General features: G+C 40.0%; 2 protein-coding genes across 6 annotated transcripts in view; both read left to right on the top strand.

Annotated features, from left to right (window-relative positions):
* tbx2b (T-box transcription factor 2b) overlaps positions 1–6,820 on the top strand; it is an 11,413-nt gene extending 4,593 nt beyond the window's left edge. For 2 of the 5 annotated variants that reach the window (XM_061046074.1, XM_061046073.1), the window contains exons 4-8: positions 227–377; positions 2,275–2,351; positions 2,627–2,808; positions 3,707–4,290; positions 5,110–6,820. In XM_061046074.1, coding sequence (XP_060902057.1) covers positions 227–377; positions 2,275–2,351; positions 2,627–2,808; positions 3,707–4,290; positions 5,110–5,565 — 1,450 coding nt within the window. In that variant the 3' untranslated portion in view covers positions 5,566–6,820. The remainder of the gene's footprint in view (positions 1–226; positions 378–2,274; positions 2,352–2,626; positions 2,809–3,706; positions 4,291–5,109) is intronic. The other 3 variants (XM_061046076.1, XM_061046075.1, XM_061046077.1) reach the window with 3 other exon arrangements.
* A 19,587-nt stretch (positions 6,821–26,407) lies between these two features.
* On the top strand, positions 26,408–54,658 carry tbx4 (T-box transcription factor 4). Its single transcript, XM_061046072.1, has 9 exons — positions 26,408–26,828; positions 33,441–33,589; positions 33,828–33,922; positions 43,033–43,152; positions 44,582–44,729; positions 50,127–50,279; positions 50,478–50,566; positions 51,269–51,504; positions 51,592–54,658. The coding sequence occupies exons 2-9, from the start codon at positions 33,443–33,445 to the stop codon at positions 52,242–52,244; spliced, it is 1,641 nt and encodes a 546-aa protein (XP_060902055.1). The 5' UTR covers positions 26,408–26,828; positions 33,441–33,442; the 3' UTR covers positions 52,245–54,658.
* The last annotated feature ends 17,431 nt before the right edge of the window (positions 54,659–72,089 follow it).

The following is a 72,089-nucleotide window of genomic DNA, read 5'->3' as shown; positions in this document are numbered from 1 at the left end:
AATCACATTTTCTGCTGTGGTTGTGAGCCCTCATGACAACATGTGTGGCCTGGTCAGGTTTTTCCCTTCGCCTCGCGCTAATTACAGACAAGTCTGCTCACACAGTAATTATAACAGCATCAATAACAAAGATGATCTGTCGAGGTTTTAATGTGGAGAAAACAAAGCGAGGCATCAAAATGTCATGATATTTACTCCAAAGCTCTGTTTGTTCACGTGTGTTGGTCCAGACAATCCTGAACTCCATGCACAAGTACCAGCCCAGGTTCCACATAGTCCGGGCCAACGATATCCTCAAGCTCCCCTACAGCACCTTCAGGACCTACGTGTTCCCGGAAACCGAGTTTGTGGCCGTGACAGCGTATCAGAACGACAAGGTGAGTCACTGCAAACACACACTACACCAACTGCCTCTAATATGGCTGCTATACTTTGCATAATAAATGTCCTACATGCGTCCCCCCTCCCCTCCCCTCCCCTCCCCTCCCCTCCCCCCGCGCCATCCCCTGAAGACTTAATCTGATTTTGTAGGTCGCCTAATTTCCCTGCAGAGGACTCCCATGTCCCACTTGATTTTTGTAATTGCTGTTTTGCCTGGACTTGTGGGTGTAGCTGATATCTCTGACTATGAATTCAAATTTGAAGCCAAAGTTGTTGTGTTGCGGTGTGTTAGCAGGAATCCATGCGCTTTAAACGCGCAATTACCTTGACCAGGAGTGAATAATTAGGCGTATAAATGTGGCAAGTGTGCTTTTGTTGTTGCTTTAAATGTTCTATTAAGGCCGAAATATCTTACTTTTTACGATTATTTATTTCTTTTTAAATAACGGCGATATGTTTTATTTTGGGGGGGTTTAATGAAGTAGCTCTGAAACCAGGCGCTTCTGAAATTAGGTTATGTAAGAGTTTATTAAAACCGCAGTAGCCTATATCGGAATGGACGTTTTTTGTTTATGGCATTAAAATCCATAATTTAAAAAAAAAACATTTTTTACTTGTGAATAAAATCCAGCACATCTGAATTGAGTTATTTTATATTGCTCAAAATACACTGTATCTTAAAAAGGGCAGAGCATTTTAGCATTTTGTTATGGATGTTTTTACAAAATAGTCTATATATTTGAATAGAGTTTCCTTAAATGGGTATACACATTTAGCAGGTGTATTTTTTAATCGACGTGTAGGGGTTGTGTATAGACATTCAACACATAAATTGAGGTTTTGTAGAGATATGGAAAATCCAGCATAATTGAATTGAGGTTTTTCTATTGGCTTTTTGATTTCTGATTTGAGGTTCGTACATGGGTAACATTAAGAAAACCTCAATCGAGCTTTTATGTATGCTTGTATCATAAACCATATCTAAACCGAGGTTTGTGTATGGTTATTACATCCGGAATATTTTAGAGGAGGTTTTATATTTGTGTGTGTAAAGGGGCATTGTTAGTCTTACATTTTGGTTTACAAAAATCCAGCATATCTGGATTGAGGTTTTTTATATGTGTATATTTGATGGCAATAATATAAGCCCCCTCCACTGCCTCTTTATCCTTCTCCATGAGGCTAATTGGAGCTTGTGTCCGGCGAGGTCTGGGAGATGGTGAAGGGTGAGGTAGAGGAGTGAGAGCGGGAGGGGGGGGGGGGGGGGGGTCTCTTGTTGTAAAAGTTTATTGCAGAGAGTCACCATCGATTAGAGGGCATTTAAAAGGCTGGTCACCCTGCAGCCACAGTGGACAGATGCTGCGAGATACTCTCTCTGCTCAAATGGCAAAACGCCCCGAAGCGTCCTGTTCCGGGGCCACTATGGGGCCTCCAGTAGCCCGGATGAAGCACGTGCGAGTGACACACAGGCGTCTGCCGCCTCCGTGACTACGTGTACCGAGAGACAACCGGGAAGCAGCAGCAGCGATCCAAACCGCATTATTAATTATTGATATGATAGTCATCTGTTCAAGTATTGCTCCCACTGCTTTTTTTTTTCTTTCTGGGGGGACTAAGGCTTCTGTGGCCCCCATAGAGAAATATTTCGTGGCAGAATTTCCCTCCAGGGGCCAATGAGAATAACGCTCCGTCATTACGCTTTTATTAATAATGCAAATGTGAGGCCTGCTGTGGCTCCTGTCCAACACGCTGGTTTCTGTGTGTGTTAATCCAAACATGCACAAAGTGTATAGACAGACAATTGGCCCACAACTCTGTGGATTTTGTAATCATTGTAATTGTTTTTTTGGCTTTATTGTAAAAATGTATTCTTAATGTTTGTGTTTTTGGCAGATTACGCAGTTAAAGATTGACAACAACCCTTTCGCCAAAGGATTCAGAGACACGGGGAACGGGAGGAGAGAGAAAAGGTAGATATCAAACACCTACAGAGATTATCAATAATTCAATTCCAGTGTGTGTGTGTGCGTGCGTGCGTGCGTGTGTGCGTGTGTGTGTGTGTGTGTGTGTGTGTGTGTGTGTCCATATTTTTATCCTGCAAGGTCATGGTGTAACAGCCAAACCACCATGATTTATTATTATTATTATTATTATTATTATTATTATTATTATTAATAATAATATTTTTTATTGTTATTATTGCTATTATTATCATTAACATTAGTATTACTATAAATAATGATAGTGTCGCCGACAGGAAACAGCTGACCATGCCGTCACTGCGGATGTATGAGGACCAGTGTAAGGGGGACCGGGAGGGAGCAGACTCGGACGCCTCCTCCAGTGATCCTCCAGCCGGCAGAGACACCGTCCACTCCCCGCTGGGTGCTGGTTCAAGCCCGCTGAGGTTCAGCAGGCCAAGTCATGGTGAGGAGCAGTATTATTTATTTCCATTTAAATGCCCATATATGGGCATTTAGCTGAGTATGACTATAAAATGTATGTTGATGAGATATTGATGCTGAAATGTCTGAATTTACATTTAATCAATGTAGTAATTTTATTGTGTTTAATTGGCAAAACAATGACGGTAGTTTGACTGGGAGAAAATAACTGGCAACGTTAGGAAAATCAATTATTGTCTTTTTTTTTAATATAATGATAGTTATTGTAAATTAAGGTAGCCTGTATGCAGTCTTTTGGTGCATCACTGGTTCTGAAGCAGACAGTGTATAAATGCTTAACACATTAGGGTATACATTCAACAACTTGATATGCAGCACTAAAATCAGTCTACATTTTGTGGATTATTTGATCAAGATTTTAATGTGAAATATTACACTTTACAATCATCAGTGTGTGCTGCTCTTAGTGGCATTATCCTGTTCCATTATTCTTTAAAGTTAATCGTGTTAATCTTTTGTTTTTATTTTCTGGTCTAATCCTGTTGTTTTTAATTTCCTAATTTTAATAAATTGAAAGCCTAAGAAGCAAGTAGCAGATTTAAATAGCTCTGTTATTTATGTCTGGACGATTATTATTCTAAGTGTTTGAAAACAGAAGCTTTAAACAGTTTTAAATAATAATGACTCAAATGTATTTTAATGTATTTTACTTTAAAAATTATTTTAAAATGTAGGCCACATGTTAATTTCCTAATCCATGAACATACGGTGGGAAATATGGGATTTTGAAAGTTTAAGGCTCCCACCAGGCTTATGTGGCCAAGCTTGTGTGTGTGTGTGTGTGTGGGTGTGTGTGTACTATTGGTGTGAATATGACACTTTGCTCACACCTCTCTTTCTCCATGATTCGTTTGCTTTAGACGACAAAACGTGCACTGACAGCGAGCAGGAGATGGAGCATCAAGACGAGCTCTGCACTGCCTCAAACAGCCCTGGACCTGAACCCGTGTCCCCCTACAGCTCCAGGTGTGAGGAGCGCGTGAGGGAGCGGCCCAGCACGGAAAAGAAGGAGGACTCTTTATTCAGTGTAAGGAACCAGGAGAAGGACAAAGCTGAAAGCAGGAGCAGGAAGGACACCTCGGACACGTTGACGAAGGACTCGGAGTCCGGAGGAATCAGTGCCAGCAAGGAGACCTTCTCCCCTCTCATGGTCCAGACCGAGAGCCCCTCGCACTTCAGCCCGGGCCACTTACAAAGCCTGGCTCTGTCTGGCCTGCATAGCCAGCAGTTCTTTAACCCTCTGAACGCCGGATCGCCACTGTTGTTTCACCCGGGTCAATTCGCCATGGCCCCCGGAGCCTTTTCGGCCATGGGCATGAGTCACCTTTTGGCCTCCGTATCAGGGGCCGGTGGTTTGGAAAATGGCAGCCTCTCCTCCCAGGGTGCAGGAGGAACCCCGAACCCCTTCCCCTTCCATCTGTCCCAGCACATGCTAGCCTCACAGGTAAGAAGAATCAGCCAATCAGAGCATGATTTAGTTTGCCTGGACACCTGTAGCACTGAGCCGATGTCAGCAAGAACAGAAACTTGAGAGTGCAGACAGGTTTAGGTGTCAAGTTTTACCTTCTTAGGACCAGAAAAGTCACTTTGCACAGTCCTATCAGAACTTCACTTGAAAAATGAAAGAAACAGATGATAAGTAGAGTGGTTTAAAAACATAAATGGAGCAGTCTTAAACAATGTGCATGGTTGTATTTGATCAAGAGACATCTAGCATTAGATTCCACACAGAAAAGATCATATAAGATAATAAAAAACTTCTTATGTGGACCATGTGTGCCACTGAAATGTATGTTCCTTCATGTGTTTGAAATAGTGCATTCAGTGAAAAATGATCAAGAAGCACAATTGCATGTGTTTCTGCATGCAAACCTGCAGGACTTTAACAGAAGTATTTGCATTCACAAAGGAGGATTTCTTCAAACTTAGTTTCCAGCTTGCATGAAGCCAATGTGGATAAAAAATATACTTCTTATAGGGACATCTTTTTATTATTGCACAACAGCATTGTGTGAGATTAAATGATGTTTTCTGTATGGATTTGATTGTTAACTGTCACCTGTCTAAACTTGTACAACTATGCACTACAATATTTCAGCCAGTGTATTTTTCTGATAAAAGCCATTTAGAAGATTTTTTCCTCTCCTTCGTTTGAGCAGTGTATTTGCATAACAACTCAGAAGAGAAAAAAAATCCTCATTATTTTTATTATTAGACTAGATTACAAAAAGTCACTCAAACACTTTTCTCTTTCGTCTTCCAGGGCATCCCCATGCCTCCGTTCGGCGGTCTCTTCCCATACCCATACACCTACATGGCGGCGGCTGCAGCAGCGGCCTCGGCCTCAGCTCTCCCGGCCACCAGCTCCTCCAACCCGCTTTCCAGGAACCCGTTCCTTAGCTCATCCAGGCCCCGGCTCCGCTTCAACCCCTACCAGCTCCCGGTTTCCCTGTCACAGAGCTCCAGCCTGCTCACCGCTGGCCTGCAGCAGGTCGGCCTCAACCTGAGCTCTGAATCCTCCAAACCGGGCAGCAGGGAGACCAGCCCGGCCCCGGAGCACCATAGCAGCAACCATAAGACTGGAGGGTCCAATGGGAGGACCTCGTCCCCTAAAACCTCCATGAAAGACTCGGTGAACGAGCTGCAGAGCATCCAGAGACTGGTGAGCGGCCTGGAGGGTCAGAGGGAGCCCTCCCCAAGAGCTGACTCTCCCAAGTGATGAACACTGAGTTTGGGATGAAGACAAACCAGAGGACTATAAGTGCAAGTGTCCTGTACAGCACATTATGGATACTGGGACGAGTGAGGCCATTATGGTCCCGGTGAAGGCTGATAACTGGTATTTCGGGAACAAAGCTGCAGAAATACAGAACTTTATGTCCATATTATTAAATTTAATGTTTCAAATTATAGATAAATGAGGGTTGAAGGCCTCTCAGACGTCATTTTGGACCATCATAGACACCAAAACTCTCCCTTGAGTCCCAGGTTTGTCAGGTTAGTATTTCCTGAAGGCAGACTTAACATCATAGAAACTCTGGGATACATCTTTGTTCTGCTAAAATGAAAATAATATAGAAAATTAACAATTAGGCCTAACTAAATACATATATAACAAGACAAATTTACCACTACAGTTCATGGACTTTCCAACATAAAAAATATTGTCAATCAAAGTTTATCATATCATAGTTGGACCACACAAGGTCAGTATCGGCCCCCAGATATCGGTCTAGCCTGCCTGCGGCTCCACAGACTGATAAAGATGTGTCGAGTTTGTTAACTTGAAGCAGCCGGCTTCAGACCTGAACAGGAGCCTCATCGCGTCTCAAGCTGCATCCAAAAACTTTGTTTGTTTCAAGGCCTGACTATTTCAAAAAAGGCATGGAGATGAAGAGGAAAAAAAGAGCCGCTTCTTATCATTTCATGCCAGAAAAAAAAATGTTTCTGAACTATTTATGTAATTAAAGATTAAAACAATTCTGTAAATAAAGCTAAGATCCAAGAATATGCAATTGGTATTAATTTATTCAAGGCTGTATATTAGCGTGTATATATTACGAATTTTACTTTTTTCTCTTTCCTTCTCTCTCCTTTTCCTCCCCTCCTCTCCCCCATTTTACATGAACATATACTGTAAATGAAAAGCTATTTAGCGCTTGTTGGTTTGACAAACTGTGTATGAAGCATCGCTGATTTTTAGAGGACGTGTGTGCCATGTTTTAGTCTGCATCCACCGACAAAATCCAGAGGGACAGAGGGAGGAAGAGCTCCAAATTCATAAAAACACCTCAGGTTATTTCACTCCAGCCAGGAGACATTCAAAGCAATTCCTCCTCAACGGGCGCATCATTCATATCTATTCATAAATATATTTAAAGATGATGAAAGTATCTTGTTTATGCTGGTTGTCCGGGTTTTTTTGTTTTTTTTTGATTGTCTCACAATTTCAATAAAAAATCGTTGTGCTGAAATCCTGCAGACGTTTCATTATTATTCTTGTTAATATTATATTATTTATATCATTAATTCAGTTTTGGTTTGACTATCTAATTGGAGAAAGTAGCTACAGAAATGTATAGAGCATTTTAATAAAGTCATTTATAGTTTCTAACACATACACACTATTGTACGCACACGTTTGGCTGGAGCGCCATCTGTCGGTCAAACATTAAACGAGAAAAGAGGGGGGGGGGGTCTGCATGTGGTTTATTAAACTCGATAAAAAAAACGCTACAGGTCTTATTCTACATGTTATTGATATCATATTCAATTATTGAGTTAAACTACGTTTTTATGTCGCAGGAAGGCTGTGATCTGGGAGTTTTTAAATTTTAAATTTTTTCTTCTTTATTTTCCTCATGATGTATATATTTTTGTATTAGAGGCATTACGGTAAAAGCTCCAGTTCATTAAGTGTGTTTAATTTATGTTACGTCAGGTCTGTCTCCTGCTTGCACTACAGTCGGGGTCTATTTGGAGCAGCTCCTCAGTCACCGTCAATCAGCATTTCCTTCACTATTGTGTCCCTGGCTTTATTTTTAGAAAGAGTCGAGTAATGTAAGTATTTATAGGAAGAGCTTTCGATGCTGCACACACACACACACACACACACACTCACACATACACACACACACACACACACACACACACACACACACACACACACACACACACACACACACACACACACACACACACACCACTTCCACAACATCCTGTGCAGACCCCTGTTTACCTCAGCTGACAGGTTCACAGCCTTAACCTCTGCTTCAATAAATACGACTTTACATGCAGAAATAATTGTAAAAAAAAAGATTAAACAAATATTAAAACTGATTAACACTGTGAGGGGAACATTTATAAAATCTGTGATTTATTTCACAAAATAACTCAATTAATTCAGCAAAATTAAGTGTTTGAATGACGATGCTTTTGCGTATTGTTCCTGTAAAATTCCTGGCGTGTAAATGCATTTGTCTTTAGTGCGTGTGTGCATGCAAGATGTCGCATTGCACAGTATGTGTGTGTGTGTGTGTGTGTGTGTGTGTGTGTGTGTGTGTGTGTGTGTGTCTGTGTGTCTGTATATATGTGTGTCTCAGTTTAAAGGGTTAAGCAGGGGGAGTTTAGGGCAGCAGACAGCCTTTTGTCCGGGACCCGGCGCCTGTCGCCTGCCTGCCGGCCACAGCCTCCACACCGCCCCGCTTCCTAATTAGAGAACCCCCCCTCTCTCTCTCTCTCTCTCTCTCCTCACCCTCCTCCCCTTCTTCTTCATTTTCTTTTCTTTCTGCAGCGATAATCACAAAACTCTCATTCTATTACGGGGGCCATTGTTGCCCCTCTGTTATCTTCAATTAACAGAGAGAGCGGCTCGACCTCGCACTCTGGGAGAAAAAAGTATTTGTCTAAATCAATCAGTCAATGAGTGATCAATAGGCTCCTGTGGAGGCCCCGTGGATCATAACTAATGACTGGTGACGGCGTGGGGTAAAAAGGCCAAGATTATTCACAACTTTGTTAAATGATCAGTGCAGGCCTGTGTTGTTCCTGAAGCTTCGGGCCAACAGGAGAAGTTACACAGTGAGGACAAACAGCAGCTTTTCCTGTTTTTACTGTGGGACCTAAACACATCACAGAGGGCTGACATATATTTATCTCTTTATCTACAGGAGATAATTCACAGTGTCTGCTGCTGCCCCACATTACACACACATAACACCCCCCCCCCCCCCCCCCCCCCCCCCCCCCCCCCCCCCCACACACACACACACACACACACACACACACACACACACACACACACACACACACACACACACACACACACACATATTGGAAGTGGTGGAACGTAAACACTTAAATCTTCTTGACTTCTATTAACTGAAGTCTGTTGTTGCACGTGTTTAATTTGTTTCTATTTATTGCCACTGAATACTGACACTACACTTAATTTAACAGAAAACATATATTGTTCTAATCCACAATAACTCATTTAAAGCTTTAGTTATTCTTCAGATGTACACTTTTGATATAAGATATAATTAGCATAAAGAATAGGACACTTTCTTGTGAATTAAAAAAAAAGTGAATTCATTTAAATTACAGCACCTGCTACTTTAAAACATTGAACTGAGATGAATGCATCTGTTTTAATAAACAAATATTAAAACTGAATAACACAGCAGGCAGAATGAGCAGTATAGGCTATTAGTATAAACAGTGTTTTTTTTGTTTTCTGTAGTGCAGTTGAATGCTTCTTTAAAAATGAAATACATCAATAAATACATAATAAATGGCCTATATGTGATTACAGCTTAAAAAGATCACAATTAGATTTTCAGACATGAAAGTGATATTTCCTTTAAAGAGCAGATTCTTTTTGTATCGATCACATATTGTGTTTCTATGTTCAGTAGTAAAAATAAATAACTATATGATATTGTTTGTGTCCTACATTGTTCCGCTCACACAAACCTGTTGATTTTGATGTGAGTGTCCACATCAGAGGAGTGAACAGGATCAGGCTCAGAAACCTCCTCCTGATCCCTGCAGGCTGATCTGATCTCTGAGGGCTGAGACTGATGTCTGATGCAGCTATACAGGACAATATTTCATGCCAACATTTTATTACTTATTTTCAGCGTTTTGAAGCCAAAAACATGTCGTGAGACTGTAAGAAAATTCAGTTTTATCTGCTCTTAGAAGCTGAAATCTGAAGAGGACTGCCTGCATGCTCTATGACTGTATGAGTGAGAGTCAGTATCAGTGCCGAATATCGGTCTGATGGTGCTGGGAAAGAAGCCCGGAAACCTGTGTCCTCTCTACAGTGTGGGTATTGTTACGCTGCACCTCTCTCTCTCTCTCTCTGTTTATCTCTGTTTCTCTCTCTCTCTCTCTCTCTCCCTATTGGCTGCTCGGCTCAGGTGCAGCCTTCACACTGGTCCAAAGTAGAGCAGGAGCAATCCAATCACAGGCCAGGGAGGAGGAGGAGGAGGAAACACACAAGCCTGTAAGAACCAGTGACTCAAACACACAGAGGTGGAAAATACAAATGCATTGTTAAATTCTGTGGAGCCTTTTAAAGTGAGATGTTTCTACATGGGAACGCGCAAATTGCTTTCTAGAAACTCTCATCACCGGTGCAAAATATCCATGAAAAATATGTCAAAAATACACCTATAATATTTTAATAGGGGGGTAAAGGAAGACCCCAGCTGCAACATTTTGGGTTATTTACTTGGGTTATCTTAAAAAATGAAAAAGAGAATTCCAACCCTTAAAAACACATGAAGTGTGAATGATCTGATTATGTTTAATGTCAGTCAGATTACCATGCAGAGTCTTAGACACATGCAACAAGTAGTGACTGATTGTGACTGTGTGTGTGTGTGTCTGTGTGTGTGAGAGAGAGAGGGAGTGTGTTGGTGAGTTTTCTGGACTTACAGCACCACAGCATGCAGGCCTGTCGCCCCCTCCTGGACAGCAAGGACCCGGTCTTGTGTCTGAAGAAGGACAGAGGATCACAAGAGTTCATCTCTGCTGTTGTTTTCTTATTGCACAAATCTATTACAAAGTTTTTCCTTTTTATTAAACTTGCATCCAAAGTCAGTTTTACTGTTTTTTGTCTTTTCTCAGACACAGGGGCCAAATCTACACTCATCTTTAGAATAATATGACAGAGTAAATCAGCATTAAGAGAGACAGCCAATGTGGACAGATAATGCCTGTTTCCTACACATTGCGAAAGGTTTTTGGCTGTATATCATTTCAATTTACCTCCAAAACTGCTTTATCTGCATCCTTTGGATGATTTATTCTTTAGGACTACTTTTTTTTTTCTAATTCTGTGATTTATTTAGTGCTTTTTTTACTTGTTCCTGTTCAGGGTCTGTAGAGCACTTTGTATCTACAAAACAAAAACTTCACTGAAGGAGGAGTGCTTCATTTCCCTCTGTTTTATTTTAATTCAATACTGGTTTTTGTTGTAAATGTCACTCAATCATCAAAACATTGTAAGTGTTTATTAAGCAAAAGAGGTCTTATTATATATATATACACACCTATTTGACTTAACTGGTTAAGGCTCTCATCAGGTCAGTCACACTTTTTCCCCACAGGTTTAAAAATTAAACCTCTATCAATATTCTGTTGTCAAAGTATTTATTTATTCATTTTAGAGTTGACTGATTATGTATCTTTGTGTTTTTATCTGTTGACTCACCCTGCCCTGTCTTTCCAAGATTCACAAAACTAGTTCTTCTTCCAGAATAATCAGCCACTAGGTGGCACACTTACTTACTTTACATGTACCCCCATGACGTCATCGTATGCTGTAAAATGACACTGTTGCAACATGTAAGGAGAACAAACTGCAGCAAACACAATTTCAAAAAGATCTTCAAACACATTGGAATCAAAACTACAGATAATATCTTGTGTTTTCATAACTGTTTAACATGTAGGGGGAAAACCTCATAAGAAATGATCAATGTGTAAGATATGTAAGAGTACATCTGCAGCACATTTTGCAGAGGAAACTTTTTAAAGTTTCAGATTAACATGTTGAATTACTTTTGACAGGTTATCAGTAAAAAAATATATAAAGGAATGTATCCTATACGAGCTCAAGCTAAAAATAAAGTTTAATATGCGGAGAAATTATCATAGTTAAAATATAGGTTAAAAAAATGGCATATTTTCAAACTTAATATTCAGAACTCAGAAAATCTAATCTTTGAAAAAAAATATCCCATATGGACCAAAAATGTATCCAACTGATGTTATGAGCTCGCTTCTCAAACTACTCAAAGACTGCTGGAGCCGCTATTGGACGTGCAAACAAAAGAGGGTAATGTATAGAGGCTACAGTCCTCCAAGTGGGCGGCCCGGGTTCGAATCCGACCTGTAGCTCCTTTCCTCTCTCTCTCTCTCTCTCTCTCTGGTTTTGAGTCGGAAACCAGTAATGTTATTGTGCAGAAAATGTTCAGACATGGTGGATGTGTCAGCCTGTTCAGCAGAGGAGTGTCATCTCTTGTATCTGCTCAGAGTTGTGCTCAAAGTTTTATTTGATCGTAAACGTGCAGCACATGAAAGCTTTGTTTAATTTATAGAAAGAGTTCAAGCACTGACCTGATTGGATTTACATTTCAGACCTTTATAAAGAAGGATAAAGATAAACACTTATTGAAAATAACTAGGATGGACGGCCGAAATCCCATTCAAGTCAAAGGATCTGTCACTTAAAGCTTTTTCCATACGTGCAAAAAAAACTTTGGAACATTTCCAGAAGTTTTTGGGTTGGGCTGCATGGCACAACTTATCCAGACTTTTCCCTGCCAGCCCCCTAGTACATTTTCTGAGTGCAGTCGATGTGTGAACACAGCAGAAAATATTCAGGGGTTAGGACAATTAAATCCTACAATCAGTGAACAACTTGTGCGATTCTTATGCACACAATGATCTGCTTCATATTCAGTTCTGCTCGACCGTATGATCTAAACTGCTCATTTACTTACCGTGAATATATCCAATTAGCATTGATATAAAGACAAAAAACTGTCATTATAGCATCAGACTCGGTTGCTTTGTCTGTCATCTGGATATGTTGTAAACATTTCACTTTGACTTCCGCTGCGTCCTTTTTAAAACATTGTCTTCCCTCTGACGACCCCTCCTTCCATCATGCTGTGAAGGTAATGTGTGAAAGAGCAACTCAGGGATCATTTCAGGGGCAAAGTGTCCTGAGATTTTCAGGAGTGCATGTGTGAAAAGGTTTATATAGACAAAGTTTATGGACCTTCACTGATGCTAAAAATGACTTTGTCCACACATTGTTACCAAAGGAAATTAATTCATAAATCACAAAGTTCACACATCTGGCAAAGTATCATTACAGGATTTTCCGGCTGCTGGATACAATGAGAGATACAAAGAAACTGATCACTGATCTGCAACACTGACTCAGCAAGGACTTATCTGGAAAGACTGATAAACTTTCTGAGAAGAGAAAAAAGTAAAAGGACTTCACTTACATGACACACCACACATTCATCCTTTCACACACACATTCACACACTCAGTAGATTTACATGCACAGCTAAGTCGAGCTACAGTTATATCGCTATTAGGCCAATACATTGGATTACTTTCCTTGCCCCAGCATACAAGCACAGAGGAAGAATTGATTGACACAAGTACGTCCTACTCCACTACAGTAGGTGGCAATATGCCCCCCCTTTGACCATCTTCTGGTTACCCTCACCAAACAATCTACAAACAAATTAGCAAGTGGCTAACTGCTTCAGCTGAAACCTCTCACTCTAGCACTCGCCATGAGAATACCTTAGTCTTGTTTATTTATTTATTTGACCTAGTGTGCAGCCTTGAAAATATTGTCTACATTTTTGATATAGGCTATCATATCAGAACCTTGCAGAGTTTGGTGTTTTGTTGCATTTATTTCCAGTTGTGATGCCAAGTCCATATATAAGACTAAAAGGAAGCCTCCTTTTGTGACACTTCTTCTGCCTGATATTGATCAAATGAAGTAATCCTGTTGGAAAAAGATTTTTCAGCTGACATGCTAGATAGGATAGCGTTTTGAACTCTGCTGTATTTGCACGCTCTTCTGCTTGTTCCCCAGCGTACATTAGAGCATTGTGTGAAATAAATACACCATGTAAGAGCTTCATGTAAAGAGTGTTTCATGGTACATCCTCCTGTGACCTGCTGCTCCTAAGACAAATTACAAACTGAAAGATGTCGACGAAAAGCCATAAATCAGAGCAAAGCCAAACATTGCGGGGCGGCTAATGAAGTGGCTGGAGAGGGTGAAGCCAACGCGACCTCCATCTTGTCACTCATTACCGCCAAAGGAAGCAGCAGAAGCTCGGGTGGAAACAGACGCCTTTCTCTGTCCTAGATCAAACAGTCACAGGAGTACTAGCTCAAATCACAACATATGAGCCTGCTGCACAGCCAGGCCGGAGTGAAAGTGAGCTTTTGATCATCGCCCGGTCCTGGAGGACGTGTTTAAAGAAGAACTATTTGGGATCGGAGCGTCTGACCCTGCAGAAATCATTTGCTGTGATGGCACTAAGAGGCCAGGCCTCTGCACACTGAGGCACACACAGAGATGAACACAGCAGATTAGTAAAGACTAACAGTCTCTGTCATGATAAACGGACGCCCAGGCCGAGTCAAGACGCTGAGACTAAACCGCCAGCTCCTCTAAAAACATACAATACCCTTCGGACACTCGTACGAGCTCAGACACATGTAAAACACCCCCCCCCCCGCCCGCTTAGATAAACTGTGAGCCGCTCAGCAGACAGCGATGAACTCACACTGGAGTTTGACTGATGCTGCTTGTTCTTTAAGAACAAAGACGGTGTACAGTGTTTAGAAGTGTTGTTTAATATTCAATGTTAGCCAGATGAAAAATAGCGATTTGGGAAATTATTTTTTTCGTCTTAAGTGAAAAGGGTTCAGAGAAATAGTGTCTCTGAAATGAACGTTGCTCCAAAGTGCCAGCCTCGATGGCTGAAAAATACAATACATAAAGCCAGAAGTCAAAGAAGAGCAATTCCTTGACTAACCACTTGAGACTGGCTCTAAAAGTGAGTCAATCCCCATAGAGACCCATGTTAAGAAGTCCAGCTTTACAGCAGAAGTAATGTTGTTGTGATGTTTACACCATGTGAAATATGATATCTGATCTGCTTTGCGTGCTTATGAATATTTCGTTTTTTGTTTTCTTTTAGTGTTTTGTTTGTTTTTATATTTTTCTCCCTTTTTTTTTTAATATTGAAACATTAATTATTGATATCATTAACCGTCTTAATTTTGCAAAAGTCCTGTGTCAAACAGGGAGGAAGGGGAGAGTTTAGGATTGGAGGGGTGAAGAAGATATATGTAAGTACAAGCTTATCAGTTGCTGACAAACTCTGTAAGGCCTAAACCTTCAGATGAAGTCAGAAAAGTCAGACTCTTTGAATCTGGAGTCCAAATAAATACTTCAAAAAAGTAATAGTGTAACATTGTTGTCATAAATGTTAGATCAGGTGTTAATGTTTTTAATATGCTCATTAAAAATGTCAGTGCTTTTTTTTTTCTTTTTACCAGTGGAAACACAAACTTGGTTTCGATCTTCTTCGCTCTCGTTTTGGTGATTCATGTCTTCCTCACTGTTAGCTTTGGAATCAGTCCGGCTGTCTGGATCCTCCTCTTCTTCCTCCTTTTCTTCTTCCATTTCCTCCTCCTCTTACCACTTATCTAAGTCATCTTCATCTGGAAGACCTTCGTCACCAGAGGCCTCACCTTCATCGGATGATTCCTCCTCATACACTACGTATTTACTCTACAATCCCCCTCTGAGACTCTCGTTTTCATTTTGGCCTCTCTCCACAGTTTTTGTTTTTGTTGTTGTTGACATCTTTATTTCTTTACTTAATTGCTATTTATTAATGTACCGCCAAACACATTCTTATTGTTTATCATTTCTAAATTGATCACTTTCAAGTGAAAATACATTGGAAAAATAAAATTATAAGCAAGTGACCTACACAAATATCCAGTTACTCAATCTGATGTAATGCAATTGTATATAACATCTTAATATGCAAAAGAGGAAGCATTGATTTAAGGAATGCATTATCCTTAACATGCAAAACTTTATTTATATCCACCTTAAATACCTGCTGTATCGTATTCGATTCACACATTTTCAACATTATTTTACTAAAAGATAAGCCACAAAATATGAGATAATTAAATGTTGCCTCAATCAAGTGTGTAATTCACCCACCTCAAGGAGGCACTCATGCAGGTATAAAGACTCCTCACATATTGACATCGTCAGTGTGGAAGGTTTTCCAACACTCACAAGGTTCCTCTCCTCCGTGAGAACAAAGGCTGAGAAGAAGAAACTGACTGCTGACAAGTCACACACACCCAGTAAAAACAGAGATATAGTTAAGTGACGGAAGACAAATGGACGCTCGGCTTTTACCGCCAGCAGCAAAGTACAACCCGCAGGCTGGGGACAGAAAGTAGTCCCCTAAAGATCAGTTTAATGATCTGAATTAAAGAATGAGAAGGACTTCAGAGGAGTCTGTGCGTGTCACAGGCGTCTGGTATTTTATGAGTTTGAGACACTGTGCTGTTTAATGTTCAGCTCGAGGACATAACAGGGACAAGAGTCCAACGACAGGGGGAGTCTGAGCAACACCACAATCTGAACTTCTCAGGACAGAAGTTAACTTGCTGGTTTGGCATACGATTTAAAGAGCTGGTAAAAGTACACACCTCTAACTCAGGCAAAAGTAAAACTTGTGTTCAATGGATGTTGGTAAAAGTAGAGGTAGTGATTAAACTTCTTTAGAGCAGTACAAGTTCTTCAGTCCAGGCTCTGAAATGTCCTCAGAGAGTAAAAGTAAAAAATATCCCCTTGAAGAACATTTCTACTGTTTGTTCACCTCTTATTAGGAGATATTTAAACTGAACTCTAACTTCGCTCCAATGTGTTAATCAGTTGGATGGGGAATGTCTATCTGCTATGAATCAGCTGCTTGTCGGCCATGTTGGTTACCTCACTTCCATCCATGTGGCTCCAAGTTGTCCCTGTCGCTCACATACATCACCTCTTCTCCCTGCTCCAGTTTCCCTCTCAGTCTGTGTCTGCACACGTCTTTTACATTGCATTTGTCATGTTACGTCTGTTTTATGTAATATGCACGAACAGATTAGTGAATGAACCTCTTCTTGTCGTGTGCTCTGTTACCTGCTCAAACACTGAAAACAGCACAATACTTGAAGCGTTGGCCCAAAATAGCATCTCTCTCTTTCAGTTTTAATTCATTCCTAGACGTCACAGCCGTCTCCAGTTAAATCTTGATGTCAGGATTGCAGAGAAGTTTTTTTTTGTTGTATCAAATTTTACATGTAAGAACGTTCTAATTCTAAAATTCAAGCATGATATATTACAATAAAAACAAAGTCTTTAAACCATCCTTTCTTTGGATTTAGAAGAGATGCATTTGACATCCAAGTGCAAGCTTGTCTAGGAGGATTTAACTGTATGACCTCATCTTTCTTCATCTGCAATTGTTGAAGCCATTATTATTTTGTTGTTTATCTAAAGGTGAGGCCACAGAAATGCATTTCATTGTGTTGAAGATTGGCAGCAGGTGTTGGCCACAGAAAGGTGTCTATGGTTTTTGGCCGTGGAAAGATGGTGAAAGGACAGGTAGTGTGATTTTTGAGTTAATCAATACTTTTTTCTTGTTGATCAATAATTGACATTTCCCACATAACATTTTTTGGCTCATGAAGTTTAAACCACAGCCTGATGTGCAAATCAGATTGTATGCGTTACATCATTGCACATTGGACTTCAGTATTTATTGTTTACACTACACACCATGTTGAAATGTATACTGTCAGACCTGTTCACTGTAGATCACACATCTACATGACAGTACAACTCCTTCTTTGTACAATTCGTTGCTACTGACGGTCACAAATTGAAGGTTGAAGCTCAGAGATGACGGTGCCTTGTCCGCAGCGGCTCCAAAGCTGTGGATCGCTCTGCTTTCACATGTTTAGCCGTCCCCTGCTCTGCCTTTATACCTTCATTTTTGACACTTTTACTTCTTTATGTCCTGTTGTTTTACATTGGTCTTTGTGTTTTTTTCATTGTTTGAAAAGTGCTTTATTAATAAATATGGACTGGATACTGACAGCTATCTGCTGTGCACAATATACTCACTCACTGATAAGTAGGAGCCTGCTTTAACAAATAAGAACTATCCCTTTAACCATTTACTTACAAACACCTATCAGTCAGAATAGACAAACACTCCAGGTTTATAAATTCACTTCAGACTGGTTTCTGTTCCTCCTGACTGTTTTAATAAGAGAGAGTCAAATATGAGGCAGCCATTTTTTATCTGCTTGTGCTATTTAAAAAAAAACACATAAAAGTCAGCAGAGAAAGTCTGACTGCTTCACTTTCAGGATTCACATGGAAAGGAGATTTATGCAGAGGAACCACTCTGAGGTTTTTTTGGATGATGATATGGGAAGAAGGAGGAAGACGGAGAAGAGGGATTTTCCTTCCTGGGAGGTCTGTGCAACAACTTCCACAGAGTCGGGCTCAGGTCTGTGAAGTCTGCAGGATAACCAGGTCCCATGTCTGCTGGGTCACATGTTCGGGGATCAGAGGAACCGGAGGAGCCGGAGTGTGTATGTGGGTGTAAGTAAGACTATGGGTTTGACCAGATGGTGAACCGAGCAGCACATGATGCCCACATACCGCCGGCAGGGCAGCTTCTAAAGTCCGACTGGAATCACCAATTGACCCTGACACTAATATCATCAAGCTGCGCTCCGAATTAAACGGTCATAGTGCAAACATGGCGGCCACTTCAAAGAGTCCGGGGGCTTACCGCTGAAAAACAAAGGGCATGACACTGTTTAAATACAAGCACTGAGGAACCAGTGAGACGCCAGAGAGAAGAAGAGGGGGCTGATAAACAGGAGCAGTTTTATAGAAGCTGTTACCACTTTAGCCTGCTGTTAGACTCGTTCATAATTCAACTGTTTTTACATATACACTCCTGAACATTTCTAGAACATTTCAGGCAGGCTGCCCCTGAAATCTTTCTGACTGGCTTGTTCACAAATACACCAAACAGCGTGACACTCAGACAGTAGGACGGGGGGGGGGGGGGGGGGGGGTCTCAGACAGCAAGACATGACAAAGAACGGCACGATATAAACGTCACCTCCCCTACTGAGGTCTCGCGTTGACTATTCCAGAATATTTCCCGCTGCTTTCCATCAGCTCACCCCGACTTCTCATAGCTGGCATGAACAATTCTGGTTAAAGTCAGAGTGAAAAACTGTTTGAATTTACATAGCAGCTCACCCCGAAAGCCTCAGGAAGTTTTCAGGACTTTTGTGCATGAAAGCATCGTCATAAACAGGTTACACGTTAATCTTAAGGCCCTCATCATTGCAACCTGTTTGCTCGAGTTGGCTGGCCTGCATTGTCTGCCCGTTGACATTGACATGTCCTTATATATAAGGCAACTCTTAATTTGTTTCCTCTTACTTGTCTAATTTTATCCACATGAAAAGTGCTGGAAGTTACAGTCTGCGCTCTGTGACCCCTTCACAAGACTTTCTTTTGCTATCTTTCCCCAAAGTGTGTCTTGAAATGGGGGACAGAGGATTTAGGTACGCTGCAGCAGGGTTTGGGTCTGTGGGAGCTGACCTCTTTAAAGTCTGTGTAAAGAGATAAAAAAATTTATTTTAAGTTTGTTATACAACATAAGTCTACTATTATATTTCAGTAATGAAAAAAGTTGCAAAATATATCAAATTAAGCTTAAAAATCATAAGAAATGTAGCAGTGATTTATGCTCTGGGATGCTGAGGGCATGTCTGTAAGTTGTGCCAAAACCACGCCCACTGACGGGAATCCCTCAACTATCCCTCAGTATAACTGTGAAGTCTAACTCGCTGCAGCTCCGTCAGTTGTCAGTTTTTGTGGACATGCAACAGTGTGTGTGTGTCTGTTTCATGGAAAGTGGGAGGAGACTCAGTGTGTGTGACGGAGCTGCTGGCTCACTGTTTGCTCTGAGCTGGAGGTTAACTGGAGAGACTCACACTTTTTAATGTCGAGTGTGTAATCACAGCTGATCTGTGCCAACACCGAGGGGGGAAAAAAATAGAAATATTCCTCAAGATAGTTTCAGAAAATCTTCTGTTTTTGTTTTGGGACATTATAAAGGTCCAAATAAATCTATACTTGTCAGTAATATGTGAAAAATATTTAATTTATTTTTACAGAAATCCAAAGTTTTTCGTAAAAAATCTATAATTTGATTAATTCTTTTGAGTGATTTTCATTCAGCTGCCACTTGAGGCACACTTTTACGTTTAAAGAATTCCCCCAAACTGCAGAAAGAAAAACTCAGCCAACTTCAGAATTTGTGAAACCAAATGTGTGTGACATTTAAATGCCTCTGCAGAAAGCCAGACCGCCTCTCCTCCATTAATTTACCACAGAGGTTTTTAGGGCTCTATCTGATGTGACCGCAGAGCTTAATACAGCTACATAATAAAGACTGTGTGATATATTCAAAACAACACCACAACACATCGCTGGAGGATGAAGTATAAACTAAATGTAAAAATAGAAATCATCTCTTTCAGGAGGGTCACTGTTTCCTAGAAGTCACTGCTTTTTCATGCTGAACTCAATCACCTTAAAGAGGAATTTATGTTTCTCTGGACTGCCACAAGGCTTTTTAAGCAAATTTTACATGTCAGAAAGTTTATTTTACCAGTCAAGAAGCATTTAATCACATTGAATTCAAAAGGTTCACAAAATAGCCAGGGCTTCTAAATTTGAACAAAGAAAGTGAAAACTTACCAGATTTAATTGATGCTTTTGACTGAAGCACTATGACATGCATTGATCAGCCATTGGAGTCGTCCCTGATGAGATTCCTGTAAATAAAGAAGGCTTTTGGATGCAGTTAAACACACACACACGGCAAATAAACATAGTGAGCTTACTTTTTTGTCAGATGTGTTGGGTTGTAGGTAACCTGTATGCCAAGTTTTTCAAATAGTATATATTGGTAATGGACTTGAGCGTCTGATGCATTACTCTTTATCAGAGCCTTAGACCATGGACTGTGGCTGCAGTTCATGTCATAAACTCCGCAAAATGTCAAACACATTTTTCTCAACCATAGTTTCTGTCATTATAGTTCAATCTTATCCAATGTATGTCCAATTGTGCATTTTTCTGAGAAGTTTAGTTTTAATTATTAATTAGATGTTATAAAAAAGGAGTGTAACGCCATGATTGACAGCCCTGTTGACAAATGAGGCTCCTGCAGCGTGTGTGCATCAGACTAGCAGAAGGCATTAGCGAGAGGAAATGTAATTAACACTAAAGCAAGAGTCACTGAACTTTCCATAACTGTGAGTGTCTGCTCCAAACCTACTGTACCAACCTGAGGGACCTTTAATGTTTTATCCGTAAGTTAAATGTGTGTTTTGATTAGAGGAAGAGGAGGGACATCAATACTGCAGCTCAGCCAGACTATCTCTATTAAACAGACTCCGGCTCCAAATGTGCAAAAGGTCAGTCCCCCCCAATATAGCCACCTCTGGGGCTTTTGGCTTCACTTCTGTACAACGTGAGGAGGTTGAGATGTATCGTCCATCTTTATATACAGTCAACGCCTTAGCCAAATAAGAGGTATAAAAGGATCCTACTTCCACATATCTATGATCTAGATGTCTGATTACATTTAGTGACATAAAAAAACGAATCAGCTTCTGTTACCATTAATGTAAGTGTAGTGTCATGTCCTTTTAGCTCTGTTTTTGTCTCCACCACCTCCATAGGGAAATGTATTGCCATTAAGCTTCTTATAATGTTGCTTTGTTTACAAGCTAACTTTCTTGCTATCAAACGAACCAAACAAATCAGAAAAAGTTGCCGAACAACCAAAACAATGAGCTGAAAGATACCAAAATGCTGATTCTCACACAGAAAAACAAACAGGAAAATAGTTTTAAAGTTACTTCAGGTGCAGTGAAGATTTCCAGAAATACCCCATCCTAATCTGTGGTGGAGAGGACCTTTTCTTAAAAAACACTTATTGTAGGTCAGTGATGAACACGTTGCAGGTCTTTGGAGTCAAACAGAAATCTACTCCGCAGCCACGCTCAACATCGAGCTCCAGTGAAACTGGCCAATCCGTGATTAGATAACAAGCAGTGTAGAGAAAGGGGGGTGGGGGTAGCTGACACTGTATCCGCTAACAGAAGGGGAGCTTCAGCCGCCATTTTGACTGGAGAAGCATGGAGGAAGAAACGTGGTGGCGTGCATTAGCTTGATCCCCCCTACTACTTTCTTACCTCCTGCCAATTACACAAGAACATGTTTTGTCCGGGAGAAAAAAGACCAGACCCCCACCACTGTAAATCTGCCCCCCCCCCCCCCCCCCCCCCCCCCCCCCCACACACACACACACACACACACACACACACTCCAACATCAGCCCAGCCTCAAATGAGGGAAATCGAAGAGGTTTACTCGCTTTAAAGGTGAAGCACATTTTCAGACTGACAGTCTGCGAGGTGTCTGAGACGAGACGCCAAAATCACTGAAAAGATTTAAATCATTTAAATATCCAGCCTGCAATATTTCTTAACAGATTATAAAACAGTGAAAAATAAATGTTGTAACTATTGATTCAGTGCTGTGGGAGAGTTGTTTATAAGCTAGTCTGATACAATGCCCTAAAGCAGGAAAATGACCTCGATTTCAACTCTGGATGACATAATAACAACAAAACATTCAGTGAACACACCCATACTGAGAGATACAAAAAATCTATTACATATAGACGGCCCTTGGGTTTGCATAAAATATTACATTACTCCAAAATTTCAACTTGCATTTTTCTCACAGGCTAAGCTAAACCAGCAGCAGATCTCTAAGATACAGATAAATAAGTCAATTATTTTTATGTCCATTCATTCTTGTCTTTACTCTATTTCAGTATCATTTTTGTAATGTCTTGTTTGTCTCTTTTGCGTAAAGGTTTAAAAAGATAAAAATCTACTATACACTACAGGTAGATGCCTTTCTGTTTTGTTGTTTGACAATAAAAACTTTGAATCTTGTATTCTCAGACACCTCTGTTGGCTGTGTGTGCTTTAAGTGCCTTCTGTAATTTTTCAGATATTATTATTATTCTTTTTTGTATTGCCTTTATTGTAGAGATAGGACAGTGGATAGAGTCAGAAACCAGGGACAGAGAGAGTGGTGAATGACATGCGGGAAAGAAGCCACAGGCTGGACCCGGGCCGCCCACCTGTGGACCACAGCCTCTGCACATTGGGCGCACGCTCTAACCACTCGGCCATCTGCGCCCCTGTATTTTCAGATTTTATACTTTCTGCACCTTAAAATATTCTGCATCTGTTGCCTGTCTGATTTTTTGTTTGTGTGTGTGTTTCTGCTAATTTGTTTTGTTTTTTTTGGCATCTTTGGATAGGTTTGTGATCTTGGCTAGGCCTCTTTTTAAAGTTATAAACAAACATGTATATGTTTCCGTTACCTTTAGCTGAAATTAAAGTTTTCGTGTATCCAAACTTTCATCCAAAATTAAGATATTTAATAATAAACATTAATAAGATATAGGTAAAGTTGTTTGTTTGGTGAATTTTTAACAACTTCTCTCAAAAACATCTATTTTAAAAGCCCAAAAGACAGCTGTATTTTAACTTATTTGACCATGCATTTTGTTTAACCTGCCGCTCTCTGATTGGATAACAACATCTGGCTTCACGTAATGTTGAACTTCTTAATGCAAAAAAAATCAACAACTTCAAAATGAACTAAATGCACCGGGACAACTTTCAATGTTTTGGTAAAAATAAAAAATATTTGAGAACAGAGTATTTACATGAAATATATACTGCTTTGAAACATATATAGACTTTTTAGTATTTAATAAAATATTAATGGAGTAATAGAATCAACAGAGGTCTTTATAGTTGCATAAAAATTATTAAGTGCATCAGGAGCTATCGCACTGGTTGATTGTAATTGTAAAAATGATTGAAGAGTATAAAACAAGGTATAATAATAATGGTTCAGTTGTGTGAATACTACTGTTTGATCACCAAATGGAAGTCATATTTCCAGTCACACTCTGGTGTCAGCCTGTCTGCAGCTGTGACCTCCTCCTGCTGCGACCACGTGACGGTGGGAGTGTGTGGAGGTTAAAATTCCCCTCCAGAATCTCTGCCCAATTCTGCTGCTATAAAAAAAAATCTAGCTTTTTGATTGCAGCAGATCCTGGCAGAGGTGCTGCATGTTTGTCTGGCACGGTGAGGACTGACATTCAGCTGGAGGAGAGAGAGGACTGAGGGAGCACAGAGGTCAGGGCTGAGCTGAGAGCAGAGCAGGAGGTAAGAGCGGACACAGATCACCAACACTGATTCAAAGATACACTGCTTTTTCTGCAGCAGGAGTCCTTTTCACCTGCCCTTAAATCTGGTACATTTTGAATGGAGTCTTGTACTTTTTTTTTCTGAGATTAAACCTGTCAAATAAAAAAAAAAAAAAATATATATATATATATATATATATAAGTAGATTTAGTCAAATTGGAGCATGAAAAGGCTTTTTCTGACTCACCTGTGCATGTAAAGCTGAGAATTAAGAATATTTCTGCAGGATCACGCCTCAATTCACCTGCTGTAATTCAACAGATTTGGGCCTTATATGGGGATCATTTTAACTCCTATACTTGACTTATATGTGATGCTCTGTGCTCTCTGAGACTTCCATCTTTTCTTATTCAATCTAATATGTAACATGCATGTTAAATACATTTGAATATCGCCTCTATATTTCATGAGTTGTAATGTTCTGATATTATTGCTGAGCTGAGCCGAATGAGGTCCATTATTCTCCCCAGTGAGTGTACCAGACTTTACAGGCTCTTACTGAGTTCAGGCTTTAGAATAATTGCGCTCGGGCTAATTAGACCATTTGTCTAATTGGCTCTGACGGAATAAGGGCATTTACTGAGATAAATGCAGCCACATCACAGTGAGGTCTTTCGCAGAGTTTGTGCACACAGCTAAACACACCGCGGGCGTTGTTTTGCAGCTAAAAGTTCAATCAGCGAGCAAATAAAATTCAAAAAATGTGAATATAAAAGACCAGAAATGATGGATTTAGATGGGAGTAAATTACGCAGAGATGTGATGTTTACAGTGTAAGTGAAGAAAGGAGAGAAAGTGTGTGCAGTTATTGGTTTGAGGTTGCAGCAGCTCAATCTTCCCTTTTCAGCAGTTGGAGAAAGTCGGAGCTGTGTGTCTGTCAGCGGCGAAATCACACAAATATACACCCACACATACACACACAGGCAGAGGGCCGAATGACAAACTGTGGCCGTTCATTCGCTTATGTCACCATTAGAAGTTTAAGCCACGCTGGTCCGTGATTTACGCAGAGCGCCGCACAGTTATGCGTCATTTACTCCAAAACCACGAGCGCATAATTCACCTGCAAACACAGCGAGGCCTTCACGTCACTCATCCAGCAGAGAGCACACACACACACACACACACACACACACACACACACACTAACATGCTTGATGTGATGATTTTCTTGTACTTTGTTGCACATTCAGGCAGATATTCGGGTGGAAAGTTCAGCGACTGGTCACAAACCTTAAATAAACATGGGTTATGCATTCTATAATCATGATATGTTACCTAATAAAGAAATAAAAAACGTTGAACGTGAAGGACCCTCTGCGTATCCGCCTTGCAAGAAGTTCAGAGTCGAACTATGACTCGAATATGAACCGATTAAAATAAACGAATTAGGCCTTATTATGACACATTATCCTGAATTGTAATATACGATAGATTGTAATACTTCCTACATTATAAGAAATGTGATGCATGCTGTGAAGTGTAAAATAAACATGACATTGGCTAACCTTAGGGAGTTTAGAGAAGAATGGAAAAGTTTGTAATTAATACTTTCAGAAGTTTTAACCTGTTGCTGACTATAGGCCTGTATCATAATGTATTTCTTCAATAGACTTGAATTACTTAAATTTAATCTAGTCCTATATGTCTCAACAAAAGTAACACAGAGCAGCGTTTTTTTCATTTTAAATAAGTTGCTGGCTGGATTTTCATCGACTTTTCTAAAAGTCGACAAATCGTTGAAAAGTAGAGGTGGAGGTGCTATGCTGGAGTTTATGTTGTAACCTGAGCGATACGTTTACTTTAGTTTGAATTATAATCGGTTGTAGCATTAAGATGGGTGCAACTCTTATATAAAAAAAAATACCTGGTTTTGTTTTTAAAATAATTTGATCAAATTGTGGTGCTGGACATAGGAAACATCTCGGTGTAGGCTACTTTGGGTAAATAAATCTGAGGTTTAAAAAAGTTATTTTCGCCGAAGGGCTGGTATTTCCTGCGGCAATTGTGCGCCAAAGTTATCTTCAATGAGTCTAAAATATTACTGCAGCTAAAATAATTACTGGAGCACATATGGATAAAATGCATGCCACTTCTAAAAAAAATGAGTAGTGTCTCAGCATCAGTTCAGAAATGCTTCCTGAGATGAATGTCAACCTGCAGAGCAGCAGTACAGATGTGTAAATGGTTCACCTCAGAGGCTTAATATGAACAAGTCTCTGAGTGCTGAATAATTCAATAATCTAATGTTGGTCCCATTAGAATAATAATATTGAAAAATATCTGTTGCTAAAGTTAATTAAAAGCAAAAGTGAATGATAAGCCGGTAGATAATAGTGAAGTTGTGAGTGTTATTGGATGTTACCGAGGCTCAACGCACCCACAGTCCGCCTGGAGAGCTCTGCTTCCCGGCTGCAGCCTCAGGGTCGGCACGGTGCGAGGAGCATGGGGACAGATTTCTCTCTCTCCCTGCTGCTTTCACACATCAACATCAAGGGGGCTGAGCAACTGTGTGTGTGTGTGTGTGTGTGTGTGTGTGTGTGTGTGTGTGTGTGTGTGTGTGTGTGTGTGTGTGTGTGTGTATGTGTGTGTGTGTGTGTGTGTGTGTGTGTGTGTGTGTGTGTGTGTGTGTGTCATTCCAAGAAAACACCAAACCGAGTTCCCCCCTCAGAGCTCAGACTGCGCTCTGCACAGGCGCAGAACGCAGCTCGGTGCCGAAGAAGCTGAAGGGCACTAAGGCAGCGGAACCCACCGACACACCGACACTTTCCCCGCGGACAGCCGCCGCTGCAGACGCCAGAGTCCCGCTAGAAAACAGAGCATTTGAAACCCTCGTGGAGCTGCTGTGTGGAGGCGACTCCCCGCTGTTTCCAGGCTGAGCTCAGAGCTGCACAGGGATGGATTTAAGCAGATGATAGCTGAACGCATGAGGTACAGTACAGGCTCTGTGTGCTGCTGATTAGATGTTAATTGATTATCCGCCGATTATCTGTCTGCTCGTAAACCGCGGTGTCTGTTGTATTAAAGAGAATCTGTTAAAGGAGGGGAGAGCTTTAAAATAGAGTCATCCTCTGAGAGGGAATCAGCTGCGATCATTAGATCACTGAAGTCCCTCTTTACCACAGACTGATAATCTGCGAGACTTTAATCTGACAGAGAAGTAGAAAGACGGAGGAGAAAGAGCGAGAAACAGGAGAAATGACAAAAACACAAGTCTCTCTGTTTTTACTTTTGATTGACATTTTAGTTAGTCATTTTTCCGCTTTGATCTTTTTCTGACTTTGTTATTATCATCATGTGTAAGAATTTCCAACTATGCAAAACTTTCTAATTTACAGCTTTAGATTACAAACTACCAATTAATTCTTTAGTTATTTTTAATTGCATAACTTTTAATTAAGATCTCTATTTAGAAACAATGTTTAGCTTTATCATTAATTAGGATCATTCATGAGGATTAATGGATCATTCATGATTCATTATTATAATAAAAATGCATCGTTATTTATTAGCCTATTAGTATAATAATAATAATAATATAAATTTAAAACTTTATTTGTTTCCCATTTATCGAGCTTAAATATTCGACTGTAACCGGCAGGTTAAAGCAGAAGCCTATAACGTAACGTAATACATTTTTATTATTATTAATATTATAAATCGTTTTTTAAATTGTGTTTTTGTCAGTTTTAACTTTTATTTTCGTACTCTCTTGAAGCCCAGGATATTAGCTCTTTAATCATTTTGTAAATCAGTTCTCTCCTATGAAGTCTTTCTCTGGAAGTTTCTGTCACAATCTAAACTTTTTTAAATGTTTGTTATTCTATAGCAGTCCCTGACAATACTCTGGGTTAATTTTATATATATATATATTGCCAATCAGGGCCGCTTCTGAAGTGTGTGTGGGACTTATCTCTAGAGGTTTCTATCATTTATAATCTTGTGAAAATGTTAATAATGTTGTGTGATGAAATGCTTTTCTATATTTGTTGTATTTGAAACTTTCATGGAGATATCCTTGAAAGAATTTCCTCTTTCAGCTGCTTTTTTTTGCAGTGAAGTGGAAAACAATTCTGTGAAACTGTGCAGCTGATTAGAGATGATGGCAGACTTCTATTTATGTGCTATTTTGTTTTACATATTTGTCATGCATTATGGTTGTTGTTTGGACTGAAAAGCCCTCAGTGTTGATGCTCAGGCCTTCATGTTTCACAGCTTCAGGCACAAAATGGCGGCTGATAGAATTTTTATTACAACTATCTCATAAACACCTCCCCCCCCCCCCCCTCTGTTTCCTTCAGGACAGTTTTCTGGACATTTTCTCTAAGTGGGTTTGCTCAAATTCATCCTGTAGATTTTTCCACTTCTGCACAGGAATCTCTGTTTATCACAGCTGCACAGACTTCTTCTTCTTTAAGTTCTTTGTTACAAGCAGCTTCATTTAAAGCAAACATTTATACAGCTCAAACAGCAGGCTCATACCAGACCCCATGTACGATTTAAAACATTTAAATACAGCTCAGAATATCAAACATTTTGAGCGTTAATTGCCCTTTAGGACAAAAATTCTACTTGATTTGTGATATTTTTCCCTTTTTTCCCAGTGTTGACAGACATCAACTTAGTGTGTGTAAAAGTTTCATGCCCTGCATCGTTTTCAGACTCCACAGTGACACAAACAGAAACAGGGTTCTGGCTCGTGCTGCTCAGTTTAACAGTGAAAGGCCGAGTTTCACACTGTCCAAAAAAAAAAGGCTCCCTGTCAGCTCTTATCTTTATTGGCTCTCACATATGTCTCCATCAGTTTACACTGGATGCCGCCTCTCCACTTTCATGGCTGAGAAAGCGGCCGTGGTGTGTTTACAGGCCTGAGGAGAGAGAGAGAGGCTTTCAGGGACAGGGAGGAGAAAGCAACAGGTTTCACTCTGACGTACCAGACTGTGTTTTCACTTCAGTTATTCAGATTGGTTGGTCGTTAAAGATTAGTGGGAACATTTTAAAGTCAGAGTAGAGTGACAAGAAGTTGTAATCAGTGTCAAAAACAGACGCAGGACAAAGATATAAAAGACCAATTATAATCAGAATTAAAAACATCAGTCTGGTGTTAAAATTCACAAAGGAAAGAATGTTTTTTTAAATAACTTGTACTTGTTTAAAGAAAAAAAACTGCTTTGTTAAGAGATGGAGAGTACTGAACCAGACTCACTGAAATATTTTAAGTAGTTTGCAGCTTTCTTGGTGAACTGAAGAAGCATTTACTTTTTAAATCAAGTAAAATGCTCTTATGTCAAAAACATGTTGTGATAAACAACTAAAACTAAAAAAAAAAAAATGAGGGTGTTATCATGAATGAATTAAATAGTTGTATGTTAACTTTCTTTTTAACTGTTTTATAAGTATAAAAGATTACAGTCCAGAGGGGATTATTTCTGTGTGAGGACTTGTTTACGTCTCAGTGGTAACTCAGAACTGGATTATCAGTTTAAAGAAATATCTGGTTTTAATTTTTCTTTACGTTTGAATGTTAAAACTAAACTTAACTATGTTACAGGTGATGTTGTTGTAGGTATTGACAATTTCTAACTATTAATTAATTCAGTTGCGTTTTTGTGTGCTGATTGAAGAGTTGCTTGAACTGAGTGCAAAACGTCCCCCTGGATGTCAGAGATTTATTTTGTCTTTTTTTTTTTTTAAATCTATTTATTTTGGCACACTGTAAATTTGATAATCTTTTACAGGGTTAGAAAACTTTTTTGAAGTAGCTTTAGTTAAAGCTCCTGTGAGAGAGATTCGGTGTGTGTCAGTTTTGGCGCCCCCTGTGGACAGAGTGGTACCTTTAATCTCTTTGCCTTTCCTGCGTTAGTGAGTAAGGATTTCTGACCAAAAAAACCTCACTCTGCATTTTAACAGAAAAAAAGATACTCACTATCACTACATGCTCCTATCCCCTTATAAGACGACTACCCCGCTGCAGCTTTTACAGGTATTCAAAATAAACTTTATAACAGTCTGTTTCATAACCAGCAAAAAACTCTTGCTTTGTGCTGATTTTGGCGTCAGCCTTTCAGCGGCACGTTTTATCTCTGCCTATTTTGTGTAGGTATGTTGTCTTCTAATAAACTACTCAACCTTTTTTATAAAGAGTCAAATAAATCAGTCATCAAGAATCTTTGCTGGCAGGTTCGTTTGGACGCAGCTGAACACTTCGTCTGTCACCTACCCCCCCCCCCCCCCCCCCCCCCCCCCGCAGAAGTTTCAGGCATAAAAAAAAAACGTATAATATAATTATTGTGGCTGACGGTCTCTTTTACTTTTGTAGCTCATGAAGAGACATCAGTATTTATTTCAATCTGTTTCATGACCAGCTTAAAACTCCTCATAGTAGCTTTTCATAGTAGCCATGGTTACATTCGATGTATAATTTTAACATCTTACAGTTTGAAATAACTGGTAGTTGAATAGCTGTCCTTTTTAAAATATATCCTCTCCTACACAGCTCACTAGAAGTTAAACAGCGCTCAGAGAGAAGGGTGTGCAGTCTGGAGCTGGACGAAGCCCTCGAGAGTCTGCGGCAGCCGTGCAGCTCGGAGCAGAGGGAGGGTACACAGTCACAGAAAAAGGAGGTTATGAAGCAGTGTGCATGACAGTCTGCAGCACTTCTCTGGGTGTTAGAGAAAGAGGGGACATATGACCGTCAGTCTCTATTTTTACTTGCATTATCTAAGTTCCATCAGTTTTTCTAACGGACTTTGTTCCTTGCCTGTTAAATAATGAAATCTATGTGGTGAGAAAATGCAGGAAACAAAAATGACGGCTCTTAAAAGTGCCATCTGGTTCTACAGAGAGCCACAGCCAAGTGAAGAAGATCTTTGATTCAGGGGGAGGATCTTCAGATACTTTATATAGTTCATTAAAGCTGCAGCGAAGAGTTTTTCACTGGTTATGAAACAGACTGATATTAATACTGATGCTTCTAAATGGCCTACCAAAAGCAAACAAGACCACCAGAGCCATGCCTGTTTGTTTCTATGAAGCTATTTTTAATGTCTGAAAGCTGCGGGTGTGGGGTAGGTGGCAGAGGACGTGATTAAACAGACGCTGCAGAAACAGCCTTTGTTTACGTTTTCCTAGGCAAGGAGTCTTGATAAATGATACATTTGAAAGTTAAAAGAAAGAAGCCTCAGATTGTTTTTTTGTCCACCGGGGGTGCCAGAATCAGCACAAACCAAAAGTGTGTTGCAGGAGCTTTAAAGCAGTTGTGTGCATGAGGTAACAGATTTTTGAGGCGTCTGATGGCTTGTTGGTTTCATCTTTGGAGGCTTGAGTCCTTCAAAGAGGGCGGCCCGGGTTTAAGAAGTCTTTTGGGTCTTTTTTTTTAAAAGAATTCTTTGCAGAATTTGTTCTTTAATAACCTTCTGTAAATTATACTTTGTAGAACTAAAAATGACCTAATTCCAAAGAACTCCTCCTGGTTGCTTTGAGCTGCTTTACTCGAGTGCGTGTTTCACGATCAAAATAAAATAAGATACAGAACTCCACGTGCATCTTTGGACCAAACTGCACGCCTTTTAGACGTGTTTTCAATGCAGCTTTGACCACAATGTGTCAGTGTGATTGGCTGCTCAGGCTTTGATCTGCGAATTCAGAATCAAGTCTCAGTTATTGAAGTTTTGACTTTGTCTTACACGGAGCTGAACGGCTGTGAGTCTGCACAGACTAAAGTTCACATGCGATGAGTAGTAGGTGCCAGTGTTCAGGGATGAGATGATGCTTGAGAAATGAATGTGATTTATAGGAGCAAAGGAGTTAACAAATGCTGAACTGGTGTATGAAGTTTGCCCCAGTGCATGATGGGAAACATAATGTCTGTCAACGATGATTCAGATTTTAGCCCAGACAGGACCATGCTGAACGACTGAAGAGATGAAATCTTAACAGGGATTTTGTATTGCAGAGGCTTCTGCTCTGTTGTGTTTTGTAGATATTTATATCGATTACGTCTAAAATATCTGAAATCTGAAATGCAACCATTTTTGATGTTCAGATTGACAGTTTTAAATGATGTCAGGAAAGTGCGAGACAAACACTGTAAACAGCAATTTTTCAAATCTTCATCTTCAATCGTGTCAGCTGAACATGTTTAGTAAATATGAGGTTTCCCTTCATGTTCGTCTCAGACTGTTCTTCCTGTCTACATCCAATAATAACCCGACTCTAAATACCGCTTGGCTCAAGTTAACACGTTACTTTCCATCATAAAGCGATTTTCTCACCAACTAAAGCAACTGGTGGTCGTACATACGCTCGGTCCAATCCAACAAATGACCTCGTTTTCACTCAAATACAAACACATTAGTGGAACAGCTCAGCCAAGATCAAATATGTTCCTGGTTTTGAGGTCCACATTTGTCATTTAAAGTTTTATTTCCTTATTATGGGCTTATTAATGCAAGTCTACCATTATTCTTTTCTATAAAACAGATGCATCTTGCATTGACAGCAGATGTTTCCTGAGCTAGATGATTTTATTTCTGGGAATGGAGGAGTTTTATACTTTAGAATAAAACATGAGACATTTATATATATATATATATATATCTCTGAGTTCAAAAAGCATGCACTGCACATCTTCTGTATACTGATTTTGAATTTACACTTACTAAGAAAAAGATGATAGGTGAAAGATTTTTGCACACAACTACATAAGTAGTTTGATGTTTTCTAGGTTTGTTTATCAGTAAGCAGGATGGAAAATGTAACACAGAGATAAATTAGCAGAATTTGAGTGTTTTCAACAGGTATAATGAGGGGAAATTTGAGAGTTAGTGGCAGTCAAAAGTGATTTTTGTTCTTTAGTTCATGTTAATAATTCTCTAAAATAAACACACAAAGAAATGTGTCTTAATAAATGACGTATTGGAAGAAGAAAAAACTGACCAAAAAAGGTGTCGACACAGATTAAGCCTTTTAAACATAACTCATGTGTAGAGGCACTTCTGTCTCTTTGAGGTTTAAAAAAAAATAGATGTGACTAAAGTCTGCAGACCCAGAGAGTAACAAGGGAGAGAAAAAATACTAAATGAATAATAATAATTACCTTTAAACACCTACAATTTAGAGAACAAGTTCAATGATTTTCTCTCATGCAGGTCAACATTGTTAATATGATTATTTTTTTCAGTCGAAGGTCACTATCTCAAAATCATCCTAGTAATACATTTATAACATTATTTTTAATTGTAATGATATTCTTAGCAATACAATCCTGGTAACTTGAATGTAGATAAGTGTTCAAACTTACACTTCTGCTCCAAAACTAGCTGCATATATTTAAACAAGCCAATAAAACTACACACACATTTACACACTATAGGCTTTAAAGCAGAGCTTCACTGCAGCCTGGTGTCCAGTGGTTCATGTCTAGAGTTACCGTGGTGATATGGGTTCATATTATTTTACACTGCAGAGTCAACATTATATCTGAAAGGTGTCACATACCAGACGACATTTCTCTGACAGCTGAGTATTTGTGTAATCCTGCAGAGATGCTGCAGGAGAAAGGTTCAGCGGTGACGGATGAATGTATGACCGGCGGCGGCGGCGGCAGCGAGGAGACGGATGTCCTTCCAGACCAGTCACGACCGGGCCTTTCCACAGCTCCCAGCATCCCCACATCCAGTGAACCTGATCAGGTACACATTCATGAGAAACACACTTCTGAGAGCTGCAGTTTTATATTTTTAAACAAGCCTTGAGTATTTATGTCATACATCTGTTCAGACCTAAGGAGGCTTGTATTTTTAATCAATCTTTTAAGGTGTGAAATGATTTCAGATGTTATTCTGCAGTGTTTATATTTTCACCTGAAGTCCTCCTGTGACAGGAGGATTGCTTGTGTTGAGTGTCACAATGACGTTTGTTCTCCTGCAGAACATCGAGAACATAAAGGTCGTTCTTCATGAGAGGGAGCTGTGGAAGAAGTTCCACGAGGCCGGCACAGAGATGATCATCACAAAAGCAGGCAGGTCAGTAAAGCAGCAAACTCTCCATCCATTTGTCACAGCACTTACTAAAATCAAAGAAGGGGAAATTTGGCTTTTAAAGGAAATTATTAAAATTCTCTTTTTCTGTATGTTAACATATTTTAACCTCCACAAAAAAAGATATGTTTAGCGTTAAAAAAAAGTGAGAGTATATCCGTGCTTGTGTGGTAGCATTGTGCATATCTTATTCTTTAATTAGAATTTTCATAAATATCAGAGTCAGAAGAAGTATTTGTGATATTTATTTCTAGAAAAAGAGCGACTATAATACAGTAAAATATGGAAGCCCTAAGTGAACATGCATCCATACATCTTATAAACTCTGTGTTACTGTGATAATGAGTAATTCTCAGTCCTTTTCTTGAGATCCAAACTATAACAAAGCTGTTTTTTTCATGATAATATCATTTTTGCTGCCGTTACCCTCACTAATAAGTTAATCCTATTTCTGTGTTTGTTTGGTGCTTTTGAAACTCTAAGGAGACGAGATTAATAAGTCAAGATCTCAAGAAAATAACCAGAAATTACTCTTTATCACAGGAAAACTGAGTAAATAAAATATAGTAAAACACAACTTAAATTTAAAACTTTAAAATTTTGAGCAAGCATTTCTACTCCAAGTGTCACAATTAAAAGTATTTTTTTTGCAGAACTTTCAAAGTTCTCCATCAATATATATTTGACCCTATGAACCGTTATATTCAGTAAAAATGCTTTTACATGTGAGGTGCCCGTTTGAAGTACTTATTGCACTGTGTGGTAGTTTTATTCAGATCAACTAATCATTTTATGAATTTATTATTTTATGAATTGCGTGTTGCTGTACACCACAAAAAAACACAGAGTAATGAATTACAGCTTATAGTGAAGTATTAAATAAAATTAATCTGTCTTTACAAAGTAAACCTTTTCACCAGATTTACCCTGAGATGTAACAGAATCTTGGAAAATGTTGCATAAGTTTTCATGTGATATATGTGAATAGTCTCTGATTAAAAATGGAGTTTGTGTAAAAGTTCAAAGAGCACAATATTCAAGTGATACAAAATGAGTGTCCTTCCTTTCTGTGAGCATCTGTTAGAGCTGCTACTGTAGTATCGTAACATAAAGTGGTTATAACCTCTGAGAACGAGACGTGGAGTTCCTGCTGCAGTGACTTCATAATTGAAAACACAAATGACTGGCCGTCTCGTTGGATTTAATGCGACCTGAGGATTAGATAGTGAGGCCTGTGGACATTAACCAGAGAATGAATACACTCTCAGATCCACCTCCGCCTCTCATTCCTCATGGGATGTTTTTTTTTCCTGTAAAAAATGTAAAAGGTCACCACATTTTTCCCTTAATGCTGCATAACCGTAGGAGATGGGCTTTCCCTTGTCCAGCTGATGAAGTGGGCTCTGAATCCTTAAAGCCCTTTGAAGGGCTCTGCAGAGGGGTTCAGCCGTGCAGCTGTGCTGGGAAACCTTCAGTCAGGCAGCAGCAGACACACTGAACGCCTGGATTTATCTTAAAGAGCAACAGCTCTGATAATGAGCGCACACTGAATGTTATCAACACTAGACTGAATAACTCAAGTGTGTTATGAATAGTAAATGTAAAGCTTCTCACCGTGTTACAGTGGCAGAACATATTAGGTCACATTCAAATCTGTTGAAGCACGAAGGCTGTAGGCTCAAGAAAATACAGTTAAACATCTTACTAAAGTTTTATATGTGAGCAGGGCATTCTAAACACAACCTGTTTTTATATATTTATATTTAATCTCAGCCATAGACAGTATAAAACATGGACGTAATCTCAGTGACATCATCCATTAGCTGCTGAAGATACATCATGAAGCGGTCCTCATGCTGGCAACGTTATCTCAGCCTAACCTTTTGATCAATCTGGAAACAGAGAACAAGGTGGAGTTGAGGTGGGCTGAATGAATCTCAGTTTCTGGAACATGCTTTACTAGCTCGTCAGTTAGCGGAGTCCAAATGATGAAAACAAACATCAGCGAAAGTTCGCTTCAGGCCGCCTAATTATGCAAAAACTCTTAGTCGTAATATATATTCAAAAGAGATGGGTTAAAAAAAATCATCACCCCATCACACCTGAGCTTGGCACTTGGTTTCAAATAACAATCACAGAGTTGAAATGGAAACAATAATTTAAAAAAATCCTATTAATCCTAATTTTGCTTAATTCTTCAATAAAATCAAATTCAAGACATTTTCAGGAGCATCAGGAACAGATTTAAATAGAATCTATTCAAACGCTGATCGGAGGCCAAATCATTAAAGAGAATTTGTTGTATATCTGCAAGCCTCACATGAGAACTTCATTTTGTTTGTGCTGCAAACACCTGGAACAATTCAAACCACACACCATCTCCAAACAATTACCATGGGTCCATTTACAAACATGATTATGAACTACTCTGTTCATGAAGTAACTGTTATAAACTGTAAATGGCTTTCTGTGCTAGCTAATTTCCCAGAACTTTTTGGGTTGTTTCTTGTTGTGTGACTATTTGTTTTGCTGTCATTTAAAACGAGGGCATGCCCTCAGTGATAATGAATGAATATCAAACATGTTTGGTATTTACGCTTCAAGATCGGGAATGCTCCAACTCGATCGGGAGCAGTGAAATAATCGCAGTGACACCACACATTTGAGGATTCTTTGGACAAAAAGACCTTGAATTGGGCCGCACCCCGCAGGTCGTTGTGGGGGGCAAATCAGGCCCATAATCGCGCCTAAAATCGTCTTGTGTGTGGCCAGCTTTACGAACCTTAACTTTCATCAAGTTAGGCTGAGAGCAGACATGTTAAAGCTTACATGCTGAGCTGTATATAAGTTTTCTATCTCAGCTAAGGGCATTAGTGTGCTAACATTTCATATACAGCTGAGGCTGATGAGAGTTAATTACCTTGTTTTGTGTTTGCTCATACTGGAAGGTTTAAGATCTGAAATAATGGCACTAGATGTACGTTTCAAAAGTGATTGTTTGCTTCCTGAGGAGAACTCAAATTATTTGGCTCAGTTCCAAATATTGGCATGTCTGTGCATTAGTTGAACCTTAACAAGATGTTTGATTCACGCAGAAGTGAATGTAGATGTTGGATTGAAATAACTAAGAGAGGAAGCAATGTAGACCAAAGATTGAGAGGAGTTAGTGAGTTTCTCTGATATCTCCCAACCAAATCCCATAATTCACAATACCCTGATTGGTCACGTCCAAACTGCCTCCAGTGTAAACAAAGCCGATAGCATTAGCCGTTTACAGCAGCCGAGCAGAGGTATGACCTCAGGCTTGTTTCTGTGGCTCTGTCCATCATAAGCATAGTTTATTAAAACGCTTTGATCAAACATTAATCTTTTTTGACACCGAGATCAGAGATAGTTTACAAATGAGGCATTTAGCTCTGTTGTTTCCAGCCTTTAACTCATTTTGCCCTTTAAAATGAGGCAACATCCGACCGTGGCTCCAAACCAAAGGCTGGATTCGTCCTTGAGTTGTATATGGTTTGCCCAAAGAGTGATTTATTTGAAATCAAGCTGGATATAGAATATTTAAAAAATATTTGGGATCCAAAACACCCAGCAAAGGGTAAGAAAACTGCAGTTCCTTGAGTGTCCACTTGAGGCTGGCTCCAAAAGCCAAAGAATCCCTTTAGTTACCAAATAAAAAATGGTCGCATTTAAAGCAAAATAAACATATTGATTCATCAATGCATAGCAATATAAATGTTTCCCAATTCAATATCGATATAGATAATCCTGAAATAGATGGTTTCCATTGAAATTGGGGCAAGACACTTAACCCCGCTTCGTCGGCGGCAGTGGATAAATGTGTGGGAATGGGATTAGTTACTTCTGGTGGTCACTTCACATGGCAGCCTCTACCATCAGTGTGTGAATGTGTAGGTGTGACCTGCGGTGTTAGAGCGATTTGAGTAGTTAGAAGACTAGAAATGTATTCACAGACTTTCACACAGAAAAGTCGTAAAGTGCTTGTCTCATATACTGCTTCGTCTTTTCTCTGTTTACTCTCACTCCGTCGTTCTCATGCAGGCATCAGCTGGTTGCTGTGTGTGACAGCACTTGGTAACTTTATGTTAGTAACGTTACAGCCTGCTGTGAACTGTCGCTGTAAACTTAGCCAAACTTCATTACAGAGCGCTGTGTCTGCTCCCAAAACTGAAGATGTAGTTGTTAAACTCACTCGCAAGGTTTGCTGTTGATCTCACTTACACAGCACGCTCTGCAGTGCAGCCAGTAAACAGACACACACACATCCACTAAATGGACAGTGTATGTGTGTGTGTGTGTTACACCCGCTTTCGAGGTCTTTAGCCTCTGTACATGCGGTGAGAGCAATGACCACTAGGCCAACAAAGCCCCCTGAAAATCAATGTTGACTTGCTCACCATCACCTTTTTTTCTAAAACTAACTGTAAACATTTCTCTTTTGGACGTGGTCATTATAAAGTCTAAAACATTATGCGTCTGTTGAAGCACTGCTAACACGAGTTATTTGGAAAGTCTAGACAGGAAGGGTTTATGGTTGTCACAATATCAGAATCTTAGCATATCTGTAAAAAGGGATGCCATGAAAATAACAGTCTTAGAAGTTTAGAAAAAAAATAGTTTTGGACTCAGAGTTGTAACATGTGAGGAGGGTCTCTGCCGAGGTGACAGCAGAGGAGGTGCAGATGCAGAGCAGCCAGACTGTACTGCAGGAGATCCCACGTTTTCCCAACACATGAAACTTTCTCAGTCCGCTCACATGCAACACCTAGCCGAGCCTGCCAGGCTTGTTATTGTGAGTGTCACTGTCCAGGCGTAATCCTCCCTCTTCAAAGCACCCGGCGCAGCTCTTCCTTCACTCTCACTCTTTGTACACAGCCCGTCAAGAGAGCGGCGGCTGCTTGATAAGAGGAATCCGGCGCCCGCAGTAGGCTGAGTCTACTAGGTTGTAGCGCTTCGTCAACCCCCACCCCCTGCTCCTTTTGATCTCCTGTGGTACTGGAGATTCCCAGAGAGGAATGGATCACTACAGGGCCTAAACATGTGGGATTGTTAAGAGAAACAGCTGGCTGGGCACAGAAACACACACACACACACACACACACACACACACACACACACACACACACACACACACACACACACACACACAGCCTGACACTGATATCATACACACACACTCTCCAACTTCCATTTCTCATGCTGGGCTTAAACTCACTCAGTCACACTGCCGTATGTGTATAAACGCCTTCATGTTGTCCGGCTTTGAAAATCCATCGTCCAGTGTTGCACTACCTATGTTTCTTTTATAGATGTAGCAGGTATGTCACACTAACATACACCATGTTTCATCACATGCACCTCGGATTATAAATAGTCAGGCCGGCAACTTAACCCCATGAAATCAGAGGAACTATTCCTGGGAGCAGCTTCATGTACAGTACAGATTAAAACACAGTGTATTTAAACGATTCAATTAAAAATGTACTGATGTTTCACTGTATGAACTAAACTAAAATCTGTCCATAGACGGTATGGTTAGAGCACGTATTAAAAACATAGTGCTTGTGAATGCCTTTGTTTAGTTTTTTATTATAATGTCAAAACATACTCATGATTGGGGGGGGGGGGGGGGGGGCGTCAGTAGCCTAGTGGTTGGTGTGCGTCCCATGTACAGGGGCTGTGGTCCTCCGGGTTGGAATCGGACCTGTGACTTATTTCCAGAGTGTCGTTCCCCACTCTCTCTCTCTCTCTCACTGACTTCTGGCTTTTTCCGCTGTCCTATCTCTCAATAAAGGCACAAAATACAAAAATAAACCTATAAAAAAATATATATATATATATTTATACATATGTATATACTCATGAGACGCATTCAGCTGAAAGTCGTCAGTTTACAGAGTCAATAGTTGAACATAAACATAGGACTTGTTTCCATTCAGTTTTGCAGGTTTCCATATCAACTTCTAAAATGTGAACTTATATGTTGCCAGCTGTGTTTGACAGACTGATTTTGTCTCTGTGTGGAGACAATGACACACTGTTCAGATGTGGACAATTACAGATTTGCTATCAATTACCATCAGTCTGCCTCAATAACTTTCTGCCATTGTTGTCTCTGCTGCTGTAGTGATTCAGCCACAGCTCCTCTGCTCCTTGCTGTCGATGTGCGATAACGAATCTTGCATACGCGTCATGTTAATTTTTCAGAATGTGCACAGCCAATACGTCAAACACATGCAGGGGACGCTTGGCCACCATCATGCACATGGCATGGGTATGCATAGTTAAAAAAAGCACATCTCCAGCCTTAGATTAAAGTAAAAAAAAATCACCTTCAATAATTAGTTGTCACCAAATGCCAGCGAACAGAATGGAGCTGAGATCTTTGACATATACTTTAACTCTCTGGAAAAAAAATATTAATTACCCTCATTCAAAAAACCCTAAAGTCAAAATGATATATTTTGCAATTTTTGGACTGATACAGCCAGATAATGAAATTGACTCACTAAAGGGCTGGTTGACAATGTATCGACAATCAATATTATAAAGGTTGACAAATTTCTTTCATCTCAAGAGATTCATCATATTATCAACGGAAATAATTTAAAATATTAAGTCTGCCCATTTTCCAATGGTGATGTCCCGAAAAAATATTATCTGAATGTGGTTAGGTGTACATTAAAGGAACTCAGTATGTCTCAAACAGAGTACTTGACTATTAGCGTCTGAAACTTCTGTTCTGATAGCAAAAGTTGGAGGCTGTATCTGATTATTTGTGTAATCTCCTCAGACAAAAAAGAAAGAAATCATCCCCCTGTGCTCTGTAATTGGCCTGTGAAAGTATTTACACCTCAAGTAAAGCTCTCATTTATATTTACCTAACTCTATTTGTAAGTTACAGTAGAAGTGCCTTTGAGGAATTAAATATATCACCCCTTTAGACATCATACAAGCTAGTTAGCTTGAGTGATTCTAAGACTTTAAGGAGCTTATGTGACTCCAGGAAGAGGCAAACCTGGTATCTCTGAAGACTAAAGACTCATATTGACTCAACAGCTTTCATTTGTGTATGTGACTGTGGTTTATTGGTGTATCCGCCCAGCCGGATGGACTGATTTCCACAGTTGAAGTGAGCAGCAACAGAGCCTGTCACTTGGTAGCTATGACCGTTCCGATACACACAAATCTGAGGGCCACATGTGTTGACACAGGCGTCCATCTGCTCTGTCTGTACGGCGAGAGTGGAGCCAGAGACGAGCACAGGTCTGCTTTGAATGTTCCTCCAAGATTAACCCGTCTTTCAGCGAGGATGATACCGGGACTGATCTGTCTCACTGATTGGATTTGAAGCCTGGGAGAGAGATTTGAGTTACCTGCCCTCAATCCCCCTCCTCTCTGTATCTCTTACGTGAGGGAGTATTTACAGTAACATGATCAGATGGTGTCAGGCACTACGAGCCTTTGAAGAACGGAACCAATCGGAACAGCAAGAACGAAGAGTTTTAATGCTGCCCCCCGTGAAAGCATCCAAGGCTTTCAAAAGTCCCCTCCAATGTTTGAACACGTTACCACGGGCAGCACACACAGATAAACTCCAGCAGGCCTTTTTGACTTTAGCCTCTTGAGCAATGACGAGTCGGCAATCTAAACTGTTGTCCGATACGGGGTGTCATTAAAAACCACTCAGGGCTTTATAAGGGGGCACAGAGCCCTTTGCTACATTTCCTTTGACGCAGATGGGATGAAAAAGTTTTTGGTTTCCCAGAAGAGGTCAGGAAAGGTAGCTCCCTTCATGTGTTTTATGGCTCTGAGTGCTATATTAGCATATTTTGTCTTTTAGTCTGGAGGCATTTAAAAGATGAAAGATGGAGCATGGTCCCGTGCTCTTTTATGGCCTCTTAGATTCCCAAGTATGAGAGGATTTGAGTCTTTTTCCAAATAAATGCCTGAAAGGAGTTAAATCATAGCCAGGTCAGAAAATTTGTGAGATTTGGATTGTAAGGAAAATGTCATGAGAACGATCCTGGAAGATGCTTACTGCAGTTATCAGTGTAGAAGAATTGTGTTGTGAAGGTGAGTTATTATTATATTTTTTATTATTTTATTTTGGGGCTTTTTGTGCCTTTATTGGAGAGATAGGACAGTTGATGGAGTCGGAGAGAGAGAGTGGGGAATGAAGTGAGGGAATTGAGCCACAGGTCGGATTCAAACCTGGGCCGCCAGCTTTGAGGACTATAGTTTCCAGCGCACGCACTAACCACTGTTCCACTAGCGCCCCGGTAGGTGAGTTATTATTAAGAAGTACAAATCTGAAAGCTCTTAAGCCCCAAACCAAGATGTGGGGGAACAGTTCAGTGTGAAGATAAGACTTTCAGTGCACTGTGCAGAAAGTGACTGAGCTAATTAATGTAATCTCATAGAAAGCTAATGAATAAATAATTGCCATGTCTGCATGTTGGATACATAGTCTCTATATAAAGACAGACAACGTGCCTCAACATCATCCTGTTGTACAAAAATGAAGCCAATATTCCCCCATAAAGGCTGCTGACATATTGTGCATTTGGAGCCAGAGTCTGAGCAGTAGGAATTTGCTGAAAGAGCTGCATAATTAACGTGTGACGTTCAATGACTCTTGTTAGAGTTTGTTAAGATTCCTCTTAGGTTCCTCTTGTACTCTGCTAATCTGGTTAACAGAGTGCCGTAAGAGCTGCATTCATCAACAGAGCTGTCAATCCTGGCATTTTAACTCGTTATTGTAGCATCAAAAAACGAATTAAAACGAATTATCTCAGAAAAAAAAGAGGACTTGAACAGAAATCAGCATGATAAAAATGATCATAACAACACTGGGTTTGAAAAAAATGTATGCGACGTGTAAATTTGCTTTTATAGTTTGACCCATGTCCCATCAATTAACAAGGAGGTTGCAGGGTTTATGACCTATAAGTCGGAGCTCTACATCAACATTTTGGCTTCACTTCAGGGGAGGTGTTGCGCTGTCCATTCTTATGGTTGAATCTTATTAAGGAAGAAATTCTGACACCTGTCTTTTTATTCTTCAACAGGAGGATGTTTCCGAGCTACAAGGTGAAAGTGACCGGGATGAACCCTAAAACCAAATACATCCTGCTTATAGACGTCGTCCCGGCTGATGACCATCGCTACAAGTTCTGTGACAACAAGTGGTGAGTTAGCCATAAATAACACCTGCTACTTTAGTCTTACTTGGTCTGCTTTGAGCAGACGTTTGGTCTTGGGGAGATGTTTAACAGACATGTCAGAGTCTACTGGCTTAAAGGCAGGGTTGGTCATTTTCTCCAGAAACACTTTTTAAGATTTTGGTTAAAATCGTCTTTAGGTCCTGACAGAAATTAATAACTCATGTTCTCTGAAAAAGGAACGAAGGAAATCCGTCATCTGTATCAGTTGTAAGTCTGTAAAAACTTCGACCAATGTCTGCCACGAGGTACCAATCTGATGAACCAATCAGACGCCTCCCAGGCTCCCTGCTCGTTCTCTACCTCTTGCGAGCTCTAGCACACGCTCAAAGTGCGTCACTGATGACGTAGTTTATACTGTGAGTTTTTCGATTGCCGATGTGAGTAGTAAAATGGTCACGTCTTTTTTACGTGTATTATGATAAATTTTAGTGTTTACTTACCGCTGAATGAGACGATGTAGTTTCTACACAATGCAAGCGATGAGCTGAGGTCCGCTTCTGGAGAAGGGCGCTCATGCATGTGAGGGGCATGGCTTTTGAGGGAGCACAGAGGGGAGGGGGAGGGTGTAGACTGAGCACTGAGGGAATGCTACTTAATAAAATAATGAAACAAAATAATGCTAGTTTTTGAAGATTACCAACCCTGCCTTTAAGTGACTGTGGAGTATTTTGCCACTAAATTCCTCATTGTTCCTTTATACTTTCATGCATTAAAGTTCAAACTGCATTTTTTTCCCTGGAGTTGTAAGGTTGGGACAAAATAACAGCATTGTGCAAAATCTCTGCTCCATCTATTACCTCAATTATTTTGCAAAAGCAAGTTTTCTCAGCCCAGCACAGTCAGATCATTATTGGCTAAAGCTAGACAGCAGGGTAAAGGCTAGGCATTTCTCATGGAAATAAAAAAGACTTTGGACAGGACTCTATATTTCTCTAGTAAACTCTGAAGGCAACAACATTGCAGTGCTCCATGCTATAGCCCGAGACTTCAACTTACTCTGAAAAGAAGCCAAAGTCTCCAGCAGAGAGAAGTAATTTTACAGCCATTTGTTTCTGATTGTGTGGCATGGCCTGCAGTCGGTGGGTTCTGGTGTTTCTCAGCGACACCTTGGCCAAGCATAATTAGTCATGATGTTTAAGCAGAGGCCACCTCCTCCCAGTCTCCTTCAGGGATTAAATACTCTAAAGGGTTGGGAACAGCAGCGTTCTCTGCCTGTTTCCAGCTACATTATAGTAAAGGACACTTGGTTCATGTGCTAGCTGGGGTAGATTTATTTCAGAAGGCTAAGATGCATACTCTCTAATAGTTGGATACCATAAGCTTTTGAAAACAACTAGGGATGATTTTAAATTCTAGTACTATCCTTATTTATTTTTCCTCTGTTTTTTCATAGGATGGTAGCTGGCAAAGCGGAGCCAGCGATGCCTGGCAGACTCTATGTGCACCCTGATTCCCCCGCCACAGGAGCTCACTGGATGAGGCAGCTGGTGTCGTTTCAGAAGCTCAAGCTAACAAACAATCACCTGGACCCTTTTGGGCACGTACGTATCTGCAAAACCCAAGATATTGAAACAGAGGGGTAGTATTTTTACCATCAGGATCACCTTTTTAGCTTTGCTATTATTGTAATAGATAATATGAATATTTGACTAACACATGTACCTCCTAATATTTGCAACAGTTCTAAAAAAAAGCTGCAAAATGGTGTCAGAAATAATATGATGGTTTAATGGAGCTGTTAGTGATTGCATTTTTTATTAAATAAAATAAGCCTGCATTACAACAAAGGGTGGAAGTGATGTGATGCCCATGAACCACGCCCCCAATTATGCAAATATATGCAAAAACTCTTAAAAGTCACCCCTGTTTCTACCAATGAGAAAATGAGATATAGAGACCCACGCTTTTTTTAATCAGTTTGTAAACATATTTCTTTCTAGTGTTAGAATATTTGACCTAATGGGGATTCTGTGGAATCTGTGGACACTCCAGGAACTGCAGTTTTTAGCACTTCCTAATATCTTCATTTTTCAACATCGGCGGTTGCTGCTTGGTAATATAAAATATACAATAAAAGCTTGTGCAACCAATGCATGTCTGACTTCAGGAGCTCAGGGCAGGTGGCGATTACATCCCCTACCTGCCCTAGCTTAAAAATGGTTCTTTAACATGAATTGAACTGTTTTAAGAAACTGACTTATCACTCAGCTAGAGGACTGACATAGCCATCCACAGCTGTAGCATTGCTTAAAGCACAAGTCCAAAGTCAAGAAAAAGACAGGAGAAAATCAAGTCCTAAACAAGTTAAAGGTTTTTTGCATTATGCAAATTATAACAGGAGTTTTGATGATCAGCTGTGTGGTATACATTTTAAAAAACAGTGTATTAATTGGCTCATACAGCATTAAGGGGATACAGGTGATATTCCTTTAACTATTGTTTGAAGGATGAAACCTTGTTTGGTACCGTTGTTTATTTCTCCTCTAAGGAATTTGTCAAATTTAGCTTGCATGTCTGAAATGAACCTAAAACAAATTTCATGGCCAGAGGGAACTCAGCTCAGCCAAAAATCTCACCATGTCAGACACATTACAGGGAGAAGAAAGCTTTTGTGAAATACACAGCTGATGTGAAAAATCTTTTTGATATGTGTGCAAACAGCCAAATCAGAATGAGGAAGGTGTTTTCACAGGCAGATGTCTGAAAGGAAGGATGAAAGAAAGCAAGGAGGCAGAGGCTGCAGAGGGAGGTGAAGAGTATGACTGTGGCAGCACTCCCCAGGGGGACTCTGGGATAGCTTGTCTGAAGCCATCCCATCAATGGGCGGGCTCATTAGGTTCATAACCTCTCAGATCAGTGGCGGGGCCCGCTGTCAGATTGAGTTGAGTGCCTGGCCAGCGATAAGGGCGAGTAATGAGGACAGAGCGAGTTTGAGGCCAGGCAGAGCCCAGATGACGCCCAGACCAGGAGGTGTTTAGTGGAACAGTTCTTCACACAGTGGAATAAATGAACTCCTATTCAGCAGTAATTTATGTGAATGACTCATTTAACTGTAGTATTCTGGTTTTCTTGTTTCTGACATTTCTTGAGTCCTGACTGTTTTGGAGTTCAGTACTGTTTAATAACATCTATTTTCTGTTTTTTATTTTTTTATTCTGTGACCATTATTCTTTTTTTAAATCGCACCATATCCTTTGCTTTCCATAAATTAACCACATCCACACTCTAATATTTCAAACTATGATGATTCAGCCAAGTATCCTAAGGAAAGACATCTGTACTAAACTGCACTGGAAAACAACTGTGAGCACCAATCTACATATAATGTGTTTTATTTGTTAATGTATGCAGAGGGAGAACTGAATACTGCATGAGACATTGAAACTGGAACTATTACAAAGTTGGCCTCAAAAGGCTACTGTTCATTTCTATGGAAGCTTCTGAATTACCCGAAGCTTCTTGATAGCTGTTCTCTTATGCTTAAACATATTATGCGTGGGATATAAAAAAAAACCTACAACCCTGGACTCAGCTTTTAAAAGGCTACTCGAAGGTTGAACATTTGGTTTATGTTTCAAAAGAAAGTTATCGTCTGATTTGTAGCCGTCTCTTTTAAACTGTGAGAAAATGAAAAAGAATATGTTTGAGGCCAATATGTATCATGTGTCACACACAGAACTTGTCACAACTTGTCAATTGGGCCCAGCGGCTTGCTTGCCATGCAGGCATTAAGGTGTTGAAGTCATTTGGAGTGATGGGTGTGAAGCACATTTGATTCTCATGAAAAACACTCAAACTAAATTTGCATCCTGCATGGACTTTTAATCCATAGTCAGTGTTTGATTGACATCATCACAGTTTTTCACAAACCTTATCCTAAATTTGACTCATTGTAAAACCTTTGCATTAGACACATACGGTCTATCCTGTCAACTTTTGTTAAAAAAAATCCTCTACAGATGACTGCCAATATAGTGGGGCTCCCAGCATAGCCATAAATATCTAAACTAAGATTATCTTTTCCGTGCACATGTAATCAGAGGCGTGTCCATTGGGGTGGCCAGGGGTGGCATGGGCCCCCTTATGAAATCTGATTGGCCTACCCAGGTGTGAAAATCCTAAACTATGATTGGCTATGATTGGCTAATTGCCTTGTCAGAGGCGGAATTTATATTAAATTTAAGAATTCAGGCTATAGTAACAGACTGGTAGGATAGTTTTCTTTACATGTCCGTGTAGCATTTTTTCTTTTCTTGTACCTTAAATTGTAAATAAATATGTTGTCCATCTATTTCATAAGACTAGTAGTGCATAGGAAATAAAGGCGTCCCTAAAAATGTGCAAAAAGAAAAGTCTGATAGATGATTGATTTCAGGATTGCATTTTTCCTCTTTAGTTCTTCAAACAGAGTGGGTACTTGCAAACAAAGCCCACTATAATCTGACTTCTCTTTGGCAAAAAATATGCATTTACATGTGGATATCTTTTTCAAGTGATAATATTGAGCGCAATGTAGGGTTGTGTTCTACACTGACATTACCAGTGCCCTATGGTAGTTCTAAAAGACGACCTACTGTTCTTTTAGAAACACATCCTAATCACATATCCGTTGAAGCAAATAATACTCTCTGAATGTTTTTCTATCAGGGAAGATGAAAGCAAACATGTTCCTTAGCTCTTCACTGATCCGAGGACAGCCTCCCTGATCAGCCTTCAGACAATCACCCAGCAGTCTCTAGTATCACCCTCAGACTTCAGTCAGACAGCAGAGCAGACAAAGGTCAAGAGAGAGCCTGTGGTGGACCAGCCAATAGCTTATCTCTGTCTCCAGCCTGCCTCAGCAACAGAAACATGTGAGCACGGGGCCACTCGGTGCTCAACCTGAGCCCCGCTCCCTGTGCCCTGCTCAACCTTTGCCTCTCTTTGGGAGCCCCCTGGAGGAGAAGGCTCCTCAGGAGTGTCTGGCGAATAAGGAGGGGAGCCGAGGTGCAGAGTGTGATGCTAATCTGCCCTGACAGAGCTGGACTAGTGATGACCCTGCCCTACTGTTGCTAACGCTTCGCTGGGCACAGCACTCGGGTGCAGTGAGCGGATTGATGCTAGTGAGCTGACCTGCAGCCACCTAAACAACCTAAACATTGGGCCAGCTCAACACATGCTACCTGCTACACTCATAAAGAACACTTTTATATCACATGTGATGGAGATAAAAGACGCAGGAAAACTGGTCACTGATCTAATCTATTCCAACTTTACTGCACAGTATAGAGGTAAAGCTCAATGGGAAATTTAACAGGGATGAAAAACAAAAAACAAAAGCATAGACTCATGTAGCAACACAAAACAGTTTGATCCCCTGGGAGGGTTTTAGGTGACTTTGGATTTTTTTTCTATTGTAATACAGTTCAAATCCAATGGCACTTCCAATATATATTCCAATAAAACTGTTAAAAACATGAGAATAGAAGAGTTTCAAAGATGCAGGTGTGAGGATATTTAACCGTTTACAGCATTTAAGATCAATCACACGTTCACCATATTTGGGATTAAAGATTTTTAAAAAATATTTTCACTCTTAATAAACAATATTATTGATTTTTTAAAGTTTTTTTTCTATGATATGCACAGTTAGTGCCGGTAAGCACCATGAGCAGTCCAGCTCAGAAGTGCAAATACCACCTGCAGTTCCTTGAGTTACCACTTGAGGATTGCTCCAAAAGCCAAGGAATCCCCATTAGGTCCCATATAAATGGTAATTTTTACAGCAGAAATAAACATGTTTACAGCCTGGTTAAAAAATAACTGATCTCCATAGCTCATCTCTCCATTGGTTAAAACACACTTGTTTTGATTATATGAAGAGTCATACATGTACAGTATTTTTATAATTAGGGGCTTGGCTGAGTGGACTCACAGGTGGATGTGTTGTAGATGTTTTCCAGAAGGCTTAAGGCTCACTTCAGCTCCATCTCTTTGCTCATTGTTACATAGTCTGATCGAAATGTTTAACATTTCCAATATGGCGACCCATCCCAGCACAGAGACACAGCTGCAATTAATTCAAGCAATGAGGATTTAGGTCTGCTTATTGGAAGGCGTTGGAAGTTATGCTGCCTGTTGTCTTCGTTTGCGTATTATGAATTTAATAAGCAGCAGCTGTGCTTTAAATTGAGTTGTGGGACACTTTTGAACAAAGACTGAACAATGAGTGTTGTTATAGCTCTCTTGCTTTATTCAACAAAAATTCACTGTTGATTCTGTAAGCATGTTTTAATTACTTTTTACACCTAATGACCTTTTATCTCATGTGCTGCTCATGTAACACAATCACAATCATGAACTGCTTTTTTTGAAAAACATCCCAGGTCATCAAATGTTGTTGGAGTCAACTAATCAGTGTTTGATGTTGTTATTATTGTTGCGCCCTCTAAGACCTTCTTTGTTTTAGTTTTTAACAAACAAAAAAGTCCTATTTGTTATTTCTATATACAAAGATATACAGTACGTAGAAAAGTACGCAGTCCAATTTAAGGTTCTTTTCTGATTCACAACTTAGTGTCTTAAGACATTAATGATGTGTTCTGGTGGTTTGCACGAGTGTTGAAGGTGAGGTTGACTGTTTCAAACTGATAATGCAGACTTGTGCATCTTGTACAAAAAAATGGTAAAAATCCCATGTTGCTTCAAACAATGCCGATTTGATATCTTGAAAGAGCATGGCAAAAATTATGTGGGGTGCCCCAATCTGCCACAGCTTTGAAACCTTTATTGTCATTACAATGAACAACATAGCATTGCTGTTCAGTGGATCTCTGATTATTGTCTGTACATGATGTAAGAAGGTATTTTTTAGTCAATGCACCAAAGAAGCTGCTAATAGATGTCACTATAACAAGGTTAAAAGGTAAACATGTTTTGTCTTCTCTTTCCCTTCCTAGATTATCCTGAACTCTATGCACAAGTACCAGCCCAGACTACACATTGTCAAAGCAGATGAAAACAATGCCTTCGGATCCAAGAACACCGCCTACTGTACTCATGTCTTTAATGAGACGGCCTTCATCTCTGTAACGTCTTACCAAAACCACAAGGTACGACCAATAACTCAGGGTAAATGATGTTTACCTAAACTGGACTATTTAAGGGTAGTACGTTTAACAATGAAAGTGTTCATAGAGGTATAGGGGTAATTTAATTATCCCCAAAAGTCGTTAAACTGCTTTACCTATGGTTCTTTTCGGTTTTGTACCACGGAGAGTGAGATCTTAAATGAAATGTACTTTTCTTAGATCACACAGTTGAAGATAGAAAACAATCCATTCGCCAAAGGATTCAGAGGAAGTGAAGAAGGAGACCTGCGCATTTCAAGACTACAGGGGTATGTTTACACACACATACATACAAAAAAGAACCAGGATTAAACTGAACCTGTGGAACCACTGGGAGACTCTTGTAAAGTAGATATTCACAAATCAGCTTTTTGGGAAGATTATTTTGTGGCTAGTATGACAAATGATCAGTTGGTCATATTCTTGGCCCACATGGCTTTATCATCAGCATAAAAAGTCTAGGACCAACAGCATTTGTTGAGCTGGTAGTGCCTTTTTTAATACAAAATCAATGCACTTAAACATTTTCAGAGCTCAGCATCCTAAGCACAAAATGGCCATGGTGTCAGCTGTTTTTTTGTTGCTGCATTCATAGCCCTCTTTTAAAAATGGTTCAACCTTTGGAACATTACACTGGTCGTCAGTCACTTCTCCCTCACCCATTGATACATTTTTGGAGGGTACATTTTCAGCTCTAAAGCTGCTAATGCAAGGACCTTTGCTTTATGTTTTCTTTTAACTTTATTTCCTTGAATAAAAGCAAATGTTAAGCATAAGGAGCAATTTTAAATCCTCTTTAATGGTCACTACCAAGCACAAGTGTCGTGAGACAACTTTTGTAACCTAGCAACACCTTGCACTGTTGAGAAGCACTCTGAAGTTATGGTTGAGGGCACTGCCAGTGTAAAATACACTTGGCATGGCCCTGCACAATGACTATTTTTCTCTTTTGTTGCTGTTTTAATGTACAGGAAAGAATATCCAGTGATTTCAAAGAACATGGTTCGACAGAGGCTTATCTCGTCGCATAGTCACCTAGCAGGGAAGCTCGGTGCAGGAGTTCTTACTGGACACCCTCAAGTCCTGTCTTCCTATCAGTATGAGAGCGGGGTTCCTTTGTCCAACACAGACCCCCAAGATCCAATCTCAAATCATTTTCCTCAGAGCAGAGATCCCAGCCTTCTGTACCACTGCTTCAAGCATAGAGGTACGTTTTTAAGCATTTAAGCACGTTGATTTCATTGTGCAGGATGGAACTGCTCAACTCAAAAATGTTAACTGTATCACTTTGCAGATAACACCAGACATCTGGAGCTTGGGTGTAAGCGGCCATACCTGGATGCATCATCTGGGGTCTCAGAGGAGCATTACTTTCGTTCAGCTCCATCTTACGAGTCGCCCATACTGTCTCATCCGTACTGCACTGAGTCAATCAACTCTAGAGAAGCTTGTATGTATGGTGCTATGGAAACAGAGTCTGGATCTGGGGCAGGAGACACAGATGACCTCACCAACTCTTCAATTAATTGCAACATGTGGGCGACAATGCAGCCCTACTCTCGCTATAGCATGGAGGGTGTCCCATACCAGCCCTTCGCTGCTCATTTCACCAACGCTGCCGGAGTCTCACCAGTTGTACCACACCCCTCATCGTCCATGGCGTCGCGCCCCCAGTCTGACTTGGGGGTCTACAACTCAGCTACAGCTCAGCGAGGTCTTCCAGTCATACCTCCATCACCCTCTTCTTCATCCTGCCCTCCAGCTGTTCTGGGATCCAGAGATAGATCAGGCCATTCAGCATTGTACAACAAGAAGCCAGGGTCGCCGATTCGTCCTCATAGAGATTTCTCATCCTATCCGACTCAAGGCACTATATCCATTCGTGAGCCATCCTATCAGTACCAAGTGGGGCTAAGCAGCACAGGGACTCATTGGACTGACAGTTAATGTGAACCACTCAAGAAAACACTTTTGTCCATTGTACAAGTCAAAATTAATCAAGTTCCCAAATCCAACTTGGGTCTGCTGATGACTAGTGATGACAATGAACGGACATGGTCATTGCTAATTTTGCACTCCAAATCCGTCTTCATCCTCGGGTTCTCACTGACGCTCTATTACACAGACTTAATGTGGTGAACAGAGCCTTACCTCTGCCACAGATATGCAGATGTGTAGCACATGTTCAAGCCTGTTGTGGTTTCCTATGTTCTCATAAATTGTAGGTCAAAAGTGAGAGGGGGCGAAAGGTTCAGCACAAGAAGTGTTAGTGTGACACTAAGTCTAAAAGTAAACAGCAAACATGTATCTCAAGAATGTCATGCACCTAACCTGAAGAGGGGTGAGGATTATGTTTTCAGAAAATAACATGGATAAGGGAAATCGACAGTTGCTATGTTGTTAATCTTGAAGAAAATGAGAAGCACGGATGGGTAAATTAAGAGTACAGGATTGCTCCTCAGGGAAAACTGAGCACTGAGGGCCCGTGGATTTTGGCACAGCCTTTATAGAGTACATTCAAAGAATGTGGCTGCTGCTGCTACATTTTTTTATGTTAAAGTCAATGAAAAGTCCTGAACAATCAGTGTGTTATTCCACCTCTGAATAATGTATGCCTTCCCTACCCTGTCTATACGTCTTTATCAATCATCCCCAATTCCATTGGTTCCTACTAAAAATCAATTATGGCTCTCTTGCAAAATAGAGTAATCACCTTAAACACCTTTCCATCAATTTTTTGCAAAAACATTTATCAACAGGAGCAAATTGTGCCTTTGTAGGACATCTTTTTCAGTTGCTGGTTTTCTGTGGCATTACTCTTGCAGTCATTAAAATGTATATAACCAACAAACCCTTTTAATGGGTAGTGACCAGGCCACATTATTGACTCCATATCAAACACAGCAAGGATTCTACATTACCTTTACCATGTGAGAAGACTGGCTAAATCTCCAACAACAGAATGATGGCTGTTACCATAGACTGTGTGAAAGAAGTTGACCTCGCCTCTTAGTTACAAACATGATGCCTTTGCAGAAATGCCTTCGACCTGCATTCATGGAAAGGCCAAATAGTGGGTACTCCACTGGTTTTAGAAAATACAGTGGTGTATTCTTTTGGGATGCAGCAAGCTGTGTTTACCAAGTTGCTAATACTGATTTGTATTAAATGATGGACGGCATAGCCGCACCTCCAAAGTGAAGCCAAATATTTGGGGCTCCCTCTGCGGACTGCACACAAGCGCTGCCTCTTCCATGTTAACAGATGGGATATGGGGCAAACTAGAAAATCAAAAATCAAACATGGTTTCTGACATTATGGTAAGCTCTTATCACTCTTATATATGTCCATGACATCATAATTGACAGCTCTCTTCATACATAGTCATCTGGATTATGGTAAACATAACAAACAAGAACACAAGAGTCATTGAACTTTCCATCCCAAGAATGTGAGAATGTGTTCTTCAAACTGACACAATAATCTGTTTTGCTGTGGACTGTACTCACCTGAGGGATCTTTGGTGTTTTAAAAATAAGCTGTGTGGGTTTTTGTTGGTGGAAGGGGCGGGACATGAATTCTAAGTCCTGGCTCCAAATGACATCACAAGCACAATATGTTGCAACCGGCGTGGGGGTTTTGGCTTCATTTTGTTCAACAGGCTGAGAAAGGGATTCTTCGGCCATATTTATGAACAATCAGAGGTTACTACCAGGGCGACCTTTCAACAGGGATGGATGCAGAGCAATGTTAATCCAGCCTTTCATCACTTCTGGTCTCCAAGAAAAAAAAGGCAATGGTTAAAATGCCAAACATTAGTCTTCAAAAAGGAAGTCCAGAAAGCAATGGGTGATATTGCAGAGGCTAAGGCCACTTCTTAAATCCAGTCTGTTGGATTTACTCAAAACAAATGAAAGTGACTGTTCCACTGCAACACAGAAACATGTTAACCTGTGCATTGATATACTGTTTGTTTTGGCCTTTTTCATTGATTTTATTTGTAAGATAATATACAATATCACCAACGTTTGGATCCGTTCAACCAGAAGGGGGCTGGGTTGATTTCTGAAAAGTTATCACAAATTTGTCAAGTCAAGCTCAAGTCCTTTTTTTTTTTGACAGATGCCAAAATGATATTTGCCAGATCTTGATGTTAAGGGTGAAAGTGCTTTGCAAAGTGAGATTGATTATGTTACAATATAACAAGGGTAGATCGTTGTTCATACACTGTGAATCTCAGCATCACAGTCTTTTCCTATAGTGTATATACAGAGAAATCAACAAACAACCCATAGTGAGAGACGCTGTTGTATTTGTCCAATCCAAATACTTTTCAAAGGTCAATGCTGGTTGTTTGATACAAGCACTCATCTTACAAAAAACAATCACGGTTGTGTGTGAGACTAAGCCTTTCTTACTGTTGGTCGTCAAAGCTTGGCTCCAAACTCACGATCCCAAACAATATTCTAGTGAAACGGGACAGCAAAGAACTCTCAGGCAGAACCAGATGGGAGCTTAAAGAACTTTTTGTTAAGCCATTGTGAGCGCCGGAAAAAGAGAGCAGCACACAAATCCCACTCCCAAATGACTTACTTGGAAAAAATCTGCTCAAGACTGCAAATACAAAACAGCCTGAGCAGCCCGGGAAGCTGAAGGAGAAATATCTGAGGAACATAACATACATTAGAAGAAAGAGTGTCTGGAGGACATAAACGGGATTCCTCATGCATTTGAGTATTGCCCCTTCATTTGGTTTTGTCCAATTAAAATATACTTTTTTTTTTTAGATTGACCTTTTTGCACACCTGGTAAATAAACATTTAATGCCTCTAATGGTTTGAAATTTTTAATGAAAGACCAACATTGTGCAACCGAAATAAATTTCACACACTTTGGAGAAGTTTTTGAACAAACTTTAGTATTTAGTCCATGATGCTTCAGATCTCATGACATTTAAAATGTGGCTGTTTAATTTCTATTACAAAATGTGTGAGGCGTTCAAAGTGTTACAGTCAGTTTTCTCTATGAACAAGTTTTTCTGTTGGTTGATTCTGCAGCTCAGGAATTAAGTCAAATGCAAATGTTTAGTGCCAGTGCAGAGGGAAATGTTGACTTCTTTTAGGATGTGTTCTTCTTTTTAAGTTAATTATGTCATGTATGTACATTGTAGTAATATAACTCTTTAAACCCAAAAGAAAACCTTTGTGGAAAAATGTTTCCAAACCTTACCAGGATTTGATGACTTTACATTAATAACATCGTTACAATAAGCAAATGTCTATTGTTCTTCAACTTCCAAAACTCAGGGCTACGGAGATTTTTCCCAGTGAAATACAGCTTTTCTTTTTTAAACCACAACACCATTTATTCCCGTGTTTTATCCACAAATCACACTGTCCAATGTAAACACCAGATTTTAAGATGATAAAACACCAGACTCCTGGTAGTTATTGGAATAATTTGCTGATTGCTAACCAGCTGCGTATCACTATGAAATAGAAAATGTAAATGAACAATGCTTCACTCCCCTCAGTGCTTGCTGCAAGGACAGCTCCCTTCTCATATACCAGCAAAAATGTGCCCGGCGATGTTTTCAGATGCCTTTCATTCATACAACAACCTGTACTTCCTTATCTGTGCCTGCCCTCGGAGTCATCTCTAAAGAGAAGCTGCCCCAGAATCAAATCATCACGTATGAAATCAGCTGGTGAGAACACACACACATGGCAGAAGGCAGTGTTCCTGTGGATAATGAGGATCATTATTTGAATAATGTAATGTTGGGGTCAGACTTTCAGGGCTAATGATATGAGCCAGAATATAGTGGGAAGAATTACGGCACGCAGAGGAGCAAGAAGCAGCTGCAGCAGAGCTGCACCAGCTGTAGGGAGAAAGGGGAAGAACCAGCTCGAGCTCTGGTCCATCCAATAAGGAACGGCCTTGGAAGGCAATGAACCTAGTGCTTTCTGGGTGTTGAAGTAGAACGACACAGCCCATTTTCTGGAATTTCTCTGGCTATGTAGCACCATTTAAAAAAATAAAATCACCTTTCTACTGCAAAGACAGTTTAGTTCTATGACAAGTCTATCTTCCCACCCAAATTCCTTCTTTAAGTTGAATTCAGACATTGCTAAAAACTTGCAAACACTTTTGTTGGGACATCCGTATATATTGGTGTTCTAAATCAGAAAATTTCTTCTTTGTTTTACAAGATCTTGTAAAATTATAGTTTATGAGCTTGTTAGGATCAGTGGTGAAAAACCGTTGTCCTGCTTTGAATAACTGTTAGACTTTGCTGTTTGTCAGAGGCCATTAACACTTACAGAGGCAACTTCTCCATTTCTGACCTTAATGCCCAAGGCACCCATAGACTGTGTAAAACATAGACGTGGTCTCACTGATGTTGCCCATTGGTTTCTAAAGAGGCTTTATGAAGCCGAACGACAGCGGGCGCCATATTGGAAATGCTATCTGAACCCAACTTTCAGTCAATCTAGAACAGTGGTTCTCAAACGGTGGTACGCGGGCTTCCTGTGGTGGTACGCAAAGAAATCTCCACAATATTAAAAAAAAAAAACATTCAGCATAAAACGTCAATTTTCTTTGTTGTACTCTTATCTTATCTGTCTTGTATCTATTGGGTTGTATTAATATCAAACGTGTTTTCCCCTCTAAATTAATCTAGTTTTTGCAACAAACAACTTTAATCTTCTCAATTTATGCTCACACACAGACATAAACAACAACAGGAGTACGCCTCACGTTTTGAAAAGTTCCACTCGATATTCCGTTATAGTTCAGTCCTGAAACAACAGGAAGCAGCTGTAGGCCTACATTAACAGACAGAATATCTGTTAATGTAGGCCTACATTAACAGATATTCTGTTAGTTATTAGAGTTCATCACACAATCGGTGGCAAGCAGCTGTACATTAACATTTTTAAAACGGAGCCAGGAGATGCTTCAGTTTTGATGCATGTACGGACAGTCGCTCACCCTCTCTCTCTCTCTCTCTCTTGCTCTGAAGCTGATGTGATTCTGCTCTCTTTTGCTGTCTTAACTATGCACAGGAGTCGAGAAGGATTTTTTTTAAAGGGAGTTTTGCTATGTTGAACGCAGAGCCTTATAGTACAGCGGCTCTGGTTGCACGGAGCCTGCACTCTCTCTCTCCCCCGCTCTCTCTCGCTCTCTCGCGCGTGCAGCAATTTTATGAATAAATGAAAAATTAAATGAGAACAGGTCGGAAATATACTTGGGCCCAGGTATCGTCTTTGTGTGGGAAACACTGGAGATTAAATATTCTCAAACAGGTTGTTGGTATAAAGTTGTCATTTTTATTGTGCTGCACTTGTCAGAGTTGTGTGGAGTTTAAGTGTCAGTTCTAGCGCTAGCCCTTAGTAGTCCTATAGTGTGGCTGTCAGCAGTCAAGAATAAATAATATTCTTTTATAAATATATATGCCTCGCGTAAAATGTGTGTAGAAATAGGCCTACAGTATATTTTAATGTCTACCATAATGGTGATACTTGGAGAGCCAAATATTTTTGGAGGTGGTACGCAGTCTAAAAAGTTTGAGAACCACTGATCTAGAAAAAGGCAGAGAGGTGGAGCTGAGGCAGTTCCTTAAGCCTCCTGGCATACAGCTACAATGCAACCACCAGTCAGTGAACTCTGCCACGCCCCGATCCTGCAAAAACAGGTAAGTAAATTCAACCTGGTACAGTGTGTAACAATAAAATAATGAGCCATCGATACTAAATTCTGTTTATATAACCAGGCTGTAAACATGTTTATTTCTCCAGGAAAAATCTACTTTTATTCTGGGACCTAATCAGGATTTCTTGGCTTTTGCAGCCAGCCTCAAGTGGACAGTTGAGAAACTGCAGTTTTTTAAACTTTGCATTGGCAACATTTTTTAAACACCTGAGGTTGTGGCTTGGGTGCAACCAACGTTTTACGCAATATGATGAGCAGCAGTTGGCTACTAAACGGATCATAGGATCAAAAAGATGCACTTACAGTGGAGTAGTCATGAGATTCTATCAGTCAATGTCTAAAGAGGCTTAATCAAAAGTAAAGATAGAGCAGATTTGGTTGAAAGGAATGCAGAGAGAGCGGGCGAGTACATCAGCATACAGGGCACTGCTTTCTCTCACACAGCGCTCTCATTAGATCATGAGTTATGCTGATGGCTCGGTCCTGGTTCGTGTCAGCACCTCTTTCTTTATCTCCCTCTCAGCTGTTGATGCATTTCACATGAAGGGAGGATGATAGTTCTCATGAAGAGAGCTACCACTCAAATCAACAAATCATCACCCGGCTATCTCCAAACGCTGAGCTATAACATGTCTGATAACAGAGATCAGACATTCATTCAGCTGTCCAAGTACAGTTTCGGTCTCAAATGTTACTCTTTTACCTAATTGGCTTAAATAACCAAACCTGTTTTTTTTTCCAGATTTTATCAAATAAAAATCAACTGAGACACTGTTATGTTGATCTGCACATTTATCACTTCAAAAATCCATTCATAATCAAGCCCTTTGACATCAGAGTACAAACAGTTGGATATTTAATTTGTAAATGCTTTAAAATCAAGGTGTAAACTAGTCATGATACCATTTTAGTTTTTTGAAACTTTGGTACAATTCTGGTAAAAATGAAATGACAGTGATACCTGTGTTGATTCCACGGCAACAAAAATCTAACAAAAAAGTCCTAGCCACCCAATCTTGGGTACATTTTTGTTTCAGAACCAAAAAATGTAGGCAAACTCCTGCCCACCCACAGTTCTTTTAAGCGTCAGTGCTTTTCAATAGAGTGGATCATTAAAAAACAAAAATTATATTGAACATTTGGACAACCTTACTGTAAACATGTTACCTTCTAACAGTGTTTGAACTGAGTTCTTTGAATTATTTCAGGATTTTCTGGGCAGCCATCCTCTAAAGCTTTTACCCAAAGTGTCCTCTCAGTCCACACTCCCGTGTTCCACTGTTACTGATTTGCAGTAAATAGGCTGAAATATGCCAAACCACTGTTTGAATACCATGTTTTCCAGGAATTATACTGCTTCACTACTAAAACATTTTATGGAAAAAATATAGTTCCATGGATTATGTTCACATGCAACTTTCTACTCTTGTGTAGGAGTTTCTGTGTTTTTGTACCACAGGATGGTAAACGTAAGGATTATAGTTTCCAAATGTATTTGGCTTTGCACAGTTGTTGGGTTGGCTCACGTTTGGGATGTTTGCAGTCTGAAATTTGGGATGAATTAAATCGAATAACTAATCAGGGTCACATAAGTCTCTTGAGATGCCATTTATTCAAGATCAAGTTACTTCTGATAATATTTGACACAGTTAATTTGTCGTGCGAGTTTTAGCCGTCATATTACAAATAAAAATGGTACAAAGAATTAAAAAAAATCTGTACTAAAGCAAAACAAGCTCTTGCCATCAGCGTTATCCTCCTTCTGGTTCTGGTCCTTTTTCAGCTTTAGCTTTCAATGTGGATGTGCGAGCAGAACTGGACTGCTGCTGGAGCCAACAATATCTGTAAAAAACAAAAACAATCTAGTTTTTAACATAAACCAAACTGTTAACATACACACCTAAGATTAAACATCAAACCCTTTGGACATCAGAACAGTGTGTTGAATCAAATGAGCAGAGAGATCTTAGCATATCATGTACAGTGGGAGAGTAGTTTCCTGAACAAATAAAATATCTACCGTAAAATCCGGTGTATAAGACGCACTTTTAATACCTATTTTTTTGTCTTAAAAGTTGGCTGCTTCTTATACACAGGTACAACCAATATACCAGTATAAAATACTGAAACACGCGCTGTCATTACAGCGGGTGCAGCAGCCCCTATCACTGCAACCTGAGGTGATTAAAACCCATCCCCATGCATTGTGTATTGCAAGCTGAGTAATGGTTGCCTGATAGGACACAGTGGAGAGAGTCAGAAATAGGGGAGATAGAGTGGGGAGTGACATGCAGGAGAGGAGCCACATGACAGTCACTTCAAAAAATGATTGCTGTATGTTCTATTCCTGACGGGGATTACTTGATATGTAACTATGCCTCCCTTTAATAGTTGAAATATGTAGCGTTGTTAGGATACCAGAATTCTATACTTAAATACGATCCTAGTAAAAATCTAACAATATCATTACCTGTTTTGAGAAAGTGGCAACAAAAACACAAGTCACCAATTACTGGAAAATGTCATGATTTTAAAAACCACAAATGATAAGCAAACTCCTGCACCTTGGCTTAACTGCACAAATATGTTGGCAACCATCGAAATAAAGATAACAGAGATTGTGTCCTTTTAAAACAATTGGTATCAAGAAGTATTGAAAATGATGACAACCTTTTAAATGTGTTTTCCTTTATAGGAAAGCTGTTCTTGAAACTACAGCAACAGTTAAAGTAAGGTTCTATTATGTTCTTAGGTGTACACCAAAGATCCCAGACTGGTTTTAATGGTCCAAAAGCTTAAAAAGTGCATTAAAGGACAGGTCAGATAAACTGGAATTTATGTTATCTAACTTTCCACATAAAACTCCGGTCAATCTCAAAGAAGCCAAGCTTAAGCCCCTTATGGAGCACGAGTGCATCAAGATCCCCGATGAGAGACCCTGAGCCTGCAGTCCATCTGGAAGTGATTGAAGGGAGATCTGGTCGTTCCCCTCTCCCCTGCGTCGCACTGCCCTCACCTACTGTCGTCCCCATAATCCCGTCTAACAGCCGCGGGGGCTCTGCTGGCCCTTTCTGACGCACTGACGGGCTTAACTTGGTCCTCTTGTAAAAAAGAAAAGAGCCTGGGTATTTCGGCAAGCTACTCCAAAAAGACACTTTAAATATCAGAGGGGGATTTAAAATCGAGTCCATTAGGGCTTTTCTCAAGCCTGTAAATTGTCAATTAGTGTGTAATTCTGATCTGGTCCACATGCAGAGAGTTCTGCCATGGAGGAGACGAGGAGGGTCTCATTTGGCTCGCCTTCACATTACTTTACATTTGCCCCAAGTACAAGGTGATACTGCGCTTTATTGTGAATAAAGGATTGAGAACATGCTGAGGTGTTAGAAGTCTTCTTTCTTCCTCTCCTCCATAAAAAATGATCCAGGAAAACACCCAACACGCTGCGATGGATTAGCCTCAGTGGGCATGAAGACCGGGCCAAAAGGGCTCACTGTGGTTCAAAGCTCTAGTGGGAGGACATTAAACTGTGTTTGTGTCTCTTGATCAAACACACAGCTGGTTGGCAGCGGTATAAACCAAAGCTAAATCTGCTGTATTAAACAGGACGTCCGTATTTCAAAATGGCTTTGGATAAAAGCATCTGTTAAAAACGAATTATCATTAGAATGAATTCCTGGATTAGACGTTCTGAGTCAAGAGACGCAGGATATTTACATTTTACATTTTACTTGAAACATTTAGCTTTGGATAAACTTGCATTCTCTGAAAGAGACAAACAAACATAAAGAACAAAGTATCCACTTCGGACTTGTGGCTTTCAAGTTTTATGTGAATCAAGTCAAAAATAAATCTAAGTCAAACTCCTATCAAAACCCAAAGTAAGGCATTCAGATACTTAAACTAACATGGACAAATAGAGGTAAACTTTTCAGATTGTAAAACAAAGAGCCAGGCTCCGCCTTCTCAGAGAAGGGTCAAAAATCCCCAGGAGTTCTGGAGAGAAGAATGATCTCAAAGGCAGCAGAAAATGTGAATGACAGGGGATTTCTCTTTTTTTTTTTTTTTTTTCTTTTTGATCATTTTGAAAAACAACTGTAAGTTTTAAGCCCAGTCTGCCTTTTGTATTAAGGTAAAAAAGAAATTGAACTTTTGGTCAAGACATTAACACGCGGCAACCTGAAGAGATGCTCAGTGACAACATCGACTTACTGGGCAATAATCCTTAAAGAGTCTGAATGTGACTTAAGAGCAAACAAAGATGGCGGACAAAGGCCAAGGGTAATAGGCGATCACAGTTTTTGAGTAGTGGAGATGGCGTGAACATGGGCAGTACATTTTACAACACGAGCTGGTGGTGAGTCAATTTTGATTTGCTGTAGTTGTTATGCTCACTTCTTCAGTAAGCTCGCTTCCCAGTTGGTGATCTTTTTGTTCCATGTGACAATCCACAGTCCCCCCCCCCATACAACAGAATATTCGATAATAAATATCAAAACGTTTCAGAGCAGATCGGATCATTCCAAACACATCTAACACCACAGATAAATCCATCAATCATCTATACCACTTGTCCAATTCGGGGTCGCAGGGGGCTGGAGCCGATCTGAGCTGTCACTGAGCGAGAGCCCTAGACTGGTCGCCTATCAATCACAGGACTGACACATGGAAAACAAACAACCAAACAAACAAACCAGCACATTCACTCCTTGGGACAATTGAGAGTCACCAGTTAACCTAACGAGTTGTCTTTGGACTGTGGGAGGAAGCAGGAGTACCTGGACGAAACCCACTCATGCACGAGGAGAACAGTGTCGAGAAAAAGCATGCGTGCTAAAACACTCAAACAATGAATCTGGTTCATCCAATGTGATTGTGATGTCCATGTTAAATAAAAATCTATCATCATCATCTTCTTCAAAATGAAAGCTCGACACAGAAAGGCTCCTGTCTGGCCCGCAGCTTCTTGCTGTGAGGCACCAGCGCTAACCACTTCACCACTGTGAAGCCCGAACAGGAAAATCTGACAAGATCATCTTCAGACATTCAAAAATCTAGATTTTACTTACTGTTATTGGAGGGGGGAATCGGCCCAATTATCTTGTAGTGTTCACACCGCTCAACACAGTAGTTACAGACATTATGTTACGTCTCTTTAATTTGTTAAAAAACATTTGATAATTTTTTTTCTTGAAGTTCAAATAGAGGGTAAAATAGGTTGCTGATCAACTTTTTAGCTTTCCATTGAAGAAAGATGATTTGTGACCGACTGTAGGCAAAATGTAAACATGATCATGAAAATGTAGAAACACTTTTAGACTGTGACCATCCCATCTGTCACAGTGACGACTTGAATGGTGCTTTCACACATGCACAAAACTCCAGAAAAACATCCTGAAGTTTGTTGGGATGAACTGTATGTGTGAACGAAAACAAAGTTTTCCATGTAAAGTCAGGGCTAGCCGATGTGAGAATGCAGCAGGAAATATTCCGGAAAACTTAACACATGCATGTGGGTTACGACGTTTATGTCTTATTTTATTTGATTTGATAAAATCTGGAAAAAAAACAGGTATGGTTATTTAAGCTAATTAGGTAAAAGAGTAAGACTATAGACTGTATGCACGCGTCCGATGAAATCTCCATGCATGTAAGTAAACTGCTTCATTTTGTTTTCTGTTGTTGTTGATACCGGTCTCTAACCACTTGAATTTAAAGGAAGAATGTGCAACTTTTTTGATCCAGTAGATGTCGCCCTTGAGCACCAGCATGAAACCAAAACAACTCGAGCTGCATTGTTGTGTTAGCATGCTAATGCTAGCGCTCTTTAGTTTGCTAGTAGCTTCACACTGCATGTAAATTGACACAAAATGAGCGTGATCTAAAAAAGCTTACGCTACATTCAAATAAGCAGTGAGTACAGTATGTTCTTCTTTTCTCTAGTCCCTCAATTAAACAACTTTTATACGCGAGGGGATGAGCCGGCCGTCCCGTCCATGTAAACACCCTGTGGATACGGCTCGGAAAGCTCGAACTCGGGTGTCACACTCATTGTAGACAGTCATGACTAACATTATTTTAAGGGGATATACTTGATTTCAGCTACATTTAAGTGTAAAATGTTGCACATTCAGCCTTTAAAGTTAAACAGCTTGTGTTTTCTCTTTGGCTGCTATTTTAATGTACTCAAGGAAACATTGTAAACAGACTGTGCAGCTTGGCGTGTTAATGGCTATCACTTTTATACTTCAATAAACCTTCCATCTGAAGGTGAGAGAGTGATATACAGTTAAAGTCAATGTCAAAAAACTGAGTTGCTTTACTGTATGGTTTTTGCCCATTAACCTTCATTTGTTGCTGTGTGCATCATGTGGCTTGTAAAGTTAAGCCCTGCTATTTTACGACTGACAGATCGGTCCACTTCTAAGACTTAAGACCAGAGCTTGAGTAGCCAACCTGCAGCTAAGTATCAAGTATTAATTCCTTGTAAAACTTAAACAGTTATAGCACATAAAAGCAAAATAAACATAAAGCTAAATGTTTTATTTCTTTTAATAGATTGAGAGGAGCTGTTGGGATGTTGTTGGCCCATCTGACTCTGAATCTGTAACATGCCCATTAATGGATCCTGCTTCCCTTTTGGTCTTTATGACCCAAAAAAGGTGAAGCTAACATGCTAAATGCTAATGATGGAAAGGAATTAGAAAATACTCCAGTTGTGATTAAAGCAAAAGATTAGGAGAGGCTGAAATGCTCCTCAGTAACACGCCTGCCCTACCGTCCACATAGTGGGCTCCGAGACGCTCCCTAATTATTTCCTCTTAACCACTCAGCCATCTTTCACCTCTGGCTGGAGCCTATTTGATGTCTGGCTTTTTCTGCAAGCGCTATGACACAAAGACCTAAATAACTTCCTCCACCCCCGCCCCAATTAGATTCATCGCGGCTTAGTGGTCTTTTCAAGGTTCTTGCACCAATTCAGCACCCTCAAAAGGAAACTTCATCGTCACCTGATCAACCTTTTTGTTGTTGTTGACATTTAACCCGCAAGTAGAGAGTGGGTCTTTAACGTGGATAGAAATAGAACCAGCCGATAGCGACATGCACAAAGTGTGACAATGACTCTTGTCGTCATGAGTGCAGACACACTGCACAAACAATCAGACATGTGGAACTGTTGGGTAATGGTGAATAATGAGACAATGAGGCTTTGCAGTGGGAGGATCTCCTCTTGGAGTACGTATACCCTCTACTGGCTGAAACGAGTTAAATCCAACAGGGGAGTTATTCAACCCTTTAAGCATTGCCTGCCAAAATGTCAGGGTATCTGTATACCTAAATAGCGGAATAGAAACAAAAACCTTTAATAAGCTTTTTATTTTTATTTTTTTATTTTATTTTTTTACACTTTTTGCAATGTTGTCATTTCTTTTGAAAATATTTATTACTTCAACATTTAAAGTCATATCTTTTTAGCATTCATTTCATGCTACATTAAACAACAGATAGAAAACAAACTCACAAACAAATGGACTGGGGTTTGTTAGAGAGGGAGATTGCCTACAAAACTAAACTACATCAAAGTGACTTTTTTAATCACAGAGTTTCCTTTAAGATAAACCATTTGTCATGTGAGTATAAGGTCATAAAGGTGACAAAGCTCTTTTAAAAGAGAGTTGTTTTGTTTCCATGTGAAAGGTCCACTCACTGTTCATAGTCATAATCGTAGTTTTAGAAGGGTTGTGTTGTATTTATGGCCTTTGCACATAAATGCTATAGTGATAAATTTGATGATTTTATCTTTTCAAGTGATAGAAGAGCTACTTTTTAAAAAATGTGTCCTTTGTTTGTGAGGAAATGGAGGAATGTGTTTAAATGATATAGAATGACGTAAGGCTACTGTCAGCAGTGAAACAAAGAGATTTACTTAAAGCGCTCATGTGATAAAAGACGGTATATGTTTTTGTAAAAGGATTGTGTGCATGTTTAAAGAAGTCATCTAAATTGCAAATAAAATGGTTAATTTACTCGTTTATCTGTCTCAAACCATTAAACTGTGAATACTTTGGACAGAGGTCACGCCTAAGTCCCTATTTGTGTTTGGAACAAGAGCGGTCAGGAATATCCTGCTAAGAAGTTTGTCCTTCAGTAATTCTGTAATCACAACGATCCGAGCCCACCTTCATCTTTAGCCGGCGGCCTGGTCCGGATCAAGTCTTTAGGATTGGTAAGTACGGTTTACCGGGGATCACACGCTGTGGACGGCCATGTTATCCAAAGGAGGAACTATCCCCATGAAGGTGATTAAGTACCTAAAGAAAGGCTGGGTGAGAGGCAGGAGACAACATTGTTTGTCATTTTGCACGCTCGAGGACGGTGAGCTCATGATGGGATTAAGCACAACAAGGTCTCAGTTTGTCCTACCTTTTTACACATCTCTCTCAGTGCACATATATAACATTGTTACATACCTAAAAAGATTCACAGATTGTATTCAAGTTTTTAAGTTCCTCAGATTTGATAAGCTATATGATTGTTGTACATCCTATTTGAACATGTTTAACTCTGCACATGGAGCATCTACATATCTGAATATCATTGTACTGAACTGTGTGTATTAGTGTTGTGTTCTGTATTTTATAAAATGTATGGTTTATTTGAGTATATTTTCCACTGTGAAATCCAGAGAAATTCTATAAATATGAATCTCTATTAGTTATATCCCTTTTGGTGTTTAAATCTATTTTGATGTGTTTTTATTGCTTTGATTTTCCTCAGCGGGAACGCAATGATTTCCCAATGTTGGATCAATGTAAATTCATCAATCTACAAGCCCTAGAGGCTCTTTAGTAAGCCCAGGTGAACAGCTCATTTACATTTTCTCAAAAGAGAAAAAAAGCCATTAAAAACCTTTAAATTTGAATGTTTGTTATAATTATGCAACATTTTAACATCATTGTATGAAAATAATGAATCTAGAAAACTAGGTATTTGAGACTGATCTGTAATACCCTCATCTCCCCAGCAGAGCACTGTTTAGATTTCCTTTTGTAAGTTCTTTGAGTACTCCTGCAGAAAATAGCTGCATGGAAAGGTACGAAATATTCAGATTTTAAGTTATAATAGAAAAAAGGCAACTCACAAAAAGTGCCTGATGTAGTTAAGATAAAATCCTTCGAAATGTAGCCACTGCTTTCTTCTATTGATTTGCACACGTTACTTGATGAAACAAATACCTTGGCCTCAAGTGTCAGAGGTGTAAAAAACAAGCCTTGCCCTTGTAGCGTAATCTCAAGAAATCTGGACACCAGGTGTCCTTACAGCCAGCCTTTCCAGGAGAAAAACCCCTGTGTCCTGCAAAGTTAGCGTTTGGTAAGAGGACTAAGCACAGGTAAGAAAGGTAAACTTGGGGATTAAGTCCTCAGCTCTGACTCCAAAGAGCCTTAGCAGGTGATTTTGGGCTCATCCCCTAAGGGCTTAGACTGTGACGATTTGACAAAGCTAGACCGTCAAATCAGGTGTCTACTTAACGCAGCACAGCCAGGTTGATCAGGGAGATGGCTGAAAAACGGGCTGTACATCCGTTTAGCGTAGCCGTTTGAAAGGGTATTTAAAGGGTGATCCAATTACGTTGGATTGAAAACTCCAAAACAGGTCCAGGAAGGATTCTGACAGCAGCTCCTGGCAGGGAACGTTTACAGAACACAAGCTTCCACGAACGCCTTGTCTTTGTCACGCAGGAGGGAATAACCTTCAGTATTGTGACGGTGTAAGAGAACGATCAACTGATGTCACAGAAGCCAATTGCCGGTTACGTGCTGTCTGATCGGATGTTTTAATTTCCAAGGTGCTCAAGCTTTAAGGCCATTTTTATTTCAGACTGTAGCTGAGGGGGAACACAAAGATCCTAAATGATCTCAGATGAGGTGTGACGATAACAAGATTATTCCACTTCTAGGGATCAACAACTGTAGCAAACAATTGTGGTATTCAACAAAAGAATGAACTACACTGATGTGAGAAGACATGTTCACTCAAGCTAAGTAGAAAGACATGAACAGGGGAAGATCAATCATTTCTCTTGGATAGGGTGCTGTTGAGCAAATCTTCTGTCTGTGACAGAATTTGAATAAAAGGTTCAACGATTAAAGAAAGTTAGTTAATGTAGAAATCAGATAGTCGGTTACATTGAGGACAATCAATAGTCAAAGCATTTCAAACACAAGATGGTCAATAAAAACATGTAGTTGACCCCTTGGTTTGCAGATATATTAAGTTTCAACTCATCTTGTCTTGAGATCACTCTCATTCCTCGACAAGTATGACCTTTTTGTACGACTGGCGCCACGCTTTTATAAACTGTCAAAGCATTTGATGTTCCAATGATTCACAAAAAGCAAAATGATCTTGGCACAGTAGATGAACAAGAGCCACAGCTGATGATACCAAGCAAGCAGGTGGCAGCGAGGAGGTCAACCCATTATCAGAGGGAGAAGGAGTCCACGTGGCTGAGGAGTTAAGATGGTTAATTTCCAGCGATACACTGTGAGGGCATGGGGCAATGGATGGCATTTCCAACATGGCGACCGCTGTCATTTGGCTTCAATGGATGACATCACTGAGACGCTGTCCATGTTTCATACAGTACAGTAAACTAATGAATACTAAATCGTATGCTGTTTAGCCCTTTGACAGGTTCTTTACATTTTTTAACATTGCCAGAAGACTTCAACAAGTTATGAAGAAACTATGTAGGGTCATAGAGGAAGTCCAACAAGTTTCAGTGTCTCCAGTACAACAGCCTTTTAAGAGCATGACTCGTCTCACTCGTGTGAGCTACTCGCCTGTCCTTTATCATCTTAAGTGTTTGTTTTGAGTCTTGTCATGTAGCCCTTGGTTTTTATCAGGAGGTAGTGATGGCAAAACAATCTGAGCAATTATCATCCCCGGGCCAGGAAGGGTGGGCAGCGGCAATGAGTTTTATCGTGTCCATCACGCAGTCCTAAACTCATTTGCACCTACTCTCCTCCTGGCCCCAAAGCCTCATGTCTGATGTGAGAGGATGACACCTCCCCTTCCGTTGCCTTCTTCCTACAGGCCCCACTCCTTGTCTAATGAACTCGAGACAAGCACAATTACTGTTAATGTGCAGGATAGGATCTGTGTCCTCTCTCTGCCACGAAAAACATCCGCCCGCCCCGCAAACACTCCTCCTGAGGTTTCTACAAGGATGTATCAGATTGTAACTGCCTAAGCTCCTCCTGACACCACACATGTAAATCATTCACAACAAGCAGTTGGCTGATAGGGTGTGTTATGTGAAGAAGCTGGTGAAGGAGCTGCTATCACCGATGGCTTAGATAGCACAAATATGGAGCCGCGGTTTGCTATCACTTGCACTCATCTCACAAAAACACGCACAGCCCAAACAATGACTAGAACTAAATCTTCTGATAGCACAAACAACATCCTGATATAATTACACAATCAGGAAATTAACAAGACAGCGAGTCTGCTGCAGCAGGAGAATGTGCACTACACCGAATACAAGAGAGAGGAAGACGCAGAGGGCGGGCGGTGGAGGGCTGGATGTGAGTGCAGGTTCCCTGATATAAGATAACTGTTTGGCTGAGTCTGGGTTGTGTCTGGCAGAGGGATTAGTTTCAGGTCGATTACTAAATTCAAATAGCATTGGAACAAATCAGAGGTTGTGTTCTAAAACCTTTATTTCTATACTGTCATTGTAAACATATTTAGAATAGCCTTAAACATTTATGTAAAATGCTAGCCAGCATGCTAAAACACCAAAAACTAACCATTCCAATCGAACTAAAATTAGAGGATAAGATGAACTCATATCTGAAATATTTAAGAGAAGTTTATATCAAATGTTTTCTGATTTTCTAAAATAATATTTCTCACAAACTGCTTCCTAACTGACGCTCCCCTAAACCTAACCAAACATTGTTTTACACCATCAAACTGATTGATGTTCCTAATGTGTGTCGCCCAGAGAGCACACACAAATAACATGTTTTGTTGTTTAATTAGCAGGACTGGATTTTGACAGCGTGTCACTCTGCCGGAGCAGACAGAACAACTTAAGCAGAGGCTCAAGTTGTCGCCATCGGCGGTGTACTTAAGATTAATGATGACTGACTAAACGTGAAGTGATCAAGCAGGTGAATTAGTGTCTTGTTCAAGTATTCAATAACCTTTTTATTAATATGAAGTTAAGTACCGACTGGGTGGAGGAGAAATTATTAGGACATTGACACGACGATCTGTCAAAGTCAGAGAAAACAAAGGCCTGAGTGAAAATTAATGACTTCTCTCAGACTGCCCGTCCTTTCAAAGCTTACTTTTTCCATTAGCACTCTGTGCCGCTGAAAGGCCTGAACTTGATAGGGCTTTGCCTGAGAGACAGCTGTCAAGCAGGCTAAGAGAGCAAACATTACACTTTTATTCTATGAGCAAACACACAAGCAGACAGGCAAGCAAACACATGTGCGCGCAAACACAATTCAAAAGGTGAGAGGTAGTGCTCTCCCTGACACCCATGGGCCCTGCTGCCCTGAGAATGTTTTCAAGCTTTAGCCTCCACTCCCTCGTTTGCTCTGCAGCTTAAACTCCTGTTTCTTCTGCATGTGTTTGCCTCGCTGCTGTTTGTGTCGACGTGTGTACCGACTAGGTGAGAGTGTGAGTGGATGCTTTTGTTCAGATGACACGAGTGTTTGCTTTGGGAAATCTCTTTTTGGTTTGTGTACGCTGCAGGCGGCTGACACTCTCAGTGACATGATTACCACGCTTTGTATTGGTTAACAGTCGTACGCAGGAAGTTAATTAAAAAAATGTGTTTGCAAGCAGATTTTATACCATAGAACGAGAACACATCATAATAATGAGAGCTATTCTGTATAGAGTGCTATAGTATTTTTAATTAAACCTGGGTATATTTAGAAGATTTATAGTCATACAGATTGAATAGTAATGAAGTTTTAGTGTCAGAAATATACTGATGTGGAACACGGTTGTGAAAGAGTTGCTTACAACATGCGGTAGGTCTAAGAAACTGGCTAGTGGTTTTTCTTGACAGGTTGTTGCATGTCAACCGGCGAGAATAAGCGTCCAAACACAGACGATGACCTTGAAAAGTATACATTTGTAAATATTTGTGTTTTTGACACTTCACGATGTGGCTGTTTTAAGTAATGCATTGGTCAAATATAGGAACATAGCTTTACAAATTAATCAATAAATATTGACACAGTTAAAAATAGTATTTGCTTTTGACCATAGACAGATGGCTTGTTGACCCAGTAGGTTCAGGTAGCCCCCTGACTTGAACAAGGTACCTTCAAATACTGCTAGCGCTCACCAACCCACCACTGCAGTTCTGCAAAATATAGACATCCGTGTGCCAGCGTTAGCGAAGGGGATTGGTGTGTTGACATAACAGGCAATTTGAAACATGTTAGTATGTTTTTTCTAAATTTAGAGTTTACAGTTGGGCAACCAATAATCGAATTCACCCACACAACATCAGTTCATTAGGGGTTTGATGGCCCAGTGAGTTTCCGTCCATGCAATAAGAGATGTCCTAAATAGAAACACTTATACAACACCAATCAAGTACCTACTACAATAACCTCCAATGTAGCCATGATTTTTAATCCAGAGTATTAGTTACCTAATAAACTGGTTTACAAAGCACAGCTGAATCTGTTTAGGGACAGTACACTGCATCGACAGGACATGGTAAAAGAGTCCAAGTCAGAGGGATTAAAATGACCTCAATTACATTTCCTGTGAAACTGGTCACGCAAACTAAGCAGTGATGCATTCAGAGTAGACCAGCACTGGGTTACACTAAATAAGAATAAGTTCAAACGTAGCCTAGTTTAAGATAATTTCTCAGTTAGGACCGACTTAGAGCACTACGAACATTTAAGGTGTTGCACCAGATGACATAGTTCCAACTGATGCAAAAGTTACATCTTAAATCTGACACAAAGCTCCCAGTAGGTGTACAGTCCTTCTTAATAAACGGGTGTCATGGTGACTGTTTTGAAAGGT

The sequence above is a fragment of the Labrus mixtus genome, chromosome 9 (assembly GCF_963584025.1).
Source record: "Labrus mixtus chromosome 9, fLabMix1.1, whole genome shotgun sequence".
Taxonomy (NCBI): domain Eukaryota; kingdom Metazoa; phylum Chordata; class Actinopteri; order Labriformes; family Labridae; genus Labrus; species Labrus mixtus.
This window is presented reverse-complemented; position numbering and strand designations above follow the sequence as displayed.

Coding starts and splice junctions, on each gene's coding strand:
- tbx4 (XM_061046072.1), top strand. CDS start 33,443: ATGCTGCAGGAGAAAGGTTCAGCGGTGACGGATGAATGTATGACCGGC. Junction 33,923..43,032: donor ATCATCACAAAAGCAGGCAG/GTCAGTAAAGCA, acceptor ATTCTTCAACAG/GAGGATGTTTCCGAGCTACA. Junction 50,567..51,268: donor CGCATTTCAAGACTACAGGG/GTATGTTTACAC, acceptor TTTAATGTACAG/GAAAGAATATCCAGTGATTT.